Here is a 72,089-nt window from a genome sequence, read left to right as displayed (position 1 = left end):
ATAGTCATGTGCCTCGAAGCAACCCAGGCGTTCTATATCAGACGATGCTACGTCAAAATGACGGTCTGCACGTAACTGTTAATATCTGTTGAATGAATGTATGTTAAAAAGTTCAAGATGTCGTACGACATCAAGGTAGGAATGATACATGAATGAAACATTAAGGATCCACAATCATTTGAAAATCTTTTGGAGTTTAACTTTTACAGTAGTAATAGTTTGTAGTGTCTACTGACACTACAAATCACCACATCTCATCAGCGTCCAATTTCTATTATACACTCAGTATGACCACCTAAAGTTCTCTAACATACCAATGACTTTACTATATACATGCAATATTAATGCCCATATACCAATGTTACGGGCCTCTTTTATGTTAGGGAAACTCATATAAAACTTACATTTACACGTACGTCAGCTTTTCGAAGCTTGAAAATATTACCTGAAAAGCCATGAATTACCTAAACATTGCCTTAATAGAAATAAACAACTACAGATCAGCCGGGGCAAAAACCCCTAGGACCCCTTCACCCCAGAGGTCACTCATGCATTCAACCAACAATCAGATGAACCAACAACATTTTTACTGTCATAATAGTATTAAAGTTTTCTTGAATATTTTCAACCTATTCTAATTTGAGATGATATTGTCTTTTAAAGATGTGAAATGGTTGCCTAGATAGTCTAAAATTGCCTTAAACTCCAAATCTCCCCTACCAATGATACTACCATTAGATGTGCTGACCTTTACTACATGTATATAATGATGTCATTTAAGAACATATTTCAACCTTGTGTGAGTTATAAAGAATAGTTTCTGATACTTGATGGTGCTGTCTTGTAAAGCATGGATTCAAGTTATTGCATCAAATGGTCTGAATAGTCTAAATATTGGCTATCAAGATGCTATCAAACTATATTCAAAAAATATTTAACCCTATGTAGTTGCTTTTTACATGTTGGTGCTGTCTTGTAAACCTTTGAAATTATTTTCTGAAAATGTCCGAATAGTCTCACAATTGATTTTTCAGAGTTAAACACCTCCTTGGCTTCTATGGGGAGACCCTCTAGGACCCCTCGTAAGAGATGTATATATTCCCTTCTCAAGCTTCCCCCTACCTTTCACTGTCAAGATGCTATTAAACTCCTTTTGGAATATATTTACCCTGTGTAGTCAATAATTATATTTATGATAGTGCTAACCCGAGATCTTCAAGCAGTCCACATTGAGTCACAATCAAAACATACCTGTCATGTGAATATTGAATATGTGGGGGTTGGGGGTTGGGGGTTATCAAGTTTTAGAATTAAGTGATAACATCCGTTATGTAACTTTAAATTTTTATTCCTAACCAGGCCTATTAAAAAGGAAAAAGAGGAAACAAAAATGAAAGACAAATTATTTTATTGAGTGGAAACAAGTAATAACCATAAATATTTGACATAGTAAGTAGAAAACTGTTCTAAATATTTGACTTAAATGATTATGTTAAATAACCAAAATAGGAACATCAGGAATATTAGGTCTAAAAATGAGACTTTTTCGTCAAAGATCTTTAATTCCAAAGCTACTATGCAGATGGGGCTGGTAGTTACTATGTAGATGAAAAATATCAAGCATGTGTCATCAGCAATATTCAAATTGAGTTTAAAAATGTGAATGTCAAAAACTTATATCTCAAGAGACTAATTGGTCCTGGCAACCACGGCCACGCCCTTGGCAATAATAGAATGCCAGTATATTTTCCCAAAATAATAACATCTGGTTCGCAAGTGAGTAAATATTCAAAACTGTATGCAAATATCCCTGGCAACAGGACTAGGCCAATAGCAACAGTCAAATGATGGCGTATATTGCAAGGATAACAACAGGAATTTAATAAGCAAGTGAATAAACATTACACAAATGTAAGCATATATGCCTAGCACGAAGACCACGCCCATAGCAACAGTCAAATGATGGCGTGTATAGTAACAATATAGCTGGATAGGCAATAGATAAATATCGACAAAACTGTACATTTTTTCTACAACGCACACATGAAAAAATACTAATTAGGAGCGAACTAATCATACACAATCTTCCGAGCCGCTGCACGTTAGCCCTAACACAGCTATCACATTGGTGTTCATTTTGGGTAATGTCAAAGATAAAACGGGGACTTTGTAATTGAAAGCTTCGTATGGAAATTATGTTTCTGTAATTTCCTTATTACTAGATTCTGTATGAAGAATCCATCCCTTGGAAAAAAACACATAAGCAGACAGTATTATCTCCTGAGCAATTGACAATGTATTAGTTTCAACAACGTGAGTCCTTACCTGCACTCTCTGCAACCGCAACGACGACACATAATGCAAGCAGAACATACAGAGTCTTCATGATTGATTCTAGAATTATATGAAACGACACTGAGTTAGATAATAAAACTTATAGTGCTAATTTTTAGAATCTCGACGCTTACCAATGTATACCAAGTTAATATATTCTCAAATACAGTCCACTAAACATAATTATTTTCAAAGCTACAGAGACAGATTTCCCCTGGAATATTCATAATATCACAGTCCAATATCAGGATATAAAATCAGTAATACACTATAAAACAACAATTAACCAGGCACTCTATCAGCTCTGTTAGCGTGTGACATCGTCATCAAAGTCATCTAGCATAATGAGCGTCATGTTATAATGAGCCGACTCCTACCTACTTACAGACTATAACCAAACTAAACGTTTAATTGAAACCGTCATTGGCTATATATGACCTCTAGAATTATTGTATTTATGCCAATACCCCGGGTATACTATTAAAAAGAGAAGCGCTTCTGATTTCATAAGTTCCATGCCATGTCTTTTTGCAAAAGCATGAAACGGTAGTAACAAATATATTAACTCTTAAGTCCAGTTTTCTTTTCTATTTGTAAAACGGTTGCCTTTGTTAAATTAATTATGCAAACGAATCATTAAGATTATGAGCTACGTCAACATGCTTTAAAGGACATATGCACTTCTTTACCATCAATGCATGTTAGTACTAAATTATCCGAAATTTAAAGCTTGTATTGTAAAATAATTGCCTAATTATCAAAACTTGCTATTTTTGAATATTAAACATCACAACTAAAACTACATCAAACATGTAAATATTGTCTTAAATTTGAGGTTTGTATTCTTAAGATAGCCTAACTATATCAAAACATACTAATCTCGAAAATATTTTTGTTGAGCCAGATGACGATTTCTCTCAACTCAAGTGGTTTCCGTTACATACAAATGTACAACTTTCTGTCAAATCTAATCGAGATAATGTTCATGATATATATTGCATGAATTGCAAACTCTGAAATAATTATACTAATCATATACGTCAAACAAGTATTTTGTCAATATAAAAACTTCACAAAAAATGAAAGACAAACTCATTGACAACATATACAGGATCAGGTGTCTGGCGATAGCACATAAACCAGAGATAACATACCTGAAATAACGAGTATACTTTTCTCTTCTTCAATAGTTGACGATGATCTTCTTGACGGACTTTGTTATGAATAAGATGAAATGAATTACTCCCGTTATATACACTCTATTTGCGTGACGACAGCTCCACCTTCGTGCTAGTAAAATTTGAATGCGTAGCTATGTAAGTAATACATTTATGGAAAAATATCTCATATTGGTAAAAATTACATGCCATTGTAAACCATTAATCATTATAGTACCGGTATGTTAGCAAGTTAGTATGTGTAAGATGAACAATGTGTGTTTATTACACACGTACACTACTATGCTGGCTTGTCAGTTAACGAAGGTTGACAACCTGGTTAGTTATTCCAATACATTGCTCGCAAATCTGAAACCACTTGGATCGGCGTCATACCGACCAAATATATGTGACTCCGTACTCAAGTAGGAGCCTCAACGTTCTAACTTTTTTGTGTTATCAAAGTCGTTGGGGTTTGTTTGACAGGTCAACAAAGTGCCGTCAGTATGGTATCATTCAATGATTCAATACGCATTTGTAATATTTGTGTTCCGTTTACCAGGGAGCGTATGCTGTCATAAATTGACTCTAACACGCGGAAATTTATTACTAACATTATATCGGAGATCTTTATGGTTGATTTTACATGTTGAGTTGATAATTACGTATTTGAGTCTGCATTTCAAATGTCAGCTTAATAAACATTTGTTGTAAACACGCAAACACAAAGATGTACCAGCGTTATAATCTTTAGGTGATGATGAAATCAAAGCGAATATGTAATATGGTATGCCTGTGTGTACCATTGACGACATAAATATTCGATTAACATCAAGGGAGAACCGGGTATGTTTATTCATATAGTGAAATTTGGGTTCCCCATCACAAAATAAGTGAAGTATTGATGGTGACATAGTAATACGGCAAATGGTCAAGGCATTTAGCGACACTAATGACATTATCACATAGAAAGCCTAACAACAAGACTGCTTGAGTAGTAAATTAATACGAACTTGGTGTTTTTAGATAGAATTGAAATAATAAGTTATGACATGATAACCCCTTACATACCTGAGACTCAAAATATGATGGAATATAAGATAAGTGATTGTGTTTCAATGGATGTTCTTATTTATGTAGTACGATTGTGAACTGGGGCTAGACATCTGAATTAAGCGTGTTGATATAGAAAGATATAGATTAACTCTGGTTGTACCTTTCTTGACCTAACTACATATTTAAGACAATTTATGTGAATGGGTAGACACTCTGTACAGCGCCAACAGCGGTCGTACAGACAATACAGTCAAAGTAGGTTGTGTACAATGGAGTATTGAAACTTTTATAACTTTCAATGCTTTTCACAGTCAACCAAACACTTTCATAGTGTCCACATTTGGACCTTTCAGAAAAAGGTATGGCAACCTTTGCCCCAGATCTAGACCTTCCTGTTAATGGACTAATATGGGTATTGTGACATTGAGATAGAACAATAAAATATCTTATTTGCGTTCAATGGTGAAATCTAGTTAACACTGTATTAGTGGAAATGTCTTATTGGTTGTGAAATAGCCGTACCGTCCGATTAAACCACTCGATGCGAAACTGGTCAACTGGAGGCGCATCGTATACGGGGATTGGACTTCAGGATGTAACAAATATTCAAAGACAGTTAACGAAGACTGTGAGAAAATCATATACAGTCTCAGTTTTACTAATTGTTTGTCAAGGAGTGATTGTTGCATACACTAATTTAAATGCAATCATGACTATTCTTTGAAATCATTATCGAAATCATTCAGTGTCTAAATTATATCAACATTGAAATGATTTACACAATTGATTTGTTTAAAGATCCAACATTTCCTGTTTGTAAATCATATACTGCATAATAGTTATAATAGTCATATATCTCATGCTGGTGAAGATGACGTGCCACCCATTAATCATACGTAGTGCCATTATGTTCGGCAAAACAGTTATACTGTATCACGAAATGGGAAAACATCCATTGTAGTGGTTACTTCATAGAAAAAGGAAAGACATTTATCATACTTAATATTAATCATGCTATTATAATAAAATATAATTACTCAGGTCAGCTCTAAGAAGTACTAATGTAACCAATTCAAAACGTTTCTTTCCCACCATATTCCTGTACAGGTGCGCCCATTTCCAGCTATTTTTAAAAGAAGGGTAACACGGGGAGGAGGAGGAGGGGTGAGGTTTTACAGATAGACGAGGGTTACACTTCTTTTGATGAACAGCTTTATATTGGGCTGGTGATAAATGATTTATACTGAGTTTCGGCCACGTAGGTCAGTGATGTGACATTCAATGATTCAATACAATTTGTGTTTGCAACATTTGCGTGTCATTTACACTAGTGAATATCTATCATAAATTGAAACTAACACGCGGATAGTTATTGCTCATTTTGAATGGGAGATACTTATTATTGATCTCTACATGTTTAGTCGATTATACTTTATTTACATCAGTGTTTTAAATGTCAGTATAATAAACTCTCGGATACACGCGAATACGAACATATATCAACATGTTAAAGTTTGTTAGGTGATGATGATTAACATGAAGGGACTACTTGAAGTGTTTGTTTAAATAGTGAAAACTGCTTCCTCAGTATTAAAGATATATACGTGTGAAACGTTGTTGATCGGCTTACTGTCACGGTGCAGTTTATCGATATTTAATGTTCAAACGGGAAGTACTCACTCGCGAACGAAACATACGTATCTGGTTCAACGAACGCCAAACAAACCACTTAGTTGATTTTATTGCATGAACAATTTCCGTTCCCCTCAGATGGGCTAAAAACCCAACTTAACTATATTTCAAAGTATACACAAATCTCTATTCTTAAGGACATCATCTGAGATCTAATATCCAATCACCTTCTCTAGATTAGTAATACAAGTTCATATCTCAAAGACCATACAATAGTTGTGTAATATTACAATTAAGTTCTAAAATTAACACATCATGTCATATTAAAACTTGTTGACAGTTCAATCGTACCTGGTACAAACAATTCCGAAATACCCAATGTTGAGATGTCGACGACCTATGTTGTTAGGCGTAACGGAATGTCACTGTATGTACACAGTTTAAATGCTTTTAGACTTCAATTTAGAGTTTATGATGACAATTTACCAAAATATCCTGAATGGATATAATTTAGATATGTGACTCGTGACACGTATATACAGTTTGTGTATACAATACATTTAAGGCAGAAACTTTAACAATCTAATAGTTGGATATGTTTTCTTTCACACCTCTGCCATAAATGTCCGAACTGGTGGAAGTACAGAAAGTTGTTGAAAGTGACATGTTAATAGTCATCATTAAAGAGTCGGTCACCTTCTTTCTATATCCCAGTTTGCGTTTGATAACTAACGATGTAGTTATGTGAATGTCATTGCACTGATTTGTCCAATACGTCGATGCTTATTTTGCATTGTTTCCAAACCACCGGTTCAGATATACGCCGGTATGTTTTAAATATCATTGTCAACACGCAAACAAGAACATCTGGTAACGTTTTCATAATTAGAGGGTGACGAAACCAAAACGGATACGCCTGTATGAATACCGAAGGACAGACACACTCCGGTATTACGCACAAAATGTCACTCGGATCCCCTACCCTCAACCCATTACATACGCAAACGTTTCATGCATAACCACTATCACTACCGTCACCACCGTTACTACCATACTACCATTGTAACATATTCACATGTGAAATGATCTGTGTTGTTTGTACGACCTCTGTCGACCGGGTCCAGATCATCTACACATGCGCATAAATGATGTCTGAATGTATAGTTCAGCATTAACGTATCTCTATATACATCACCACGGAGTAGTTTAATGCCTAAAATACTAGTTGTCCATGAACATCGTCATCGGCTGAAACACAATCACTTGTCCTATAATCCATTATAATTTGAATCTATGGTATGTAAGGGGTTATCCAAGTTAGTATTTTAATTACTAGACTAAATCAAGCGTTCTTGTTTTTAGACTCTCTCATAGTGTCACTTGTTTCGCTAAATGTCTTCACCATTTGCTGTGCGACTATTTCGCAATGAATGACTCTCTCATTATGTACTTGGTAGCCAACAGTGACAGTTCTCTTACAGTAGGTAGGTAGGTATGAACACCTAAAGTTATCAAACATATTAAATTTAAAGTGACTTTATTTGTTATGTCTGCTATAAACATTGTAATGCTGTTACCATCGTTATAGACACTACAACTTGTGTATGACGTACGAAACAAAGTGAGATTTCAGGACCCTCAATTCTTTCTTATTACCAATTAGCTTCGAAACGCACTTTGATTTATACCTACTGTGTGAATGTATAAATTTTCAGCAGCCTCAATCTGTTGTCAAACCTTATTCATGACAATCAAAGATCGTATTGGTGGTATAAACACAAAATCGCCAACAGAGGACTTAAATGACTTGGATAGAATACAAATAAGTTGTTCTCAAACCCCTTTGGCAGCAGAAGACACATTACGAAATCTTTCTGCATCCACCACGAACATATATACTGCCGCAAATGTGCTTAAATCCACGTTAGTAGAACCAACACATTTTGAATGCACAAGCATTAATGTTTTCCGACCTACATTGTGTGGTGAACAGACGTTGTGGTAACAGACGATAACAAAAGTTCATTATATTTTAGAAATAGCTATGATATTGAGGTCACAAAATAACACTTTTTAGTTGTATTGATTGTAGAATAACCGTATAATAAAATGATGTCCAATCTCCTTGTACAGTGCGCCATCATCGGTTCCTCCAACACAAACCAAAATCTGTCAACTAGCGTCAGAAGTTGAGGGCGCATCACATATTGGGATTGGACTTCAGGATCTAACAAATTGTCTATGTGATTTAGCGAAGCCTGTGTGACGGTGAAACTGTTGGCCCGACACAACAAAAACAAAGAAAGAACGATGAGAAATTAACGAAAGATGGAGGACATTAAAATGGAGGATGTTGCGATAAACAAATCATCATTTAATTACATAACGTTTAATATTTCAAAGTTTGTCTATTATGATTGCTTATGAAATATACAAAGGCAGAATTTGCTGGACTGTATATAAACATATCCCCCTTAATAATATAATGTTATTCGGCAATACACACTACACCATCCGATAAGGCCTAAAAATAGTTTGGTTCCGGTTACCTGACCCCACCTAGTTTTTTAACCAACCCTAAACCTTTTTATGCGTATTCGAGAAAAAAGACCAATACAATCGCGAAAGTTGTGAAGTTTCGGAAGAAATAGTGAATGCGGAAACTGACATCAACTTAAAACAAGATTGAAATTGATATGAATACCTTCCGTAACGGTAACCTTGAGTTTTTTTGTTCCTACACAAACTAATTGCTGAAATGCAACAATCTTATCTGTAGTAAGCTATTAGTACATGATATACCCCTGAATTGGCAAAAAAGTGTGTCAAACTATAAGAAATCTAAAAGGACTTTGTGATATCAATCTAAGTATGTAGTGGAACAGGCCTAGGTGTAATGGTTTTTTGAAATGAAATTATTCAAATTCACAGATACACACAGACATACGTACATTTACCCATCTATACAGAACAAATGTTAGGATTGCTTATTTATATCATTCGAACATAATGATATTTTTTTATTTAGCTCTATATCTGTGATTTTTGAAGTCCCAGTGAAAGTTAGTTTTTCTTTTAAAAATAGATGGGAATGGGCACGCCTGTACAGGAATATGGTAGGATCCGTAATGAAACGTTTTGGTTATTTAGTACTTATTTGAGCACTGAGTAGTAGAGCCCAATATTGCAACACAGTAACAACATTTACTTAATTTATCTCATTTGCAATGTCCTGATAATGTTAATATAAATAAATGCACGCACACGCGTTCTGGCAGCAAACTCGCCCTCAGTATCGAAAGATTTATAAATACAAAAAGAGAGAGAAGGTCTTCAATTTTGATCGAAGAAGAGATGGTATGGATTTATCTTGGCGAATTCTCCAGAATGAATTTTCGGTAGAAAGGTGGTGATTTGACCAGGAAGTTGAAGCTGGGCTGGTTTGACTGAACCGCATCACTGAAATACCCCCACTTTGCTTTTGTTCCGTGTTTTTTCCAACCAATACAGTCTGCAGAGAAAACACAAAATAAGTCAAACTACATTAACTGCTACAGTAACTTCAGTAAAGACAACTGCAGAGATAATCATGAACAATTAGAAATTAAAAAAAAATATTCGCGTCGTCGCACCACTTTATTTAGGCAACATATCCTGACCACAAACAAAGCCTGTATTTATTATGACGTACAGATCTAATTACTGAAAACATGCTGATAACTTGTTAAGATTAAAAGCAATATTTTCAGGATAGATGCGCTTTGGTATAATAGCAAATGTATGTACCAAATTATATTGAATTTGAAGCTGTATGCATTCTGTCGTGATTTACATTTATTGGTTCATATTTTGTGTTATACGTTGTTGTTGTTGTTAACATTGTTGCCATTTCTGATGAACTCATTATATAGTCATACGTCATACATAATCAACTAATCAGCACGCAGCCTGACGATAAGGCAGACGATCAAATCAAAATTTCTTGTGTGATGTAAGTTTCAGTTACAAGTTGGAGTGTGCGTGCATTCCTGTGTGATATGCAAGTTTCAGTTACAAGTTGGAGTGCGCGTGCATATAAAGAACAGAGTTCCCAGTGTACTAGTACTACTTGATTGTATTGTCATTTCTATTACTGCTATTTTCCGAACCCCTTTTCTATTGTGAGTCATCCACACATTCTTGGTATATAGCCAAATTACCAAAAACCATTAATTACGTAAATTGCTCATTAATATTCATGGTATGTTCGCCAAGACCTAGTCAGTTCTTGCCATTACCCTGCGTAACACGTGTACCAAATTCCGTTTGAATTGAGCCAGCCGTTTAAAACAAAAGAAAATGATGATACAGATACACACACACACACACACACACACACACACACACACACACATACATACACACAGACACACACGCACAGACTCGCCGACTTTTCTCCCCTAATATATATCCTTTCTTACAGCAGGAAAAAAAACAATATAAAGCTGTTCTTCCAATCTTTAATGGTTGTACATCTGATTAGAAGAAACGAATAACACAGAGCACATATAAAAAACATAGGAAAACATAACAACCTGAATTAGACACTCACAAATGAGTAACAATTATTTGAAAAAAAACAAAATAAAAAATCTACCTATCCCATCTATTTTGAAATTGACCGGAACCGAAACCACACAATTGTTCTTGTTAGGCCTAAGCTGGAAGATTTCGACTGCTTACCATTTGACATGATCATAATGAACAGCGCCATCTATCACAGAGTGGACAACATTGCAGTCGAAAGCTGTCTAACTGTGATTTGTGCTGTGTAGCTCCAAATACAAAGAACCTTTGACTAATATACAGTTATAATACTTTAATACCAAATTCTGAGGTTGGTTTATTTTTACAAATGCATTTCTGTAATTTCAGTAAAAGAGAAAGCGTATCTTCGAAATTCTAATGTTTAACACACTGCCAGGTCTACCATGTGTATGTCTTTATATTTGTGGTGTGTATGCTCCAAACGTTTACATAGATAGCTAAATTCAAAGGAGCCAGCTTGTGAGTGATGATGTTTATCGTTGTTATATTTATCTTCACATAAAAAACTTTCTCCCTGGATTTCATACCTCATCAAATCGAAAGTGCTTGCTTTAATGTAGGAGAAAGCGAACAGTGCAGTGTTGTGTTGTTCCAGCTCGACCGGGAGTAAGAGCGCCACCAATGTTTGACTGTGAGTAACCGACTGGTGACAAAAGTCACGTAGACGTGCTTGTTACAGGTCATTCACATTGTAATCACTATGCGTGCAGCATACTGATTACAACAACACATTATGTAATAGGTTTTCTCTTGACAGCTAGTACCCGACACTTCCGCGTTGATTGCCAACAGTTTTACAATTTAAATACAGAAAATGAAGTCTCGTGGTTTTTATATGGTAACTGGAGTGTATTGCAGGTGTGTGCACGTTGTTAATAATATATAGTTATAACCCATTTTTGATAATATAATTCATAACTAAGGGAATGATTCACCATGTTAAAGTGTTCTTTTTCAGAATGTTATAATGTTTTGTTTACCATGTTCAAGTGGTTTGTTCACATTGTTAAATGCATAGTGTTATGTTTTCATGTATAAGTGTTCTGTTCACCATGTTCTAGTGTTCTGTTCATCATGTTAAATTGTTATGTTCACCGTGTTAAAGTGTTGTGTTCACCATGTTAACGTTCTTTGTTCATGTTAAAGTGTTTGATCACCATGTACAAGTGTTCTGTCATGAAATGATTGCTCGTGGGTAAGGGTTGATGCCAAAATCTGTACAAATGTTAAATACCATAGACCGATATTTCAATATTTATTATTTCGGCAATTCACCCCCCCCCCCACACACACACACCGACACTTTCTTAAATATAGTAACATTCGGCTTTTTAAATTTATAGAAATTAGAGAAATAGCTCTAACCATGGCTCTGGTGGGTTAAGTAATGGAGAAAGCAATGCGTTGACATATTGTCACCAAATGTTGGGTAAAAAATCTCTTTGCATATTTACGAAAGAGATTAATGAAGACACGTAATTGTCTTTGAGTTTACGATAAATGATGTCTATTGACCTGTAGAATTGTAACCTTGTTTTAACGTGGTTTAGAATTCCAGTGACCTTCAAACACTTTCAAGTTAATTATGGTAAACAGCAGGATGACGTCATCTTTCAACTTTTATCCAATCGTATTGAAGACAATATGACTTCATTGAGCAATACCTGTAGGTTCCGAGTAATCTCGATACAGAATGATATAGAGTGAGTTGAGTATTGCAGTTGTGTGTACATATGTTAATATCACCAAGAAACAACTCGTATACGTTCATATATATTTCACAGTTAGTCATTGGAAATCTTGGTTCAGAACCGTGTACATAACCTTTCGTATACCTCACCTCTAGACATGTTGATACTATTATGAGAATTTGGAAAACTTTAAGTACACACGTATAAGAATAATCATGGGCACCACTTGATGTAATGCTCTTAAAGTAGTTATCGTGAGGAACGCTTTCAAGAATTTTGTAATAGTGAGACTACTTTCGAAACTGTCTGATGGCATTAATTTTAACCCATGTCAGCTGGCAACTACTTAGATGGATCTCCAGTCAGACTTCTGTTCTGTATCTCAACAGTCAATGGTTAATTCCATTTGTAGTGACAACTCAACAACTATTCCACAAAGGAATATCCAGATTATGATTGTAGGGTGTATAACTTCAGCCACAAGTGTGTTCAAGTTAACACAGCTTCATGATTTATGACCTGGTATGTAGGCACACTTAACAAGGGTCAATGTGTTGTTATTGATGTAGACCATGGTAATCGTAAGTGGTTCGACGATAGTCGAAGTAACATGATTAATATGATGACATCCCAGGTTACATACAAGCAGTTATACGTGGGTATACAGGCACAAAGAGTCGTTTTCGTATATTTGAGAACACAGGAATTAAGAACAATCATTTTTTTCGCATTAATGTACAATACGTCATATCCATTCACAAGATATATTATGCATTGACGAGATTGATATTTATTTAATAGACATAATAAGTACAGTATGATATTTATTTGATAGGCATAATAAAGCAAACTGTCATTTTAAAGTTGGCGCCTAACAGTATCTTCTAAAACCACGTGTTATATTCAATTGGTGACCTGCAAGAGAGTGAACATAGAATCCGAGCAACTTTACTATACCTTTAACACCTGCGAATCTAGTTATCTTTCCTAACTACATTCTACATACTTTGATGATAGCTATTCTGATAGACAAGGGAACGATAGAATAAAATGCGATAATTGCAAAACCATTTGTTTTTTATTTAAATAATTTCGATATGTTATATACCAAATAGTTATATTCAGCACCATGATTCTTCAAACAAATATTGTACTAATAACAATATGTTGACATAAACAAGGTTGAAATGCAAGTAATATTGTGATGTAATGATGCTATGATATGTGAGATCTGATATGATATGCGATTTGATGTAATGGCATATCATATCATGTGATGGGATGCAATGCGATGTTATATGATGTCATAGGATGTCAGTTGTTTTGTGATGTTAGGTAATGTGATATGACATATGTGGCGTAATATGATGTGTCGTATCTTGTAACATGTGATGTTATGGTATGAATGTTGTGATGTGATGAGATGTGATGTGATGTGATATATGATAATATTAAATGATATCATAATCATATCATATCATATCATATCATATCATATCATATCATATCATATCATATCATATCATATCATATCATATCATATATCACATCAGAATTATCATATGATGTAATATTATATGACATGATATTTTGTGACACAACATGCCATAACATATTGACATGAAATGACATGGCATAATATATTATGGTATGACATATCGTCACGTGACATGAAGTGGTCCAGAAGTGAAGTGAGATGAAGTGATGTAAAGTGATGTGATGTGATGTAGTGTGGTACAAATACTGACCTCTTGAGTGTTTATTTGCAATCACAAGCTGCTGCGCTAATATCAGCACCGGTAAGCAAATTCCTGGTCATCTTCTCGGTTTGATGTCTGTCAGGTATCAAGGAAATAACAACGCTTAAACTGGCATCTTCCAAAGTTCCTGGAAGGGTAAAGAATAATTACACTGCCTGTAAGATCAATGTCACTCCTTTTACCTCCCGTAAGGGAATGGGAGGTATTAAACGGAGGATGTCTGTCTGTATGTATGTCCGTTTGTGTGTGTGTCATCATTTTCTTAAAAATGGCTGGTTCAATTATAATGGAATTTGGTACAAATAATGTTTGGGGTAATGGCTCGACCTGGTTAGTTTTTGTGTGAGATCAGTTCATGTTAATTAGGGACATATTGCACATCAATGAAATCAACTTATTAAGCAACATATTAAGACTGCATACTTCAACTTCAATATAATTTAATATATTCGTTAAACATAGCATACATTTGTCCTATAAAATGTGTTGATTTACCTTACAGTGTTAATGAATAATTTGCATGATTAATTATTTTTTGGTAATTAGGCTTTATCTCACGACTGCATACTTCGATTTCAATACAATTCAGTAGATACATTAACCATAACAAATTGTGCATGTCCTATAATGTTAGTTGATGTACCACACAGAGCTAATGAATGATTTGCATAATTAAAGAGTTTGGATAATTAGGCTATATCTTAAGACTGCATACTTCAATTTCAATGCAATTTAGTACATACGTTAAACATAACAGTGCATATCTCCTACAAAATGTTGATTTCGCTTAAAGATTTAGTGAATAATTTGCATAATTAACTATTTTCGGTAATTAGGCTATATCTTAAGACTGTATACTTCAATTTCAATATGGTTTACTTCATACATTAAACATAGCAAAGTTTATACACCCTATAAAGTTTGTTGATGTATCTTACAGTGTTGATAACTAATTTGCTTGATTAATGATTTTCGGTAATTAGGATATATCATAAGAATGCATACTTGAATTTCAATAACATTTAGTGCATACGTTAGCAAAGCTGATATGTTCTATAAAATGTTGATATAGCTTACAGTTTTAATGAAACATTTGCATAATTAATGATTTTAGGTAACTAAGCTGTATCTTAAAAATGCAAGCTTCAAATTTCGTATAATATGGTACCTATATTAATCATAATAATACGCACCTGTCCCCTGAAGTTTGTTGCTACAACTTTCACCTTTAATGAGTATTTTGAATAATGAACGATATTCAGTAATTAAGAAGTATCATGCACTATTCAAATTCCATGTAATTTGGCATATGCATTAACCTAAGAAAGCACACTTGTCCAAATAACACCGTGTTGCCATATTTTCTTTTAGCTTAATGAGTTATTTGCATAATTAGTGATTCCCTTACGGTAGGCATTCAGTTTAAATCTGGTTATAACCCTGTTCAGTTCAAGTTCGCCAAATGATTAAGACAAAACATGTATATCGAGTAGTGTGCTCGTCTCACAATTTCTGATAGAAATAGAGGAATACCGCGTCTGCGACCTATACTGACTGCCAATTGTCTTTGGTAGTATAGCAACTTACTATAGTTACATAAGATTAGTGAAAGACCTGATGCAGGTACAGAAAACGTACTAAACTATATTCAATGCCTGATTAGCCTACAATGGCATAGTACAGTATCTAATTAGTAAATAACACTAAGGCGCTCTATCAGCTCTGTTAGCGTGTTATATCGTCATCAAAATCATCTAGCATAATGAGCGTCATGTTATAATGAGCCGATGCCTACCTATATACAGACTATAGCCAAACCTTACGTTTTTAAAAAAAAATTTAACTGAAACCATCATTGGCTATATATGACCTCTAGCAATATTGTATTTATGCCAATACCCCGGGTATGCTATTAAAATGAATAGCGCTTCTGCTTTTATAAGTTCTATGCCATGTCCTCTTGCAAAAGCATGAAACGGTAGTAACAAATATATTAACTCTTCAGTCCAGTTTTCTTTTCTATTTGTAAAATGGTTGCATTTGTTAAATTAATTGTGCAAATGGATCATTTAAGATTATGAGCTACGTCAACATGCTTTAAACGACATATCCACTTCTTTACCATCAATGCATGTCAGTGCTAAATTTTCCGAAATTTAAAGCTTGTATTCTAAACATAATTGCCTAATTATCAAAATTTTGCTATTTTTACTGATTAAGCATTACAACTTAAACTACATCAAACATGGATTCTTCGTTATGTTAAGGTATGTAAATATTGTTTTAAATTTGAGGTTTGCTTACTTAACTACATCAAAATATATTAATCTCCGTGAGATTTTTGTTGAGCCAGATGACGTTTTCTATCAATTCAAGTGATTTCCGTTGTACATACAAATGCAAACTTTCTGTCAAATCTAATCGAGATACTCTTCATGATATATATTGCATGAATTGTAAACTATGAAACAATTATACTAATCATATACGTCAAAACAAGTATTTTGTCAATATAAAAACTTCACAAAAAACTGAAAGAGAAACTCATTGACAACATACACAAGATCATGTGTCTGGCGATAGCACATAAACATGAGATCACATACCTCAATTATCGAGTATACTTTTCTCTTCTTCAATAGTTGACGACGAACTTCTTGACGGACTTTGTTATGAATAAGATGGAATGAATCACTCCCATTATATACACTCTATTTGCGTGACAACAGCTCCACCTTCGTGCTAGCAAAAATTGAATGCATTGTTATGTAAGCAATACATGTATGGAACATATCTCATATTGGTAAAAATTGCATGTCATTGAAAACCATTAACCATTATAGTACCAGTATGTTAGCAAGTTTGCATGTGTAATGTGAACAATAAGTGTCTATTACACACGTACACTACTGTGTGCGTTATTCGAATGTATTGCTCGCACGGCTGAAACCACTTGAATCCCTGACTGGGAAAGGCGTCATACCGACGAAATACATCTGACTCCGTACTCAAGGAAGAGCCTCCACGTACTAATTCTGTTTCCGTTATCAAAGTCGTTGGGGTTTGTTAGACAGGTCAACAAAGTGCCGTCAGTATGGTATCATTCAATGATTCAATACGCATTTGTAATATTTGTGTTCCGTTTACCAGGGAGCGTATGCTATCATGAAATGACTCTATCACGTGGACATTTATGACTAACATTAAATGGGAGATCTTTATGGTTGATTGTACATGTTGAGTTAATAATTATGTAATTGAGTCTGCATTTCAAATGTCAGCTTAATAAACATTTGTTGTAAACACGCAAACACAAAGATGTACCAGCGTTATAATCTTTAAGGTGATGATGAAATCAAAGTGAACATGTCATATAGTTTGCCTGTGTGTACCATTGACGACATAAATATTCGATTAACATCAAGGGAGAACCGGACATGTTTATTCATATAGTGAAATCTGAGTTCCCCATCACAAAATAAGTGAAGTATTGATGGCGACATAATGGTACGGCAAATGGTCAAGGCATTTAGCGACACTAATGACATTGTCACATAGAAAGCCTATACACAAGACTGCTTGAGTAGTGGCCATACTAACTTGGGTTTTTTAGATGGAATTGAAATAATAAGTTATAACATGATAACCCCTTACATTCCTTATACTCAAAATAAAATGGAATATAAGACAAGTGATTGTGTTTCAACAGATGTTCTTATTCACGTATTACGATCGTGAACTGGGGCTAGACATCTGAATTAAGCGTTAAAATATGTGTTGATATAGAAAGATATAGATTAACTCTGGTTGTACCTTTCTTGACCTAAACTACACATTAAGACAATTTGTGTGAATGGGTAGACACTCTGGACAGCGCCAACAGCGGTCGTACAGACAATGCAGTCAAAGTAGGTTGTGTACAATGGAGTATTGAAACTTTCAACTTTCAATGCTTTTCTTTTCAAAGCGAACCAAACACTTTCATAGTCTTCACATTTGGACCTTTCAGAAAAGGTATCCGTATGGCAACCTTTGCCCCAGATCTTGACCTTCCACTTATGGACTAATATATGTATCGTGACATGTCGACATTGAGCTAGAACAATAAAATACTAGTATCTTATTTGCGTTCAATGGTGAAATCTAGTTAACACTGTATTAGTTGAAATGACTTATTGGTTTTGAAATAGCCGTACCATCCGATTAAACCACACAATGTGAAACCGAGCTACTGAAGGCGTATCGTATACAGGGATTCGACTTCAGTATGTAACAAAGACAGTTAGCGAAGACTGTGAGAAAATCATATACAGTCTCAGTTTTACTAATTGCTTGTCAAGGAGTGATTGTTGCATACACTAATTTAAATGCAATCATGACTATTCTTTGAAATCATTATTGAATTCATTCAGTGTGTCTAAATTATACCACCATTAAAATGATTTGGACAATTAATTTGTTTAAATATCCAACATTTCCTGTTTGTAAATCATATACTGCATAATAGTTATAACAGTCATATATCTCATGGTGGTGAAGATTGCGTGCCACCCATTAATCATACGTAGTGCCATTATTTTCGAAAGTTATTTAGTGAATAGATTTTTATACTGTATCAAGAAATGGGAAAACATCCATTGCGGTGGTTACCTCAAAGAAAAATGAAAGACACTTATCATAATTAATATTAATCATGCTATTATAAAAGATATTTACTCGTACTCAGGGCAGCTCTAATAAGGACTAAAGTAACCAAAACGTTTCTTTGCGGATCCCATCACATTCCTGTACAGGTGTGGCCATTTCCAGCTATTTTTTGAAAAAAGGGTCACAGATAGACGAGGGTTACACTTCTTTTGATAAACATCTTATGTTGGGCTGGTGATGAATGATTTATACTGTGTTTCGACCACGTGAGGTCAGTGTTTTGCCTTTCAATGATTCAATACAATTTGTGTTTGCAACATTTGCGTGTCATTTACATGAGTGAATATTTATCATACATTGAAACTAACACGCGGACAGTTATTGCTCATTTTGAATGGGAGATACTTATTATTGATCTATACATGTTTAGTCGATAATACTTTATTTACATTAATGTTTTAAATGTCAGCATAATAAACTCGAATACACACGAATACGAATATATACAAACACGTTGAGTTTGTTAGGTGATGATGATTAACATGAAGGGACTACTTGAAGTGTTTGTTTAAATAGTGAAAACTGCTTACCCAGTATTAAAGATATATATGTGTATACAGTTTGTGTATACAATACATTCAAGGCAGAAACTTTAACAATCTGATAGTTGGATACGTTTTCCTTCACACCTCTGCTATAAATGTCCGAACTGGTGGAGGTACAGAAAGTTATTGAAAGTGACATGTTAAGAGTGATCATTACAAAGTCGGTGATCTTCTTTCTATATCCCAGTTTGCATTTGATAACTAAAGGTGTAGTTTTGTTAATGTCATTGCTCTGATTTGTCCCATATGTCGATGCTTGTTTTGCCTTGTCTCCAAACCTACCGGTTCAGATATACGCCGGTTTGTTTTAAATATCATTGTCAACACGCAAACAAGAACATCTGGAAACATTTTCATAATTAGATGGTGACAAAACTAATACGAATATGCCTGTATGTATATACCGAGGGACGGACACACTCCGGTATTATGCACAAAATGTCACTTTCCTACCCTCACCCCATCATGTATGCGCAAACGTTTTATACATAACCACCATCACTACTGACACCACTGTTACTACCAATTCACCTCCCCAACGTATAACTTTTATTTGACAAGGCAACACAATCGTAGTAACATATTCATATGTAAAATGATCTTTGTTGTTTGTTCGACCTCTGTCGGACGGGTCCAGATCATCTACAAATGCGCATAAATTATGCCTCAATGTGTAGTTCAGCATTAACGTATCTCAATATATATCACCACTGAGTAGTTTAATGCTTACAATACTAATTGTACAAGAACAACGTTATCTGCTGAAACACAATCACTTGTCCTATAATCCATTACATGTTGAATCTAAGGTATGTGAGGGGTTATCCAAGTTAATATTAATTACTAGACTAAAACAAGCGTTCTTGTTTTTAGACTCTCTCATAATGTCACTTGTTTCGCTAAAAGTCTTCAGCATTTGCTGTGCGACTATTTCGCAATGAATGACTCTCTTATTCTGTACTTGGTAGCCAACAGTGACAGTTCCCTAACAATAATGTTCACAAATAGTTTAGAAAATAAGTTAACCTATAAATATTATAATGCTGTTACCATCGTTAGGGTGACCTTTTTGTGTGTGTTTCTTATCTCCAGTGGAATAGTCAGGCGGGGCGGGCGGGCGAAATAAAAAAAAGGGGGGGGCAAGAATAAAATATGTATTTTTTCAGTTCTATTCTCTGTCCTTTCTGTCCTGTTAGTCTCTATACAACTTCTTTTCTCTTCTCTTTATTGAATCCTTGTTACAAGTCTCTTTCCTTCATTGTAGCAAGGTTAACAAGTCCATAGAACAACTTTGTAAGAAGATGATTGAATACTTATCATCCTGATGGGTGTATATCTGTAGCCATGAACTATATATTGTGTGATTTTATCAGGAGTACAAAATACATTCGTCCTATTAATCAAAGTGGCATCGCTAACAATTTTTTCAGGTTATCCAATTTGAACTTTAGTATGTAACTATTTGAAACAGTTACGTGATTGTCATCAGTGTGCTAGATGAATTTTCATTTATATATATCATTACTTCTATGAAATGTTTATCTTCAGTGTGAACTTGTCAAAATAATCCACCAGATAACAAGTAAACATTTCTAGATCTCAGAACTCCTTTGGGATTTACTGTTTAAAAGTAATTAAAAGTAATAATGTAAACATCGGAACGTCTTCTAAGGTCATGGATGTCATGGGTCATGAAACGCATTACCATTACGGAGTGATGATACAACTGATTTCAAGCTAAAAACTGGTCGAGAAATTAGGAATGCATTATGACTTTTACCAATTTTAAGCCTAATTTTGAAAATTATGGAAAAATTCTGAGCTATTATTACATTGCAGTAAAATGTACCGTGCGGCGGTATTAATTTCGAGCCCTGTCCCTCATCAAACCTCAACGACTTCAGCCATGATGAAAGCCACATGCTGCTCTGATGTAACAATGGGGGTGGGAGGGGGGGGGGTAGACGGCAGTGTTCTGCCAAGGTTTCCAACAAGTATGGACAAAGGCCCCGTGGTTGCAAAAAGTGGTGTCATTCGACAGGGAGTGGGGTCAATTATTATTGTTTATGAAATATTCATATAGATTATCTCAGACCACTATAGAGATACTGTGGTCTTAGATATTCCATTACATATAGACCATTACCTAACTACATAAAAAAATTCCATTCATAATAACAGTTCCCAGTAAGCTATGTTTTGACCATTGTGTGCTACACATTACACCTTAGAAATAGAAGGCAATTAAGATTATGTAATTTTCAGTCATTTTTACAGAGTATATTATATATTGTTTAGAAAGATTCGACAACCAGGTAGTCACAATTTTTAATCTAAATATCAATGAATAGCAGTGCTCAAATTTATAATTCCCTTTTTTCAGACAAGAACAAAGACCAACTTCAAAATAAGTCACAGTGAACATATGATTAAGTAAAAACTTTGAGAAATCCTAAACTTTTAACCACCTGTTTCATTTTTAAAACTGTTATTACACTGCTGTGATTATCATTTCCTCTTCAAAGTCATGACATTTTGAAGAAAAAAATCCCTGACTTTAAAACGTACCAAATGTGAACGAAAAACTTACAAAAAATACAGTCAAACAAACTTTATAATAATTTATTTTTTATTAATTAACCATCACTGGCTGTGTATCATGATTTGGTCCTGCTATATCAAATGACAGCATAGTTTACATACTGTAAACTTGATAGGAAAGCTGACATTAGGTGTCCTTGAACTTGAATCTTTAACTAAAACTATCAACAACGTCAAAGTTGGGATGCTTTGTAAATACCACAGTGATTTTTTTCTGATTTGCACAACAAGCACGTTCTTCATGTCTGACCAGGCGCACATGCACCGGCCGTCTATAGTGGCCATGCCAGTGATTACGCATTGATTCAGTGCCCAACATTCACATGTGTCACTGTCAAGATCATGCAACACGATCCCCTAACACAGCTTGTTCGGCATCAAAATACACATGTACTCATTTTGTTTCCATTAATCTAACCGACCAACAAATGAAAATCACAACCTGTTCCATAAATTTGGTTTACTAAGGCTTCTGAGCTGTGGCAGATATATATGTTCCGGTAGCAAGTTCAGTGTTTCGCACACGTCAGTGAGTAGGTTAGAGGTCACGACAGTGACGGTAGACAAAACATGTGACGAGAGACGTCCATCGACATCTCATCTACTCCCTCTAATGTTTCAATTTGTAGATTAAGTTTATCAAAGTTGATCTTTTTGTGGCATTTTTTTTTTATGTTAACAATAGAACTGCGCGTTGTCACTGTATGTTATATGATGTCAACAAAACGTTCCCTTACGCAGTCAGTATACTTCTTGTGGGATTAACGCACGCGTGTTCTGGGAGGAAACTCAGCTGGTATTGAAATATTTCTAAATACAAAAAGAGAGAAGATTTTCAATTTTGATCAAAGAAGATTGAGAGATGGTTTGGATTTATCTTGGCGAATTCTTCAGAATGAATTTTCGGTAGAAAGGTGATGATTTGACCCGGACATTGAAGCTGGGCTTGTTTGACTGAAAAAGAAGGGAATTGTTCCTGGTCAGTGCACATCACTGAAATAACTAAAAGCAATATTTTCAGGACAGATGCGCTTTGGTATAATAGCAAATGTATGTACCAAATTATATAGAATTTGAAGCTGCGTGCATTCTTGGAATATAGCCAAATAACCAAAAACCATGTTCGCTAAGACCTAATCAGTTCTTGCCATTACCCTGCGAAACATGTGTACCAAATTTCGTTTGAATTGAGCAAGCCGTTTTTAAAAAAGAAAATGATGATACAGACACACACACACACACACACACACACACACACACACACACACACACACACACAAACACACATACACACAGACACACGCACAGACACGCAGACTTTTCTCCCCTAATATATATCCTTTCTTACGGAAGGCTGTTCTTCCAATATTTTATGATTGTACATCTGATTAGAAGAAACGAATAACACAGAGAACATATAAAAACATAGGAAAACATAACAACCTGAATTAGACACTCACAAATGAATAACAATTATTTGAAAAAAATAAAATAAAAAATCTACCCCACCTATTTTAAAATTGACCGGAACTGGAACCACACAATTGTTCTTGTTGGGCCTAAGCTGGACGATTTCGACTGCTTACCATTTGACATGATCATAATGAACAGCGCCATCTATCACAGAGTGAACAACATTGCAGTCGAAAGCTGTCTAACTGTGATTTGTGCTGTCTAACTGTGATTTGTGCTGTTGTGCTGTTGTGCTGTCTAACAGTGATTTGTGCTCCGAGTACAAAGAACCTTTGACTAATATACAGTTATAATACTTTAATACCAAATTCTGAGTTTGGTTTATTTTTACAAATGCCTTTTTGTAATTTCAGTAAAAGAGAAAGTGTATCTTCGAAATTCTAATGTTTGACACACTGCCAAGTATACCATGCATGTGTATGTTTTGATATTTGTGGTGTGCATGCTCCAAACGTTTATAGATGGCTAAATTCAAAGGAGCCAGCTTGTGAGTGATGATTGTGTGGTTATCTTTTGATAATATAATTCATAACTAAGGGAATGATTCACCATGTTCAAGTGTTCTTGTTCAGAATGTTATAATGTTTTGCTTACCATGTTCAAGTGGTTTGTTCACATTGTTAAAGGCATAGTGTTATGTTTACCATGTATATGTGTTATGTTCACCATGTTAACGGTCTTTGTTCATGTTAAAGTGTTTGATCACCATGTAAAAGTGTTCTGGCATGACATGATTGCTCGTGGGTTGATGCCAAACTCTGTACAAATGTTAAATACCATAGACCGATATTTCTATATTTATTATTTCGGCAATTCACCCCTCCCCCCCCCCCACATACACACCCACACTTTCTTAAATATAGTAACATTCGGCTTTTTAAATTTCTAGAAATTAGAGCAATAGCTCTAACCATGGCTCTGGTGGGTTAGTTAATGGAGAAAGCTATGCATTGACATATTGTGACCAATTGTTGGGTAAGAAATCTCTTTGCATATTTACGAAAGAGGATAATGAAGACACGTAATTGTCTTTGAGTTTACGATAAATGATGTCTATTGACCTGTAGAATTGTAACCTTGTTTTAACGTGGTTTAGAATTCCAGTGACCTTCAAACAATTTCAAGTTAGTAATGTTATACAGCTGGATGACGTCATCTTCCTTTAAAGTCATCAGCTGACAACAACTTAGATGGATCCACAGTCAAACTTCTGTATATCATCAGTCAATGATGAATTCCATGTTTAGTGACAACCCAACAACTATTCCACATAGGACTCTCCGGATTATGATTTTAGGGTGTATAACTTGAGCCACGAGTGTGTTCAAGTCAACACAGCTGTATGGTTTATGACCTGGTATGAGGGCACTATTACCAAGGGTCAGGGAGTTGTTATTGATGTAGAACATGATAATCCTAAGTGCTTTGAGAGGCCAGTAGAAGTAACATGATTATTATGATGACATCCCAGGTTACATATAAGGAGCTATACGTGGGTATACAGGCTAGGCACAAATAGTCGTTTTCGTATATTTGTTAACACAGGAATTAAGAACAATCACTTGTTCCCATTAATTTACAATAAGTCATATCCATTCACAAGATATATTATGCATTGACGAGATTGATATTTATTAGATAGACATAATAAGTTCAATATGATATTTATTAGATAGACATAATAAGTACAGTATGATATTTATTAGATAAACATAATAAGTACAGTATGATATTTATTAGATAGACATAATAAGTACAGTATGATATTTATTAGATAGACATAATAAAACAACGTTTTAACGTTGGCATCTAACAGTATCTTCTAAAACCACGTGTTATATTCAATTGGTGACCTGCAAGAGAGTGAACATAGAGTCCGAGCAACTTTACTATACTTTTAACACCTACGAATCTAGATATCCTTCCTAACTTCACTGTACATACTTTGATGACAGCTATTATGAAGCACAAGAGAATGATACAAATGAGATAATTGCAAAACCATTTGTTTGTTATTTATTCAACATCGTGATTCTTCAAACAAATATTGTACTAACAACAAAATGTTGACATAAACAAGGTTAAAATACAAGCAGTATTGTGTGATGATGATATGATATATGGTGTGGTGTGATATGATATGATATGCGATTTGATGTGATGCCATATCATTTCACGTGATGTGATGCAATGCGATGTTATATGATGGCATGTGATGTGAGTTGTTTTGTGATGTTAGGCAATAAGATGTGACATGATATGTAGCGTAATATGATATGTCGTGTCTTGTAAAGTGGTATTGTGTGGTATGGTATGAGGTGAAGTGATGTGATGTGAACTGATGTGACGTGATATGATATTAAAGGATATGGTATGATATGATATGATATGATATGATATGATATGATATGATATGATATGATATGATATGATGTGATATGATGTGATATGATGATATGATATGATATAATATATATTATATCATATCATATCATATGTGAAGTGTTGTAATGTGATGTGATATAGTGAGATACAAATACTGACCTTTCGAGTGTTTATTTTCAACATCCTTGAAGATTGGGACAGCCTGCAGGACACGCGCATGGTATGCAGTTGGTCAATATACAACAATCACAATCTGCTACGCCAACATCCAAGCCATGAATCAAATTGTCGATCCAGTTGTCATTTATTTTTTTGTCAGGTACCAAGGAAATAACAACGCCTAAGGTCGCATCTTCCAAAGTTACTGGAAGGGTAAAGAATAAATATATTGCATATAAGATCACTGTCACTTCTTTTATATAAACCTCTTTATTTCAAGTTCGCCAAATGTAGTAATTAACAAAAATTAATCAAATTGGTCATTTTATTTGCAAGCATGATTGATCACATATTCCTGGAATATATGTGTCACAACATTTACAGGTTACCAACTGAGTTTTAGCATAGACAATAGGGGTGGGGGTTGTGGGAGGGGTAGGGTTGAACTGTTTGGTTGGGTTGGGACTATATACAATACCTAATATTAATATGGAAGTCACAGCTAACATTTTTCGAGATATACTCGTCAAGTTAGATGAAATACTTAGAAACTATTGTAAATGATATATTATGATATCTAAATAATGACTTTACAATGCTGTTCTCGCAAGGTTGTGTTTGATTGGATAGAGTATGAATGACATTCTGATGACGCCGCCCATAAGTAACTTTGCACTCTACTCAGCCTAGCAATCTTCACTCCTTCATGGAAGTATTACCCACCCTTGATATTCTGCTTCATTAACTTTTACTACTACAGTGTAGTAATACTACACATTGCAGATCTACACAAACATGTCAAGTCTTAAAGCACTGAAGAAAGTCGACATCATGATTACCGGCCGCGGCCTAGGGAGGGCCCGGGCATACTATAATATTATTTAGTAATAGAGAGGTTTAGATGCGCGTTCTGTATCGGACGATGCTACGTCAAAATGACGGTCTGCACGTAACTGTAAATATCTGTTAAATGAATGTATGTTAAAAAGTTCAAGATGTCGTACGACATCAAGGTAGGAATGATACATTAATGAAACATTAAGGATCCACAATCATTTGAAAATCTTTTGGAGTTTAACTTTTACAGTAGTAATAGTTTGTAGTGTCTACTGACACTACAAATCACCACATCTCATCAGCGTCCAGTTTCTATTATACACTCAGTATGACCACCTAATGTTCTCTAACATACCAATTACTTTACTATACATGCAATATTAATGCCCCTAAACCAATGTTACGGGCCCCTTTTATGTTAGGGAAACTCATATAAACCTTACATTTACGTTAGCTTTTCGAAGCTTGGAAATATTACCTGAAAGGCCATGGATAACCTAAACATTGTCTTAATAGAAACAAACAACTACAGATCAGCCGGGGCAAAAACCCCCAGGACTCCTTCACCCCAGAGGTCACTCATGCATTCAACCAACAATCAGATGAACCAACAACCTTTTTACTGTCATAATAGTATTAAAGTTTTCTTGAATATTTTCAACCTATTCTAATTTGAGATGATATTGTCTTTTAAAGATGTGAAATGGTTGCCTAGATAGTCTAAAATTGCCTTAAACTCCAAATCTCCCCTACCAATGATACTACCATTAGATGTGCTGACCTTTACTACATGTATATAATGATGCCATTTAAGAACATATTTCAACCTTGTGTGAGTTATAAAGAATAGTTTCTGATACTTGATGGTGCTGTCTTGTAAAGCATGGATTCAAGTTATTGCATCAAATGGTCTGAATAGTCTAAATATTGGCTATCAAGATGCTATCAAACTATATTCAAAAAATATTTAACCCTATGTAGTTGCTTTTTACATGTTGGTGCTGTCTTGTAAACCTTTGAAATTATTTTCTGAAAATGTCCGAATAGTCTCACAATTGATTTTTCAGAGTTAAACACCTCCTTGGCTTCTATATATGGGGAGACCCTCTAGGACCCCTCGGAAGAGATGTATATATTCCCTTCTCAAGCTTCCCCCTACCTTTCACTGTCAAGATGCTATTAAACTCCTTTTGGAATATATTTACCCTGTGTAGTCAATAATTATAATTATGATAGTGCTAACCCGAGATCTTCAAGCAGTCCACATTGAGTCACAATCAAAACATACCTGTCATGTGAATATTGAATATGTGGGGGTTGGGGGTTGGGGGTTATCAAGTTTTAGAATTAAGTGATAACATCCGTTATGTAACTTTAACTTTTTATTCCTAACCAGGCCTATTAAAAAGGCAAAAGAGGAAACAAAAATGAAAGACAAATTATTTTATTGAGTGGAAACAAGTAATAACCATAAATATTTGACATAGTAAGTAGAAAACTGTTCTAAATATTTGACTTAAATGATTATGTTAAATAACCAAAATAGGAACATCAGGAATATTAGGTCTAAAAATGCGACTTTTTCGTCAAAGATCTTTAATTCCAAAGCTACTATGCAGATGGGGCTGGTAGTTACTATGTAGATGAAAAATATCAAGCATGTGTCATCAGCAATATTCAAATTGAGTTTAAAAATGTGAATGTCAAAAACTTATATCTCAAGAGACTAATTGGTCCTGGCAACCACGGCCACGCCCTTGGCAATAATAGAATGCCAGTATATTTTCCCAAAATAATAACATCTGGTTCGCAAGTGAGTAAATATTCAAAACTGTATGCAAATATCCCTGGCAACAGGACCAGGCCAATAGCAACAGTCAAATGATGGCGTATATTGCAAGGATAACAACAGGAATTTAATAAGCAAGTGAATAAACATTACACAAATGTAAGCATATATGCCTAGCACGAAGACCACGCCCATAGCAACAGTCAAATGATGGCGTGTATAGTAACAATATAGCTGGATAGGCAATAGATAAATATCGACAAAACTGTACATTTTTTCTACAACGCACACATGAAAAAATACTAATTAGGAGCGAACTAATCATACACAATCTTCCGAGCCGCTGCACGTTAGCCCTAACACAGCTATCACATTGGTGTTCATTTTGGGTAATGTCAAAGATAAAACGGGGACTTTGTAATTGAAAGCTTCGTATGGAAATTATGTTTCTGTAATTTCCTTATTACTAGATTCTGTATGAAGAATCCATCCCTTGGAAAAAAACACATAAGCAGACAGTATTATCTCCTGAGCAATTGACAATGTATTAGTTTCAACAACGTGAGTCCTTACCTGCACTCTCTGCAACCGCAACGACGACACATAATGCAAGCAGAACATACAGAGTCTTCATGATTGATTCTAGAATTATATGAAACGACACTGAGTTAGATAATAAAACTTATAGTGCTAATTTTTAGAATCTCGACGCTTACCAATGTATACCAAGTTAATATATTCTCAAATACAGTCCACTAAACATAATTATTTTCAAAGCTACAGAGACAGATTTCCCCTGGAATATTCATAATATCACAGTCCAATATCAGGATATAAAATCAGTAATACACTATAAAACAACAATTAACCAGGCACTCTATCAGCTCTGTTAGCGTGTGACATCGTCATCAAAGTCATCTAGCATAATGAGCGTCATGTTATAATGAGCCGACTCCTACCTACTTACAGACTATAACCAAACTAAACGTTTAATTGAAACCGTCATTGGCTATATATGACCTCTAGAATTATTGTATTTATGCCAATACCCCGGGTATACTATTAAAAAGAGAAGCGCTTCTGATTTCATAAGTTCCATGCCATGTCTTTTTGCAAAAGCATGAAACGGTAGTTACAAACATATTAACACTTAAGTCCAGTTTTCTTTTCTATTTGTAAAACGGTTGCCTTTGTTAAATTAATTATGCAAACGAATCATTAAGATTATGAGCTACGTCAACATGCTTTAAAGGACATATGCACTTCTTTACCATCAATGTATGTTAGTACTAAATTATCCGAAATTTAAAGCTTGTATTGTAAACATAATTGTCTAATTATCAAAACTTGCTATTTTTGCTATAAACATCACAACTAAAACTACATCATACATGTAAATATTGTGTTAAATTTGAGGTTTGTATTCTCAAGATAGCCTAACTACATCAAAATATACTAATCTCGAAGAGATTTTTGTTGAGCCAGATGACGATTTCTCTCAACTCAAGTGGTTACCGTTGCACATACAAATGTACAACTTTCTGTCAAATCTAATCGAGATACTGTTCATGATATATATTGCATGAATTGTAAACTATGAAACAATTATACTAATCATATACGCCAAACAAGTATTTTGTCAATATAAAAACTTCACAAAAAATGAAAGACAAACTCATTGACAGCATATACAAGATCGGGTGTCTGGCGATAGCACATAAACCAGAGATCACATACCTCAAATAACGATTACACTTTTCTCTTCTTCAAAAGTTGGCGATGATCTTCTTGACGTACGGTGTTATGAATAAGATGAAATGAATCACCCCCGTTATATACACTCTATTTGCGTGACAACAGCTCCACCTTCGTGCTAGTAAAATTGGAATGCGTTGCTATGTAAGTAATACATTTATGGAACATTTCTCATATTGGTTAAAAAATGCATGCCACTGTAAACCATTAATCATTATAGTACCGGTATGTTAGCAAGTTAGTATGTGTAAGGTGAACAATGTGTGTTTATTACACACGTACACTACTATGCGGGCTTGTCAGTTAACGAAGGTTGACAACCTGGTAATACATTGCTCGCATATCTGAAACAACTTGGATCTCTGACTTGGAACGGCGTCATACCGACCAAATATATGTGACTCCGTACTCAAGTAAGAGCCTCCACGTACTAACTTTTGTTGTGTTATACGCATTTGTAATAGTTGTGTTCCGTTTACCAGGGAGCGTATGATATCATAAATTGACTCTAACACGCAGAAATTTATTACTAACATTAAATGGGAGATCTTTATGGTTGATTTTACATGTTGAGTTGATAATTATGTATTTGAGTCTGCATTTCAAATGTCAGGTTAATAAACATTTGTTGTAAACACGCAAACACAAAGATGTACCAGCGTTAGAATCTTTAGGTGATGATGAAATCAAAGCGAATATGTAATATAGTATGCCTGTGTGTACCATTGACGACATAAATATTCGATTAACATCAAGGGAGAACCGGACATGTTTATTCATATAGTGAAATCTGAGTTCCCCATCACAAAATAAGTGAAGTATTGATGATGACATAGTGGTACGGCAAATGGTCAAGACATTTAGCGACACTAATGACATTGTCACATGGAGAGCCTAACAACAGGACCGCTTGAGTAGTAAATTAATACTGGTCATACTAACTTGATGTTTTTAGATGGAATTGAAATAATAAGTTATGACATGATAACCCCTTACATACCTTAGAGTCAAAATATAATGGAATATAAGATATTAAGTGATTGATTTTCAACAGATGTTCTTATTTACGTAGTACGATTGTGAACTGGGGCTAGACATCTGAATTAAGCGTGTTGATATAGAAATATATAAATTAACTCTGGTTGTACCTTTCTTGACCTAAACTACACATTTAAGACAATTTATGTGAATGGGTAGACACTCTGTACAGCGCCAAAAGCGGTCGTACAGACAATGCAGTCAAAGCGGTTGTGGAGAATGGAGTATTGAAACGTTTCAACTTCAAAGCTTATCTTTTCATAGTCAACATAACAGTTTTATAATGTTCACATTTGGACCTTTCAGAAAAAAAGGTATGACAACCTTTGCCCCATATGAATATGTTACTACGATTGTGTTCCCTTGTCAAATAAAAAGTATATGTTGGTGAGGTGAATTGGTAGTAACGGTGGTGACGGTAGTGATGGTGGTTATGCATGAAATGTTTGCACATGTAATGGGTTGAGGGTAGGGGAGTGACATTTTGTGCGTAATACCGGAGTGTGTCTGTCCCTCGGTATACATACAGGTGTATCCGTTTTGGTTTTGTCACCATCTAATTATGAAAACGTTACCAGATGTTCTTGTCTGCATGTTGATAATGATATTTAAAACAAACCGACGTATATCAGAACCGGTAGTTTTTTAGACAAGGCAAAATAAGCATCGACATATGGGACAAATCAGAGCAATGACATTAACAAAACTACACCGTTAGTTATCAAACTCTTTAATAATGACTATTAATATGTCACTTTCAACAACTTTCTGTACTTCCATCAGTTCAGACATTTATGGTAGAGGTGTGAAGGAAAACATATCCAACTGATAGATTGTTAAAGTTTCTGACTTAAATGTATAGTATACACAAACTGTATACACATATGTATTTCTAATACTGAGTAAGCAGTTTTCACTATTTAAACAAACACTTCAAGTAGTCCCTTCATATTAATCATCATCACCTAACAAACTTTAACATGTTGATATATGTTCGTATTCGTGTGTAGTCGACAGTTTATTATGCTGACATTTAAAACATTGATGTAAATAAAGTATTATCGACTAAACATGTATAGATCAATAATACGTATCTCACATTCAAAATAAGCAATAACTGTCCGCGTGTTAGTTTCAATTTATGATTGATATTCACTCATGTAAATGACACGCAAATGTTGCAAACACAAATTGTATTGAATCATTGAAAGTCACATCACTGACGTGGCCGAAACTCAATCATTCATCACCAGCCCAATATAAAGATGTTTATCAAAATAAGTGTAACCTCGTCTATCTGCAATACCCCCCCCCTCCTCCTCCAGTGTGACCCTTCTTTTAAAAATAGCTGGGAATTGGCACACCTGTACAGTAATATGGTAGGATCCGGAAAGAAACATTTTGGTTACTTTAGTACTTACTTGAGCTGCCCTGAGTATATATCTTTTATAATAGCATGATTCATATCAATTATGATAAACGTCTTTCTTGTGAAACTTGCAACCTCGATAGATGTGCATACATTAATTACGCTTCAGATACTCCAATTTCCAAAACAAATGTCATTATGTTTACTCATTTACACCATTATAAAGTTTACTCTTTTGTTTGAAGTGACCACCGCAATAGATGTTTTCCCATTTCTTGATACAGTATAAATGTTTTGACTAAATTATTTTCTAACATAATGGCACTACGTATGATTAGTTGGTGGCACGCAATCTTCACCAGCATGAGATATATGACTATTATAACTATTATGCAGTATATGATTTACAAACAGGAAATGTTGGATGTTTAAACAAATTAATTGTCCAAATCATTTCAATGGTGGTAAAATTTAGATACACTGAATGATTTCAATAATGATTTCAAAGAATAGTCATGATTGCATTTAAATTAGTGTATGCAACAATTACTCCTTGACAAACAATTTTTATTTCAATTCCATCTAAAAACACCAAGTTAGTATGACCAGTATTAATTTACTACTCAAGCGGTCCTGTTGTTAGGCTTTCTATGTGATAATGGCATTGGTGTCGCTAAATGCCTTGACCATTTGCCGTACCACTATGTCATCATCAATACTTCACTTATTATTTGATGGGGAACTCAGATTTCACTATATGAATAAACATGTCCGGTTCTCCCTTGATGTTAATCGAATATTTATGTCACAATACCTACTTATTAGTCCATTAACTGGAAGGTCTAGATTATTTGACAAGGGAACACAATCGTAGTAACATATTCATATGTGAAATTATCCGTGTTGTTTGTACGACCTCTGTCGACCGGGTCCAGATCATCTACACATGCGCATAAATTATGTCTGAATGTATAGTTCAGCATTAACGTATCTTAATATATATCACCACTGAGTAGTTTAATGCTTACTATGCTAGTTGTACATGAACAACATCATCTGCTGAAACACAATCACTTGTCCTATAATCCATTATATGTTGAATCTATGGTATGTGAGGGGTTATCCAAGTTAATATTAATTACTAGACTCAATCCAGCATTCTTGCTTTTAGACTCTCTCATATTGTCACTTGTTTCGCTAAATGTCTTCACCATTTGCTGTACGACTATTTCGCAATGAATGACTCTCTTATTCTGTACTTGGTAGCCAACAGTGACAGTTCCCTAACAATAATGCTCACAAATAGTTTAGACAATAAGTTAACCTATAAATATTATAATTCTGTTACCATCGTTAGGGTGACCTTTTTTGTGTGTGTTTCTCATCTCCAGTGGAATAGTCAGGCGGGGCGGGCGGGCGAAATAAAAAATGGGGGGGGGACAAGAACAAAATATGATTTTTTTCAGTTCTATTCTCTGTCCTTTCTGTCCTGTTAGTCTCTATACAACTTCTTTTCTCTTCTCTTTTTTTCTCTTCTCTCTTCACCATTTGCTGTGTGACTATTTCGCAATGAATGACTCTCTATCTTATTCTGTACTTGGTAGCCAACAGTGACAGTTCTCTAACAGTAATGTTCACAAATATTTTAGAAAATAAGTTAACCCATAAGTCATAATTGTTTTATTCTTCAGTATGACAAGATCAATACCCATAATATGTAATTTATGTTAAACACTACATGCTAATAAAATGATGTCCAATCTCCTTGTACAATGCGCCCTCATCGGTTCCTCAATCCGAAAATCTGTCAACTCGCGTCAGAAATTGAGGGCGCATCACATATTGGGATTGGACTTCAGGATCTGACAAGTTGTCTAAGTGATTTAGCGAAGCCTGTGTAATTGTGAAACTGTTGGCCCGACACAACAAAAACAAAGAAAGAACGATGAAAACTTAACGAAAGACAGGGGACATTAAAATGGAGGATGTTGCAATAAAAAAGTAATTATTTAATAACATAACATGATTAATATTTTGTCTATTTTGATTGCTTATGAAATATACAAAGGCAGAATTTGCTGCACTATATATAAACATATCCCCCTTAATAATATAATGTTATTCGGCAATACACACTACACCATCCAATAAGGCCTAAAAATAGTTTGGTTCCGGTTACCTGACCCCACCTAGTTTTTCAAACCAACCCTAAACCTTTTTATGCGTATTCGGGAAAAAAGACCAATACAATCGCGAAAGTTGTGAAGTTTCGGAAGAAACAGTGAATGCGGAAACTGACATCAACTTAAAACAAGATTTAAACTGGTATTAATACCTTCCGTAAGGGTAATCTTGAGTTTTTTGTTCCTACACATAATAATTGCTGAAATGCAACAATCTTATCTATAGTAAGCTATTAGTACATGATATACCCCTGAATTGGCAAAAAAGTGTGTCAAACTATAAGAAATCTAAAAGGACTTTGTGATATCAATCTAAGTATGTAGTGGAACAGGCCTAGGTGTAATGGTTTTTTGAAATGAAATTATTCAAATTTACAGATACACACAGACATACGTACATTTACCCATGCATACAGAACAAATGTTAGGATTGCTTATTTGTATCATTTGAACATAATGATATTTTTTATTTAGCTCTATATCTGTGATTTCAAATTTACAGATACACACAGACATACGTACATTTATCCATGCATACAGAACAAATATTAGGATTGCTTATTGGTATCATTTGAACATAATGATAATTTTTATTTAGCTCTATATCTGTGATTTTTGAAAAATAGCTGGAAATGGGCACACCTGTACAGGAATATGGTAGGATCCGTAAAGAAACGTTTTGGTTACTTTGGTGCTTATTTGAGCACTAAGTACTAGAGCTAGTCCAACATTGCAACACAGTAACAACTTTTACTTAACTTATCTCATTTGCAATGTCCTGATAATATGTTAATATAAATAGATGTACGCACGCGCGTTCTGGCAGGAAACTCGCCCTCAGTATCGAAAGATTTTATAAATACAAAAAAAGAGAGAAGGTTTTCAATTTTGATCGAAGAAGAGATTGTATGGATTTATCATGGCGAATTCTCCAGAATGAATTTTCGGTAGAAAGCTGGTGATTTGACCCGGACATTGAAGCTGGTCTGGTTTGACTGAAAAAGAAGCAATTGTTTCTGGTCAGTGCGCATCACTGAAATACCCCCACTTTGATTTTGTTCCATGTTTTTCCAACCAATACAGTCTGCAGATCCAAGAGAAAACACAAAATAAGTCAACCTACATTAACTGGTACAGTAACTTCAGTAAAGACAACTGTAGAGCTAATCATGAACAATTAGAAATTAAAAACAAATATTCGCGTCGTCGAACTACTTTAGGCAACATATCCTGACCACAAACAATGCCTTTATTTGTTGTGACGTACAGATCTAATTACCGAAAACATGCCGATAACTTGTTAAGATCAAAAGCAATATTTTCAGGACAGATGCACTTTGTCATAATAGCAAATGTATATACCAAATTATATTGAATTTGAAGCTGCATGCATTCTGGGAATATAGCCAAATTACCAAAAAAATATTAATTACGTAAATTGATCATTAATATTCATGGAATGTTCGCCAAGACCTAGTCAGTTCTTGCCATTACCCTGCGAAACACGTGTACCAAATTTCGTTTGAATTGAGCCCGCCGTTTTTTGAAAAAGAAAATGATGACACACACACACACACACACACACACACACACACACACACACACACACACACACACACACACACACACTTTCCTCCCCTAATATATATCATTGCTTACGGAAGGCAAAAAACAATATTGAAGTGTTCTTCCAATCTGTAATGGTTGTACATCTGATGAGAAGAAACCAATAACAGAGCGATAATATGGAAAATATAGGAAAACATAACTACCTGAACTAGACACTCACATATGAAAACATATATTTTTTAAAATAATAAAATAAAAAGATCTACCTACCCCACCTATTTTAAAATTGACCGTAATCGGGACAATTTTTCCTCTTAGGCCTAACCTGAAAGTTTTCGACTGCTTACCATTTGACATGATCATCATAAAGAACAAAGAACCTTTGACTAATATACAGTTATAATACTTTAATACCAAATTCCGAATTTGGTTTATTTTTAAAAATGCCTTTTCTGTAATTTCAGTAAAAGAGAATGTGTACTAACTTCGAAATTCTAATGTTTGACAAACTGCAAAGTCTACCATGCATGTGTATGTTTTTATATTTGTGGTGTGCATGCTGCAAACGTTTACAAAGATGGCTAAATTCTAAGCAGACAGCTTGTGAGTGATGTTTGTTTGTTTGTCGTTGTTATATTTATCTTCACATAAAAACTTTTTCACTGGAATTGATACCTCATCTAATCGAAAGTGTTTGCCTTAATGTAGGAGAAAGCGAACAGTGCAGTGTTGTTCCAGCTCCACCTTGAGTAAGAGCGCCACCAATGTTTGAGTGTGAGTAACCGACTGGTGACAAAAGTCACATGAACGTGATTTTTACAGGTCATTCAGAAAGGGTTTTTCTTTTGACAGCTAGTTCCCAACACTTCCGCGATGATTGGTGACAGTTTTACAATATAAATACATAAAATGAAATTCGATGTTGCATGAAAACATTTCACGTCAAGTCTTGTAGTCTTTATAGGGTAATAACTGGATTGTCATGATTGCAGAGAGTTGTGTGCACGTTTGCTAATAATGTAGTGATAATTCAATTTTTATAATATAATTGATAACTAAGGTAATGATTCACAATGTTAAATTGTCACCATGTTAAAGAGTTTCGTTCACCTTGTTAAATAGACTCTCTTACAGCCCTCGGAGCTTCGCTTTACTAAAATTAAAGCTAAACGAATTATTTTGTATTTACCAATGCCAGCTAATTAACCGTACTCGAATATCCTTGTACTGTGCGCCCTCATCGACCATGATAGAGATAACCATTCGTTGAAGTGTGACTGCGACGCTCCGTGTTATCCCGAAGCCTCGGACTTCGCGAAAATACGGAGCGTCGCAGTCACACGTCAACGAACATATATCTCTATGTGGTCGATGAGGGCGCACAGTACAAGGTTGTTCGAGTACGATAGAGTACGTTATGTAGATGGTATCGGTACATACAAAATAATTCATTTAGCATCGATTTTAGTAAAGCGAAGCTCCGAGGACTGTGAGAGAGTCTACTTGTTAAAGTGTTCTTGTTCACAATGGTAAAATGTTTTGTTTACCATGTTCAAGTGGTTTGTTCACATTGTTAAAGACCTAGTGTTATGTTCACAATGTTAAAGTGTTATGTTCACCATGTTAAAGTGTTGTGTTCACCGTGTTAAAGTGCTCTTGTTCACAATCCTAAAGTGTTTGTTCATGACGTAAAAGGGTTTGCTCATCATGTAAAAGTGTTCTGGTATGAAATGATTGCTCGTGGGTAGGTGTTGATGCCAAAATCTGTACAAATGTTAATTGCCATAGACCGATATTTCGATATTTATTATTTCGGCAATTCACCCCCACCCCCACATACACACCCACACTTTCTTAAATATAGTAACATTCGGCTTTTTAAATTTCTAGTAGTTAGAGAAATAGCTCTAACCATGGCTCTGGTTGGTTAAGTAATGGAGAAAGCAATGCCTTGACATATTGTGACCAAATGTTGTGTAAGTAATGGCTCTGGTTGGTTAAGTAATGGAGAAAGCAATGCCTTGACATCTTGTGACCAAATGTTGTGTAAGTAATATCATTTTTACGAAAGAGATTAATGAACAGTCACGTAATTGTTTTTGAATTTACGATATATTATACCTATTCACCTGTGGAATTGTAACCTTGTTTTAACGTGGTTTAGAATTCCAGTGACGTTCAAACATTTTCAAGTTAATTATGTTAAACAGCAGGATGACGTCATCTTTCGACTTTTATCCAATAGTATTCAAGATAATATGACTTCATAATCTAAGAATAGTGTCATTATGTTGTAAATGCGCCATTGATAATAATACGGGCCAGAAACAATGAGCTGAGAAATGTTTGGGTCTTAATTTGGGAAGTACCCTGGCACACCATATACCTCGATAAGATTGAGCAATACATGTGGTGCCCAAGGTATCTCAGTACATGTACAGAATGATATAGAGTGACTTGAGTGTAATGCAGTTGTGTGTAAATATTTTGATATCACCAAGAAGCAACACGTATACGCTCCTCTTTATTTCTCAGTTAATCGTCGGAAATCTTGGTTCAGTACCGCGTACATAACCTGTCATATACGTCACCTCTAGACATGTTGATACTATTATGAATTTGATGTGGATAACGTTAAGTGCACACGTAGGAATAATGGGCACCACTTGATGCAGTGCTCTTAAAGTAGTTATCGTGAGGAACGCTTTCAAGTATTTTGTAATAGTGAGATTACTTTCGAAACGATCTGATGGCATTAATTTTAACCCATGTCAGCTGGCAACAACTTAGATAGATCTGCAGTCAGACTTCTGTATATCATTAGTCAATGGTGAATTCCATTTGTAGTGACAACCCAACAACTATTCCACAAAGGAATATCCAGATTATGATTTTAGGGTGTATAACTTGAGCCACGAGTGTGTTCAAGTCAACACAGCTGTATGATTTATGACCTGGTATGAGGGTACACTTAACAAGTGTCAATGTGTTATCATTGATGTAAACCACGCTAATCCTAAGTGCTTTGAGGATAGTCGAAGTAACATGGTTATTATAATGATATCCCAGAATACGTACACGCAGTTATACATGGGTATACAGGCAAAAACAATCGTTTTCATATATATGTTAACACATTAATTAAGAACAATAACTTTTTCACATTAATTTGCAATAAGTCATATCCATTAACAAGATATATTTTATGCATTGACGAGATTGATATTTATTGGATAGACATAATAAGTACACTCTGATATATTATTTGATAGACATGACAAGTACAGTCTGATATTTATTAAATAGACATAAAACAAACTGCGATTTTAAAGTTGGCGCCTAACAGTATCTTCTAAAACCACGTGTTATATTCAATTGGTGACCTGCAAGAGAGTGAACATAGAATCCGAGCAACTTTACTATACTTTTAACACCTGCGAATCTAGATATCTTTCCTAATTACACTATATATATTTTGATGAGAGCTATTCAGAAACACAAGATAACGATACAAATGCGATAATTCCAAAACCATTTGTTTGTTATTTAAATCATTTGGATATGTCATATACCAAATAGTTATATTCAGCACCGTGATTCTTCAAACATATATTGCATTAACAACATGTAGTGACATAAATAAGGTTGAAATACAAGCATTATTGTGATGTGATGATGATATGATATATGGTGAGGTGTTATATGATATGCAATTTGATGTGATATATATATATAGCATGTGATGTGATGCAATGAGATGTTATGTGATGTGATGTGATGTGATGTGATGTGATGTGAAATGAGTTGTTATGGTGTGGTATGGTATGGTATGGTATGGTATGATGTGAAGTGATGTGATGTGATGTGATGTAAAGTGATGTGATATGATATGATATGATTTGATATATGATATGAAATGAAATGATATGATATATGATATGTGATAGTTCATATCATATCATATCATATCATATCATATCATATCATATCATATCATATCATATCATATCATATCATATCATGTTATGTAATGTGATGTGATATAGTGTGATACAAACACTGACCTTTCAAGTGTTTATTTCAACAGTTAAGGGGACAGCCCTCAGGACACGCGCATACTTCGCAATGGTGCGGTAAAGAACAATCACAAACCATGCTAACATCATCCCCACTAACCAAATTGTTGATCCATAACTCCGTCATTTTTTTTTCAGGTACCAAGGAAATAACAACGCCCAAGGTCGCATCTTTCAAAGTTCCTGGAATGGTAAAGAATAATAAGAATGCATGTACGGTCAAAGCCACTCTTTTTTTATATAACCCTCTTTATTTCAAGTTCACCAAATGATTAAGACATAACATGTATAATCGATGTCGTGTAATGCACTCGTCTCAAAGTTTCCGGTAGAAATAGAGGCATTCCTCGGATGTGATCTATACTGACTGCCAATTGTGTTTTGGTTGTATATCATTACTATAGTTACATAAGGTTAGCGAAACATCTAATGCATTTACAGAAAACGTACTAAACTATATTGAATAGTATATCAATTATGGTTTAGATCAACGCCTGGTTAGCCAATGACGTTATAGTAGAGTACGTAATTAGTAATTAACACAAATTATGCAAATTTATCAATTTGTATGCAAGCAGTATCGATCATGTATTCGTGTCACTACATCTTCAGGTTATCAACTGAGTGTGATCATAGACAATATGGATTAGGTTGGGGAGTTGGAGAGTTTGGTTTGATTGGGATATATACAGTACCTGGTAAATATGTATTCATTTGCATAATATTAATATGGAAGTCACATCTATCATTTTAAAGGACATAGCTCAAGATATACTAGTGAAGTGAGATGAAATACTTAGAAAGTACATTACAAATGACATATTATGATAATGACTTAACAAAGCTCTTCTCGCAAGGCTGTTTTTGATTGGATGGAGTATGACTGACATTCTGATGACTTCGCTCATAAGCAACTTTGCCCTGTGCTCAGCCAAGCATTCGTTCATTCCCTCATGGATGTACTACCCACCCTTAATATTCTACTTCGTTTACTTCTACTACTACAGTGTAGTAGTACTACACATTGTAGATCTACACAAATATTTCAAGTCTTGAAGCACTGAAAAAGTCGACATCATGATGACCGACCTCGGCCAGGGGGGAGCCGGGACATACTCCGGTAATACCAATATGCCATTAAGACTACGCCCATAGCAACAGTCAAATGATGGCGTATATGGTAACAATATAGCTGGATAGACAATCGGATAAACGTAGATAAAACTGTACAATTGTGCTACAACGCATTTATTAAGAAAAAAAATAATTAGAAGGGAACTAATCATACACAACCTTCCATGCCGCTACAGGTTAGCCCTAAAAAGCTAACATATTGGTGTTCATATCGGACAATGTCAAAGATAAAATGGGGACTTTGTAATTGAAAGCTTCGTATGAAAATCATCCTGTTCCTGTATGAAAATTACCATTTGCTATATATGATCTATAACATTATTTTACTTATGCCAAAATATATTCTGAGAGTGATAGTGAGCATCATTGATGGATACTAGGCACTATATAATTCTCTTTATTAGTATTCTTTATTATTGCTGTAATTTCATTTGGTAACATCTCTTAAGCAAAGAATTCGTGAATATAAGTTTCCTTAGAAATAAAATCCATATTACTAGATTCTGTATGAAGAATCCATCCCTTGAAAAGACATTAAGCAGACAGTATTATCCCCCGAGCAATGTATTAGTTTCAACAACGTGATTTATCGAGTCCTTACCTGCACTCTCTACAAACGCAACGACGACACACAATGCAAGCAGAACACACAGAGTCTTCATGATTAATTCTAAAATTATATGAAACGCCACTGAGTTAGATATAAAACAACTTCAAGGGCTAATTGTCAATCACGGACCAGTATCTCGACATGTGTATCAAGTAACTATATTCCCATATAGAGTTCACAAAACGCAACTATTTTCAAAGCTACAGGGACAGATTTCCCCTGGTATATTCATAATACCATAGTCAAATATCATGACATAAAAACTATGATACACTCCAAAACAATACTTTCACAGGTTCTCTATCAGCTCTGTTAGCGTGTTACATGGTCAAAGTCATCTAGCATAATGAGCGTCATGTTATAATAAGCCGACTCCTATTTATATACAGACTACCCAGACTAGCCCTATAATTGAAACCATCATTCGCTATATATGATATATAAAATTATTGTACTTATGCCAATGCACTGGATATATCATTAAAAAGAATAGCGCTTCTGCTTTTATAATTTCCATATACCATATCGTTTATCCAACGAAAATAAAGTATGAAACGGTATTTACAAACATTTTAAGTCTTAAGTCCCGTTTTCTTTTCTATGGTGGCTTTTGGTAGAGGTGGGTAGTCTCGGGAAGAATTAGTATTGACAAATGGATGTATTACAAATTTTACTCTTTAATTTGTAGTGTGTGGAATATTGTACATGAATATTAAGTCTTATACAAGCTATTAAATACCAGTTGTAACTGAATGCCTCGATCCCGTAAGGTAATTAAATCATAGATTTTTGTTCCTACACACAAATTCTGTGCTATAGTTATCATACATGATGTACACCAAATTGGAAAATTAATTTTATTAAACGATATGAAATATGACCTTACATACTTAAGATATTGCATAATTTTTAAAGAATCATTAATTACACAAATGAATCATTAACATTATGAGCTACGGGAACAAGTTTTAAAGGACATATGTACTTCTTTACCATGGTAATCGTGTTTTCAGTTTTTATAGTGTGTCTAAAACGAACACAAACTTTGGTACTCGACAAGTCAATGTTATCGATATCTACATTTCCGGGGTTTTCACCTCGGTCGTTTTAACACAAAATTGTGTTTCTATATATGCCTTTGTCACTTTTCTATTAATTAGTGTCATGAACTTCGTGGTTCTGCAGCGATCCCCTGAATACCCCGCTTTATATTGTGTATAAATTGTCATTACTTTTTGTTGATTTTGGATGTTTTCAAGATGGCAACCCATTGTGCGTACGTATGTGCGTACGTATACGTGCATAAAACATGCGAAGTGGCTTGGCTGTTGACGGCTGTCCTACACTTGCTGGCCGGGTGTGCTTATTGACACTCTCGTGTCGTGCAATGATCGTTACCCGTAACACTAATTTTCAACATTTTCTCTTGTATCCTTAGAATTTTGCTCTTTTCACTCTTATCAAGTCATTTTTCTGTTTATTTTCAGATTCGTCACTATCGCTAGTCGATTTGCTGTGCCAAATCTGGACTTTCTTCTGTTCTTCATATTACATTTTGTTTCGTATTAAACCATCTCTGTGTTGCCTTCTATAAATTTGTCTTGCGTGAGAAAAAGACCTGAATGTAATTTAACGTAAACCCCTTTCCTACCCCTGATGATAGCTAAAGAAATAATTTATCTTACATCTTACAAACTAATTGTTAAACAAATTAATGTACAACAACGTCATGTATTAAAAATTTGTACGATAGACAATTGAGACCCCCAAGGCCTATTTTATGTCTAAGCTTTAATATGTTCTGAAAACACTCGTATTAATACGGATCCATATAGTGAATAGTTTCCCCTTGACATGGCTTTCATGCCAGTCACTCAAAATATCAAAGGGTATATGTCAGTATCTACAAATCTCGCCATTCCAGCCTAAAATTACATATATTACATCTACCTTGCTAGTTATAGAATATTTCGCAATGCTTACATGATCAAAAATACCTCATCATGCGTTACCACAAATTACATAGCCTGAGCACATTTTGCTACACATGTTTGTCGTGTTGCCAGACAAGTGAGCAAAACCATGTCGGATTAAAATATGCGAAACTGAGAGACTCGCACAATTTATGGCAATAGAAAACTTTATGATAAAATGGCCGAAGTCTTGTTGTTGTTGTTGTTGTTGTTGTTGTTGTTGTTGTTGTTGTTGTTTATTTATTTATCTATTTATTTATTTATTTAATTATTTATTATGTTTTGAGCAAAGGTTTGTATTTTGGCAGGTAAACATCTAACGTTTTAGTTAGGTAGACTAAAGTCTAAAGAGTAAAGTCGAGGCGCTGAGGACACTGCACTCAAAAATACGACCTGCTTACACGAGTTGCCTTTATTCTGGTGTCACTATTACACACGATTGCAGGGTGATATCGAATTTGGCAAGTTACATTTATCTTGAAATATCTCAACATGTGCGAAAACAGACCCTTTCGTGTAGGGTCAATGGTGAAAATGGGTGTGAACGGTGATTTTAATTACTGTAGTAGTTGAGCAAGTTGTGAGAAGCTCGCCGATCGCCTGTCACGTCACATCACTCGTCAATGGAGGTCACCTTCGACTTTGGGTCTGATCACCTGCTTTTTACCGAAAATCTTGAACAGACCTTGTCTATTTCTAACAATAGCCATTTGAAAGTACACAAGAATACATCTATTTTGCAAAATTTGTAAATTTTCGGCGAAAAACCGGGCCGAAATTTCCGACCTCAGTGGGGTCAAGTATTCTTCACGAAATCGCCGAAAAATCACAGTATTCCTATCAATAATTCCGAAATCGATTCTTCTAGCACGGAGGGAGAAATATCAGTCGAGATTTTCCCTTTTAAAGTATCTAAAATGAATTGTTGTGAAAGTTACGGCGAGTTGAAAATGCCCCAAAATACAGCTGGTGAGCACTGAGCCAGCCACCACACTGTAAACGTACCACACATCGAAGTGTACACAATGGCGGCTCACTGTGAAATGAGCTTTCACAGTTGTTTTTACCCATCATGCTCTGCACCCCTTCCGGCCCCCTCTGTTCTTTACCATCAATGCATATACTAAATTATCCGAAATTTAAAGACTGTGTTCTAAAGATATTGCCTAATTATAAATAATAGCTATTTGCTGATTATACACCCAAACTGACAACTACACCAAACTACTTCAAACACGTAGTGTGCCTTGTTATGGTTAACGTATACCAAATTGTGTGAAATTTGAAGTTTGTATTATGACGTTGAAATATGGTAATATCTGTGAGATTTTTTTTGAGCCAGATCACATTTTCTCTCAACTCAACTCAACTGGTTTTAGTTGTACATGGTAATGTACACTTTCTGTCGAATCTAATCGAGATACTATTCATGATATATATTGCACGAATTGTAAAGCATGAAACAATTATACTAATCACCTGCGTCAAAGTATTTCATCAATACAAAAACTTCACAAACACTGAAAGACAAACTCTTTGGCAATATATACAATGTGTCTGACGATCGTCTATCATATATACACCAGATACTACGTACCTGAATTATTGAGTACACTCCTCGATTCTTGAATAGTTGACGATGCTCTTCTTGACGGAAGGTGTTATGAATAAGATGGCATGAATCACTCCCATTATATGCACTCTATTTGCGTGACAACAGCTTCGCCGTCGTGCTAACATTGAATAATAACGCTTTATTGTATTAAAATAATATCCTGTATGACAATGGTGGACGTCTCATTTGTCATATAGATAAAATTGCGTGTCATTTAAAACCACTATTGACGATAATACAATTTATGATAGCCAAAGTATTTAGGTAAAACGTTTAGTGTATATATGACGAACATCAAAGTTTCGAACGCATCCGTTGCAGTGGTTTTATGACCATCTAGGAAATGGAGTATAGTAACTAAATGTCTTTAGTTTCAACTTATAATAATGTAAATGAGAAAGAATCCACATGACAGTGGTTTTATGACTCTTAACAAAAACAGATTTTAATAACGCCAGTATGTCAGAACAATCTGTAGATACAACCTAAAACTTATATTCATAATGGTGTAAGTGGGAAAGCAAACACGAAAATCTACCAGCGCTTTAATCTTTAGGTGATGATGAAATCAAAGTGAATATATAATACAGTATGCATGTGTTTACCATTGGCGACATAAATATTCGATTAACATCAAGGGACAACCGGACACGTGTATTTATATAGTGAAATCTGGGTTGTCAACCACAAAATAAGTGTGGAGTGTTGACGGTGATATAGTTATACGGTACTGCATGACATGGTCAAGGCATTTAGCGAAACTAATGACATTGTGAAAGAGTGTAAATTAAATTATTACCGGCAATAATAACTTGTTTTTTCGGGTTTTTTAAAAATAGAATTGAAATAATAAGTTATGACATGATAACCCCTTACATACTTAGACTCATAATATGCATATGTTATTTGCCCAATACAGTTCCATATCTTGCTGCGAGAGGTTATTTTTCAGGTAATAACGGAGAGCCGGCAGCGAGCCGTTATACCGAAAAAATTACCTCGAGCAGGAAGATGTGGAACAATATTTGGCAAAAAACATACTTATACGTCACCTGCGACTATGAATTCATTTTCGGATGTCTAAAAATGCTGTTTCATTTTAAAATAAAATCACTTCCGCGTTATACTGTTGAGCGTATTATCATGCACCACTCCGATAACTGCAATGCGGTTGTTTACACGTCAGCCTTAACTATATCATCCAATCAGAGTGCGCGTTTGCTCAGTAGTATGACGTAATGTTTACTATTTGCATATCACTCAGCGATATATTCAAACTTATAACCATCAGCTGAAAAATGAGTGCGTCTTTGTTTTGCGTACTGTATATTACATTCAAATGGAGGATTTTGCACTGAAAAAAAATTAATTACGTAACATGATTTATATTTTAACAGTTTGTCTACTTTGACTTCTTATGAAATATACAAAGGCAGAATTTGCTGCCCTGTATATGAACATATCCCCCTTAGGAATATAATGCTATTCAGCAATACACACTACATAATCGGATAAGGCCTAAAACAATTGTTTGGTTCCGGCTACCCGACCCGACCTAGTTTTTCAGGCCGACCCTAAAACTTTTTATCCGTATTCGAGAAAAAAAAAATCTATGAAATGGCGAACGTTGTGAAATCTCGCAAGAAATAATGAAGGCGGAAAGTGACATCAATTTAAAAAGACAATATGAAAATAAAACCGTTCTTTCAATCTGTAATGGCGGTTTGATGAGAAGAAACCAATAACACAGAGAACATTGGAAAACAACGGAAAACATAACTACCCGAACTAGACACTCACATAACACATGAATTGTTTTTCTTTAAACCAAGAACATAAAAAGATCTACCTACCTATTTAACAATTGACGGTAATTGGAACCATAAAATTTCTTTTTGTTAGGCATAGGCTGAAAGATTTCGACTGCTTATCATTGGACGTGATAATAATGAACAGCGTCATCTATCACAGAGTGAACAACATTGCAGTCGAAAGCTCTCTAACTGCAATTTGTGTTGTGTAGCTCCAAGTCCACCAGTGTAAATCTTTAGCAGAGGATGTGTAAATGTGGTGAGTATGAGACGAAGTGACACATTTGACTTAATTTACTCCCAGTGATCTCTCCCCTGGTGGATGTAGGTAGTACAAAGTGTCACTTCGTCTCGTACTACCCCTTGACAGAGATGGTAGTTAGGTGGGTCACAGGTAGGGTAAAGGTTGGGTAAATGTGGGTAAATTTGACTTTTCGTACAGTGTTCAGTAAAAGTGTTACTTAGAAATTCTATTGTTTGACAAACTGCCAAGTCTACCATGTGTATATTTTTATATTTGTGGTGTGCATGCTGCAAACGTATTATATAACAAACCAATTGGTACACTATGGTCGTACATATGCTACAGCATGCACTTAGTAAGAATATATGATAAAGAATTGGTTGGACGTCAGCGGAACACTCCAAAATCCAACAATGTTGTATGAAAAATACCACTAACACATTGGATCCAAAACGTGGTGAGCCACAACAATGGGATTTCCTATTTCCTCAAACAAAGCTATAAGGCTAGATTAAAGAACATTGTTTTATAAAAAACGTTACTGCTTTATTTAATGTAGGAAAAAGCGAACAGTGCAGTGTTGTTTCAGCTCCACCGTGAGTAAGAGCGCCACCAATGTTTGAGTGTGAGTAACCGACTGGTGACAAAAGTCACGTGAACGTGCTTGTTACAGGTCATTCAGAATGGGTTTTTCTTTTTCACAGCTAGTTCCCGACACTTCCGCGATGATTGCTGACAGTTTTACAATATAAATACGTAAAATGAAATTCGATGTTGCATGAAAGTCTTGTAGTTTTTTATAGGGTAATTGGGATGTCATGATTGCAGTGAGTTATGTGTACATTTGCTAATAATGTAGTTATAATTCACATTTGATAATATAATTCATAACTTTGGTAATGATTCACCTTGTTAAAGTGTCACCATGTTAAAGAGTTTTGTTCACCTTGTTAGAGTGTTAAAATGTTTTGTTTACCATGTTCAAGTGTGTTTTTTTCACTTTATTAAAGACTTAGTGTTACATTCATCATGTTAAAGTGTTATGTTCACCATGTTAAAGTGTTATGTTCACCATGTTACAGTGTTTGTTCACCATTTTAAAGTGTTGTGTTCACCGTGTTAACGGTCTTTTTTCATGTTGAAGTGTTTGTTCACCACGTTACAGTGTTTGATCACAATGCAACGATTGCTCGTCGGTAGGTGTTGATGCCAAAATTTGTACAATTGTTAAATGCCATAGGCAAATATTTCTATATTTATAATTTCGGCAATTCAACCCCCCCCCCCCACCACACACACACACACACACACGTTCTCATATATACTAACATTCAGCTTTTTTAATTTCTATCAATTAGAGAAATATCTCTAACCATGGGTATGGTGGGTTAGGTAAGGAGAAAGCAATGCGTTTACATATTGTGACCAACTGTTGTGTAAGTACATGTAATATCTTAGCTTTTTTACAAAAGAGATTAATGAACACATGTAAATGTCTTTGAGTTTGCGATAAATGATAGCTATTCTTTTGTGGAATTGAAACCTTGTTGTAACGTGGTTTAGAATTCCAGTGACGCTCAAACACTTTCAAGTTAATTATGTTAAACAGCAGCATGACGTCATCTTTCAACATTTATCCAATCGTATTGAAGACAATATGACTTCATAATCTAAGAATAGTGTCAACATGTTGTAAAAGCGGCATAAATAATAATAAAGCCGAGAAAAGAAATGAGCTGAGAAATGCTTGGGTCTTGATGTGGGAAGTAGCCTGGCAAACCATATACCTCGATGTGATTGAGTAATACCTGTGGTATCCAAGTAATCTCAGTACATGTACAGAATGATATAGAGTGACTTGAGTGTATTGCAGTTGTGTGTACATATGTTAATATCACCAAGAAGCAACTCGCATACGTTCCTCTTTATTTCTCAGCTAATCATTGTGAATCTTGGTTCAGTACCTTGTACTTATACCTCACCTCTAGACATGTTGATACCATTATGAGAATTTGATATGGAATTCGAAAACTTACACACGTAAAAGTACACAAGTATAAGAAGAATCACGAGCACCACTTGATGTAATGCTCTTAAAGTAGTTATCGTGAGGAACGCTTTAATGAATTTTGTAATAGTGTGACTACTTTCGAAACTTCGATGGATCTGCAGTCAGCCTTCTGTATATCATCAGTCAATGGTTAATTCCATTTGTAGTGACAACCCAACAACTATTCCACAAAGGAATATCCAGATTATGATTTTAGAGTGTATAACTTGAGCCACGAGTGTGTTCAAGTCAACACAGCTTTATGATTTATGACCCGGTATGAGGGTACATTAACAAGTGCCAATGTGTTATCATTGATGTAAACAACGGTAATCCTAAGTGCTTCGAGGATAGTCGAAGTAACATGGTTATTATAATGACATCCCAGAATACGTACACGCAGTTATACATGGGCATACAGGCAAAGACAATCGTTTTCATAATTTTGTTAACACAGTAATTAAGAACAATCACTTTTTCCCATTAATATACAATAAGTCATATCCATTAACAAGATATATTTTATGCATTGACGAGATTGATATTTATTAGATAGACATAATAAGTACACTCTGATATATTATTTGATATTCATGACAAGTACAGTCTGATATTTATTAAATAGACATAAAACAAAATGCGATTTTAAAGTTGGCGCCTAACAGTATCTTCTAAAACCACGTGTTATATTCAATTGGTGACCTGCAAGAGAGTGAACATAGAGTCCGAGCAACTTTACTATACCTTTAACACCTGCGAATCTAGATATCTTTCCTAACTACACTCTACATACTTTGATGAGAGCTATTCTGAAACACAAGTGAACGATACAAATGCGATAATTTCATAAACCATTTGTTTGTCATTTAAATCATTTGGATATGTCATATACCAAATAGTTATATTCAGCACCGTGATTCTTCAAACATATATTGTACTAACAACATGTAGTGACATAAATAAGGTTGAAATACAAGCATTATTGTGATGTGGTGATGATATGATACATGGTGAGGTGTGAAATGATTAAGCAATAAACCACCCCCAAGGGATGGTATACCAAGGGGTTTTGACCAGTGAAATATATGCACGAGCGATAGCGAGTTCATATATTGAGTTCACTGGTCAAAACCGAGTGGTATACTTTCCCTCGGGAGTGGTTTATCGCTATTATATTATACCAGTATATTGAAAATATGGGAAACAAGATAAGAACTAACGTTTTCTAGTTTCATATGCGCCCCCTGTGTTAATTTGCATAACAATAACGCTGCTTTCAAGCCAGCATGACAACGTCAACTGGATTTATTTTATCTGCTAGCCGTTTCTAGGGATAATCTGTACATGGATCGGCTTATTAAAAGTGAACAGTAATGAATAAACAACCTGTTTGACTCAAGGTATAAACTTGAAGTGGAATACAGCATACTTCGTGCCCGGTCGACATCGCGACTCGGTGGAATGACATGGCGGCATGTTGATATTTACAATGTATTTATATTACTGGAAGTTACGTCAGTAGATTCTCGGGTTTGAGGTTTTCCCTCGCGGATTGATGACTGATACTCTAGAACAGGATTCTAGACAAATTTTTATTTAGATTAATAGTAAGTTGGCCAGTATAAACTCTGACACTTGCTTCATTTTTATGACAGACATGCAGGACAGCATGTTTCCACTCCAGCCGAGGCTAGACGGAACTACTATAGTACCTAGTACTAGAACCGATCGTGTGCATGCCTTGACCTTAGTAGGCGATGATTTGAACAATATACTGGTATAATATAATATACAATTTGATGTGATATATTATATCATGTGATGTTATGCAATGCGATGTTATATGATGCGATGTGATGTGATGTGATGTGATGTGAGATGAGTTGTTTGGGATGTGATGCAATGAAATGTGACATGGTATTTGGTGTAATATGATGTGTCATGTCTTCTAACTTGGTATGGTGTGGTATGGTATGGTATGATGTGAAGTGATGATATGTGTTGTAAAGTGATGTGATATGATATGATATGATATTAAATTAAATGATATGATATCATATGATATGATATATGATATATGATATGATGTGATATATATGATATGAAATGATATGATATGATGTGATATTTCATATATCATATCATATCATATCATATCATATCATATACCATAGCATATCATATGATATCATATCATATCATATCATATCATATCATATCATATCATATCATGTGATGTAATGTGATGTGATATAGTGTGATACAAACACTGACCTTTCGAGTGTTTATTTCAACAGTTAAGGGGACAGCCTGCAGGACACGCGCATACTCCGCAATGGTGAGATAAACAACAATCACAAACCACACTAACATCATCCCCACTAATCAAATTGTTGATCCACAAGTCAGTCATTTTTTTTTCAGGTACCAAGGAAATAACAACGCCCAAGGTCGCATCTTTCAAATCTGGAATGGTAAAGAATATTTGAAGTTCACCAAATGATTAAGACATAACATGTATAATCGATGTCGTGTAATGCACTCGTCTCAATGTTTCTGGTAGAAATAGAGGCATTTCACGGATGTCATCTATACCGACGACCAATTGTGTTTTGGTTGTATATCAACTTTAATACTCTAGTTACATTTATGGTTAGCGAAACATCTAACGCATTTACAGAAAACGTACTAAACTATATTGAATAGTATATCAATTAAAGTTTAGGTCAACGTCTGATTAGCCAATGACGGTATAGTAGAGTACGTAATTAGTAATTAACACAAATTATGCAAATTTATCAATTTGTATGCAAGCAGTATCGATCATATATTCATAGAATATATGTTTCACGACTTCTTCAGGTTATCAACTGAGTGTGATCATAAACAATATGGATTAGGTTGGGGGGTTGGAGGGTATGGTTTGATTGGGATATATACAGTACCTGGTAAATATGTATTTCTTTGCATAATATTAATATGGAAGTCACAGCTATCATTTTAAAGGACATAGCTCAAGATATACTAGTGAAGTGAGATGAAATACTTAGAAAGTACATTACAAATGACATATTATGATAATGACTTAACAAAGCTCTTCTCGCAAGGTTGTTTTTGATTGGATGGAGTATGACTGACATGCTGATGACTTCGCCCATAAGCAACTTTGCCCTGTGCTCAGCCAAGCATTCGTTCATTCCCTCATGGATGTACTACCCACCCTTAATATTCTACTTCGTTTACTTCTACTACTACAGTGTTTTAGTACTACACATTGCAGATCTACACAAATATTTCAAGTCTTGAAGCACCGATCGCGGCCAGGGGAGGCGCCGGGACATACACCGGTAATACCAATTAGTAATTAAGAGATTTAGATGCGCGTATTTACATGTTTTCTATACGCGTAGCGTCATAGTCACGTGATTCGAGACAACGTTCTGTATCAAGAGATGCTCTGTCAAAATAAGTCTACATGTAACTGTAAATACGTGTTAAGTTTTTGTCTTTTTTCTTCTATTAATTAAATGTCGTACTTTTTTTTCAAAAGTTAGGAAGCATAACTGTAAACTAATTGTCCTGGAACAATGGCAAAAATACAGACAAATACCGACATGTTTAGAAAACAAAGTCATGTGTTTGGCCTTCTGGACAGAAGATGCCAACGCTTGCGTGCACATTCACAAAGTTTTTTGCGTGAACGCTTAACTAACACAAATGTATGCACGTTTTTGGATCTCATATCACTTTTACTAAATGACAGCCATATTTGTAGTTAAACTCAATATCTACAGCCTTATAACTCAAAAACTGTAATACGTAGAGACTCTATTCAACTGTCTACCCCATATTCATATTATCAAATGTGAGATATCTTTGGAGAACATGACCTTTGACCTTGACCTTAAGGGCTTATTATCAAAGTCAAGCAATTCCTACCTATGAGACACATTGTATGTTTTAAATATTACCAATATCTTTTAAATCATGTTTGCAAGTAATTTTGAAGAAAGATTAGTTTCGGTGCTCATGTAATTTTACCCATACTTGTAGTAATAAATCACTATATTTAATACTGGATAGTTAAACAACTTCAATCATAGACTCTATTCATAGACCATCACAATTAAGCCATTATTTACATATTGCAGACACTTTATAGAAATTACGTGTGGCTAATGTCTTTGAGATCATGTCTATAGATAATTCAGAAACAGATAAACATACATACGCATTACGTTTGGGGCTCATACCACTTTCACTGAATGGCAGCCATATTTGACATACCAATTAACTCATAAACGTTAAATACATGGAGACTACATTAAAGTGTGTACCCCCATATTACCAGGCTTAAACTTTCTTTATAGACACTGACTTTGACCTCAGGCTCAGTTACTGAAATTCAGCAATTCCCTTCATTATCAAAGACTCTTTGCAACATTTATTCTTGCCACCAATTTCTTTAAATCATGTCTCCATTCAGTCATAATTGAGGGGGGATTATGTCTTCTATGAAGACTTGTTATATACTTGAACAGTACATGTATATAAAATGCTAAAAATATCTTGCCGTATTTGTTAGATACAATAATTTCTTAGATACAATAATGTCGCACTGAATTGTTTTGGTTAAAATTGCAGTGCAAGGTTGTCAGCCACTATGATTATTGAAAATGTGAAACATCCATTACGTAACTTCAACTTTTTATTCCTAACCAGGTTATTAAAAATGCAAAACAGGAAACAGAAATAAAAGAAAAAGTATTTTATTGCGTCGAAACAAGTAATAACCATGAATATTTGACGTAGTACATGGAAAACTGCTCTGGATATTTGATTTAAATTTTTAATAGCCGAAGTAGAAGCATCATGAAGATTAGGTCTAAAAGATCTTTAATCAAACACTACTGTGCAGATGGGGATGAAATTTAATGGGAATGCATTTGGAGAGGTGTAGATGAAGTATTAAACATATGTCATCATCGATATTAAAATTAGGTTTAAAATGTGAATGTCAAAAACTTGTATCTCAAAAAACTACTAAGTCTACGGGGCTGCAATTTGGTAATATGTTTCTTGAAGTGTTATTCTGCAGATGTTGACATAACTGGTCCTAACAACCATGGCCACGCCCTTGGCAACAATAAAGTGTCAGTTTAGTTTTCAAAAATAATAACATTTGGTTCGAAAGTGAGTGAACATTCAAGAATGTATGCAAATAACCCTATCAACACGACCAGGCCCATAGCAACAAACAAATGGTGCCGTAAAGTGCAAGGAAAACAAGAGGAATTAATAAACAAGTGCATAAACATTACAAAAATATAAGTATATATGCCTAGCACGAAGACCACGCCCATAGCAACAGTCAATAATGGCGTGTATGGTAACAATATAGCTGGATAGGCAATAGATAAATATCGACAAAATGCTACAAAGCATTTATTATTTAAAAAAAACTAATTAGAAGCGAACCAATCATATGCAACCTTTCCAGCTGCTGCAGGTTAACCCTAACAAAGCTATCACATCGGTGTTCATATCGGACAATGTCTAAGATAAAACGGGGGCTTTGTAATTAAGAGATTCGTATGAAAATTATCCATGTTCTTGTAATTTCATTTGGTAACATCTCTTAAGCAAAGAATTCGTGAACATAAGTTTCCTTAGAAATAAAACCCGTATAACTAGATTCTGTATGAAAATCCTTCCCCTGAAATGTCATGAGGAGACAGTATTATCCCCCGAGCAATTGAAAATGTATTTGTTTCAACAACAACAACAACAACAACAACAACAACAACAACAACAACAACAACAACTTGATTTATCGAATCCTTACCTATACTGTCTACAACCGCAACGACGACACACAATGAAAGCAGAACACACAGAGTCTTCATGATTGATTCTAGAATTATATGAAACGATACTGAGTTAGATAATAAAACTTCAAGGGCTAATTGTCAACCACGGACCAGTGTCTGGACACTGTGTATCAAGTTAATATATTCTCATATACAGTAAAAAAAACGAAACTATTTTCAAAGCTACAGAGACAGATTCCCCTGGTATATTCATAATACCATAGTCCAATATTAGGATATAAAATCTATGGTATACTTTAAAACAATACTTTCACAGGTTCTCTATCAGCTCTGTTAGCGTGTTACATGGTCAAAGTCATCTACCATAATGGGCGTCATGTTATAACAAGCCGATTCCTATTTATATACAGACTACCCAGACTAGCCCTTTAATTGAAACCATCATTCACTATTATGACCTATAACATTATTGTATTTATGCCAATACGCCGAATATATATTTTTTTAAATAGCGTTTCTGCTTTTATAAATTCCATACCATATCGTTTTGCCCAAAGAAAATAAAGTTTGAAACGATATTCACAAACATTTTAAGTCTTCAGTCCCGTTTTCTTTTCTATTTGTAAAACAGTGGCCTTTGGTAGAGGCGTATAGGCTAAGAAAGATTTAGTCTTGAAAAATGGCGCATTACATATTTTACACTTTGCAGTGTGTGGAATATTGTACATGAATGTTACGTTTATACACACTATTAAATACCAGTTGTAACTGAATGCCTCCCGTAAGGTAATTAAACCATAGATTTGTGTTCCGATAGACAAATCTGTGCTGCTATAGCTATCATATACATGATGTAAAATTACGTTGTAAGTTTATGAAACGATAAGAAATATCATCTTGCATACTCAAGATGTTGCTTAATTATCGAAGGATCATCACTTAGGCCAAAAAATAGAACTGTTCTGGTCAGCGCACACATCACTTAAATACCATCGCGTCGGTCTCTTTTCTTGTGTTTGTCCAGCCCATGCAGTCCGCAGATCCGTGGGGAAACACAACCATAACCCTCCCCACTGCAGTAAAGACAACTGCAGAGCCAATCATGAACATGCAAATGACGTCTGCCCCACATACACAATTGCTCTAAAGTACTAAATAAAACGAATACTAACTGCCATAAATAGTAGACTGATCATGAATGACAGGCTTGGTGAGAATTAAGGAAAAATATTCTGCGAAGTCGCATCACTTTAGACACTGACTGTCCTGACCAGACACTTTTTAACCATCATTGCATGTACTAAATTATCTGAAATTTAAAGCTTGTATTCTAAAGATTGCTATTTTTTGCTGATTACACATCACAAATACACCAGCCTACATAAAACACGTATGCCTTGCTGTGGTTAATGTACGTATGTACTAAATTGTGTGAAATTCGAAGTTTGTATTCTTAATATAAAGGATATTTACAATATAGTAATCTCTGTAAGATATCTGTTGAACCAGACGGCGTTTTCTTTCAACTCAAATGGTTTCCGATCTACATGAAAATGTAAACTTTCTGTCAAATCTAATCTGGATACTGTTCATGATATACATTGCACGAATTGTAAACTATGAAACAATTATACTAATTACATGCGTCAAAGTATTTTATCAATACAAAACATTTACAAACACTGATCGTGAAAGAGAAACTCTTTGACAATATATACAACGTGTCTGGCGATAGTCTATCACATACACCAGAGACTACGTACCTGAATTATAGAATATACTCTTCTCTTCTTTTATAGTTGACGATGATCTTCTTGACGGAAGGTGTTATGGATAAGATGGAATGAATCACTCTATTATATACACTCTATTTGCGTGATAACAGCTCCACCTTCGTGCTAATATTCTAATAACGCTTTCATGTGTAAATAACGCCATGTATGGCAATGGTGGACATCTCATATTTCACATTCGTAAACTTGCGTGTCATTTAAAACTATTAATCATTATAGTACCATTATGTTAGCAAGCTAATGAGGTACAATATTCGTGTATCCCTTGAGTGGGTTAATAAAAATAGAGTATAGTACCTCCATTATGTTGGACAAGTCTGTATTTACAATGATGTAAATGAGAAAGAAACCACGACAGTGGTTTTATGATTATTAACAAGAGTATAATAACACCAGTGTGTCAACAACAGTCTATATATATTCATAACAATATAAGTGAGAAAGCATGTATGTCACTCATTTTCAGAAGTCCAACAAAGTAGCGAGTATTTGATACGTAAGTATATTCACATCTATAGAGGTAGCACGTCTCACAAGACGTAATATATGGTATTATTAAGGATAATGGAATATATATATATATATATATATATATATATATATATATATATATATATTTCAACCAATGTGTGAAATTGCCCAATTCATGAAATGGGTATGTAACTTTTGCCCAGTTCAGGAAATAGTCAATCGTGTTTCCTATGTTATGAAGTGGGTATGGTACGATATGCCTAGTAAATGAAATGAGCATCTTTTATAGGGCACACACAAAATAGAATAAGAATCAAACAACTTTATTATCATGTATTTACAAACTCATCACATCACAATTCTTATTTTATTAAAATTCAGTATTGCTTGTGTTTTCAATAGAGTTCGATAATCAACACCCCAGTTCAAAACTCCTGCCCCAAAAACTTAATTTGTCGCCTTTTAGATCATAATCTATACTCTCATTTGCATAAGGTTGACCATTCCATGAACTGGGCAAAGTTACATGCACATTTCATGAATTGGGCAACTTCACAGATGGGTGTAACATATATATATATATATATATATATATATATATATATATATATATATATATATATATATATATATATATATATATATATATATATATATATATATATATATATATATAGTGCTCTATACCGCAGTGGCAGAGCGTAATAGTTTTGGTAGTACTGGAACTCTTTCTTGGGTGTAACTCGGAGTTTCACGCATATTGCGATCATCAGGTGTCTGATGATCGCAATATGCGTGAAACTCCGAGTTACACCCAAGAAAGAGTTCCAGTACTACCAAAACTATTACGCTCTGCCACTGCGGTATAGAGCACTGTCTTAGCAGATTGATACTCACCGAGTTATATATATATATATATATATATATATATATATATATATATATATATATATATATATATATATATATATATATATATATATATATAACTCGGTGAGTATCAATCTGCTATAAGACAGTGCTCTATACCGCAGTGGCAGAGCGTAATAGTTTTGGTAGTACTGGAACTCTTTCTTGGGTGTAACTCGGAGTTTCACGCATATTGCGATCATCAGACACCTGTGTGTCTGATGATCGCAATATGCGTGAAACTCCGAGTTACACCCAAGAAAGAGTTCCAGTACTACCAAAACTATATATATATATATATATATATATATATATATATATATATATATATATATTCGAGGCAGTTCAAATCAGTACTGGAGTACATTGTAACTGACAGTTTTCTTTCTCCCATGTTCCAGTAAAACTGCAGGTCAACAAATTTCAAGTGAGCAGAGTAAGGTGTCTTTCGATGATTAAATGCAAGTTTAGTCTGTAAGATACAAACATTCGTGCCACGCTAGCAGCTATCACTCATAAAGTTGGTTAAGAAGCCTGATATAGGGCTGAACAACATGACGTATCTGACTGTCTAATACAAGTTGTATTCGCAATAGTTGTGTTCCGTTTACCAGGAACGTATAATATCATAAACTTCAGACCACTAAGACTTTTCTAGTGCCTGAGCATAAGTCGAGTCTAACACGCAGACATTTATTACTAACATTTAATGGGAGCTCTTTATGGTTGATTATACATGTTGAGCTGATAATTATGTATTTACGTCTGTATTTTCAATGTCAGCATAATAAACAGTCGTTGTAAACACGCAAACACGAAGATCTACCAGCGTTTTAATTTTTTGTAATATAGTATGCTTGTGTGTACCATTGGCGACACAAATATTCCATTGTCATCAAGATACAAGAGGACAAGTTTGTTTATATAGTGAAATGTGGGTTCTGAAGCTCAAAATAAGTGAATTATTTATTGTGACATAGTCAAACAGCAAATGGTCAAGACATTTAGCGAAACAGATGGCATTGTGACGAGAGAATTCAAACTGACAACAAGAACAGTTGATTATTAATTAATACGGACAGTACTAACTTGTTTATTTAAATATTAAGTTATGACACAATAACCCCTTACATACATTAGATTTACGATATAATGGCATATTTATTTATTTATTTATTTATTGTTTGGATCAGGCTCAAGGCCCATAAAAGAAATATACAAGGAATTTACAAGAAAATACATATAAAAAAAACTAATACAAAAAAAAGCAAATACGTGATATAAATCAATAAAGAATGTCTCTCCAGTACCTGCACATGAGAGACTAGAGTCATGGTGCATACATGAGTAAACACACTGTACATAAACATTACTACTATCTTAAACTCTCTTGACAAAATTATAAACACTTTTCCGGACAATTTCACCAAATGACAAAACTGAGTAACAAACAAACATAGAACTAATACTACACCGCCTGGACAAACTAAAAAAAATTCTAAAACAATTATTATACGCGGCAACTCGAAATTTGTTGTATGTTCTCAACTGAAAATTAAACCACAGATGACAACAGTATAAATTAGAAGACAACTTGTTGAGTTTCAGCCGATGTTCTTATACCCAAGCCGTTGGGGTCTGTTTGACAAGTCAACAAAGTGAGATCAGTAAGATATCATTCAGTGTAATTCAATACATTTATTATACAATTTATTACTAACATTTACTGGGAGCTCTTTATGGTTGATTGTACATGTTGAGCTGATAATTATGTATTTACGTCTGTATTTTCAATGTCAGCATAATAAACAGTCGTTGTAAACACGCAAACACGAAGATCTACCAGCGTTTTAATTATTTGTAATATAGTATGCTTGTGTGTACCATTGGCGACACAAATATTCCATTGTCATCAAGTTACAAGAGGACAAGTTTATTTATATAGTGAACTGTGGGTTCTGAAGCTCAAAATAAGTGAATTATTTATTGTGACATAGTCAAACAGCAAATGGTCAAGACATTTAGCGAAACAGATGGCATTGTGACGAGAGAATTCAAACTGACAACAAGAACAGTTGATTATTAATTAATACGGACAGTACTAACTTGTTTATTTAAATATTAAGTTATGACACAATAACCCCTTACATACATTAGATTTACGATATAATGGCATATTTATTTATTTATTTATTTATTTATTGTTTGGATCAGGCTCAAGGCCCACATAAAAGAAATATACAAGGAATTTACAAGAAAATACATATAAAAAAAACTAATACAAAAAAAAAGCAAATACGTGATATAAATCAATAAAGAATGTCTCTCCAGTACCTGCACATGAGAGACTAGAGTCATGGTGCATACATGAGTAAACACACTGTGCATAAACATTACTACTATCTTAAACTCTCTTGACAAAATTATAAACACTTTTCCGGACAATTTCACCAAATGACAAAACTGAGTAACAAACAAACATATAACTAATACTACACCGCCTGGACAAACTAAAAAAAATTCTAAAACAATTATTATACGCGGCAACTCGAACTTTGTTGTATGTTCTCAACTGAAAATTAAACCACAGATGACAACAGTATAAATTAGAAGACAACTTGTTGAGTTTCAGCCGATGTTCTTATACCCAAGCCGTTGGGGTCTGTTTGACAAGTCAACAAAGTGAGGTCAGTAAGATATCATTCAGTGTAATTCAATACAAGTTGCATTGTTGTAATATTTGTGTTCCGTTTACCATGTAGGGTATAATAAATCGAGTCGAACACGCGGACATTTATTACTAACATTAAAAGGGAGCTCTTTATGGTTGATTGAGTTGGCAATTATATATGTATTTGCGTCTGTATTTTAAAGGTCTGCATTATATTAAACAGTCGTTGTAAACACGCAAGCACGAAGATCTACCAGCGTTTTAATTTTTAGATGATTATGAAATCAAAGCGAGTATGTAATATAGTATGCCCGTGTGTACCACGTTTTAATTCTTCTCTTTTCCCTATCAACAGTCAACCAAACATGTTCATAATGTTAGCATTGTACAACCGACATTTGTAATAATTGCCGAAATTTTTTTCTGAAATATATTACAAATATCGGCCATTTTTATTACATTTGTCGTTCATAGAAATTATTACAAATTTCGGCAATTATTACAAATGTCGGTTTTATTACATGAAAAACGTGATTTTTATTACAAATATCGGCGTTATTACAAATTTCGGCAATTATTACAAATGTCGGTTGTACATAGCACTCGAACCGTTCAGAATGGTATGACAACCTTTGCCCCCTCCACCTTCCCGACACCAGTAACTACTCTCTGTGCTGTACAAACAATGACAAAACTTCCATATCTTGTATAAATAGGTATGATATTGAGATCAGAAAAATAATTTTTTTAGTTGTATTGATTGTGGATTAGCTGTATAAACTGACACCAAATCCCTTTGTACGGTGCACTCGCATTGGTTACTTCGACGAACCACGCGATGCAAAACTAGCCTCGGTTACGCATGCGCAGACTCTCGCTGCTGGGGGCTCTGCCCGTGAGACCGACCCAAACAACAGCCTGGGAAAACCACGTTCCAACTACCCTGCGACGGATCGAAGCCATACAGTACATTTCGTCCAATCATAGAAAATAGACTTACAAGGCTTGTTTGTTGTAATTAATATATACCAATCACTTGAGAATTGATAATCTGCAGCAAAGGTACCCACATTGTTAGGCCACAAAACTGCGCAATGTTGCCATTGTGATTTCGTGCTACATCCTTCAAAATGTCGTCGGCTTATCAAAAACAGCAACCGTTTTAAAACAAAGCACGAGAGTGTGAGATGGGAAAAAGGGGGAACAGTTTAATGAAATAACCATGGGCAACTTCCAACCAAACTAGATAATATGTTCAACTGGATCATTCTTATATGCCGACTCCCGACTACAGTGAGTGTGACATAAAATTTGTCACACTAGTCATGGAGCTCGAGAAACGTCCTCGAGTTATTACTAACTTTCCCTTGACCAGGGTGCGATGCGAGAAAAGGAGGCAGTTGCTTTACTGTGGTATGACGCCCTCACATGGTGAGTTTGAGAGAGTACAGAATGGGACCCCGGACGTTAGAGTTGGTAAAAAAAAATGTGGTGACCAACAATTTTGTTCTGTTTTCAAGAAGTACATGATAAAGTCTACATCTGGCCAAATGGTTATAAAAGTGACATCACACGTTAACACAGGAATAAGGACCATTCGCTTTTTACAATTAGTTTACAATCCTAATATTTATACTTAAGTAAGTCATATCCATTTATAAGATATATTATGCATTGACGAGATTGATGTTTATTTGATAGACATAATAAGTACAGTCTGATATTTATTAGATAAACATAATAAGTACAGTCTGATATTTATTAGATAAACATAATAAGTAAAGTATGATATTTATATGATAGACATAATAAGTACAGTCTGATATTGATATGATAGACATAATAAGTACAGTCTGATATTGATATGATAAACATAATAAGTACAGTCTGATATTTATATGATAGACATAATAAGTACAGTCTGATATTTATTAGATAAACATAATAAGTACAGTATGATATTTATTAGATAAACATAATAAGTACAGTATGATATTTATATGATAGACATAATAAGTACAGTCTGATATTGATATGATAAACATAATAAGTACAGTCTGATATTTATATGATAGACATAATAAGTACAGTCTGATATTTATTAGATAAACATAATAAGTACAGTATGATATTTATTAGATAAACATAATAAGTACAGTCTGATATTGATATGATAGACATAATAAGTACAGTCTGATATTGATATGATAAACATAATAAGTACAGTCTGATATTTATATGATAGACATAATAAGTACAGTCTGATATTTATTAGATAAACATAATAAGTACAGTCTGATATTTATTAGATAAACATAATAAGTACAGTATGATATTTATTTAATATACACAATAAGTACAGTCTGATATTTATTTAATAGATATAATAAATACAGTGTGATATTTATATGATAGACATGATAAGTACAAGCTGCCATTTTAACGACGGCTCCAATAAAATCTTCTAAAGCCATGTGTCAAGTTAAATCGGTAACCTAAAATAGAGTGAATGACATAGAGACCTAAGTACTTTCCTATAATTGTAACACCTACGAATATATCTTGATATCTCTCCCCAATGCACTCTACCTGCTTTGATGAGAGGGATTGTAATACACAAAGGAACGACACAAACTGTAATAGTGGCAGAGCTTTTGTTTGTTCACTTTAACAGTTTGGTCTTCTTACAAATAAATAGTATTACGATTATTTGCATATCAACATGGGTTGGCATATATAACAACAGAATACAAACACTGTTAAGATGTGATAGTGCTATGATATGTGATGTTATGTGATGAGATAATTTACGTGATCTGGTGTCTGATATAATATAATACAATATTACGTGACATAATATTATAATATAATATAATATAATGTAATATAATATAATATAATATAATATAATATAATATAATATAATATAATATGATATAATATGATATAATATAATATAATATAATATAATATAATATAATATAATATGATATGATATGATATGATATGATATGATATGATATGATATGATATGATATGATATGATATGATATGATATTATATTATATAATATAATGTTATATGATATAATATAATGCTATATGATATAATGTGGAATGATGCGATGTGATATGATGGTGTGTCATTGGATGTTATGTGCTATGTTATTTCATGAGAAATGTTATATATCATATGATGATGTGGAACATGTGCCGTGATGTGCGATGTGATGATATGTGATGTGATGTTATGTGCTGTAATGTGATGAAATATGGTGTGATGTCGACATGACGTGACGTTAGATAGCATGCTGTGATGTGATGTGATGTGGTGTGATGTGATGTGGTGTGGTGTGATGTGGTGTGATGTGATGTGGTGTGATGTGGTGTGATGTGATGTGATGTGATGTGATGTGGTGTGGTGTGGTGTGATGTGATGTGATGTGATGCAAATATTTCCAACACTGACCTTTTCATTGTTTACTTTAGCACCATGGCAAGTTGGGACAACCAGCAGGACAAGCATCCCGTTGACAATGTGATGCTACACAACAATTTCTTTTTTGTTTGTTTGGTATCGACTGAGTAACAACACTCAACCGCACATCTTTCAAAGTTCCTGAAAGGATTATATATATATATATATATATATATATATATATATATATATATATATATATATATATATATATATATATATATATATATTATTAGCAGCCGCTTGGGTGATGATATCCCACTTGATATTGTATGGCTGGTTCCTTTCCTTCAAATTCAAAACTTGTTTGGATAGTACTACAGTACAATGAACGTCATGGAATGTACATATTTGAAGTTTTGAAAAATGGAATATATTAAATAAAGCCATGCAACCTGTATATTTCAAAGTTTCTGAAAGAATAACAGTTGTTACATACATCCCTGTGATTTATACGAACTGCAAATATATGTCTTGCGAAAGGAATTAATCAGATACCAAATGTACCTTAAATGATTATAGTACCTTGTATTTTAATGGTAATAGGTATTACGACTTTCTCTATACTTAAAGAACTATGCAGTATAAGTAAAGATTATTGTTATTATTATTTTAAACAGATAAAAACATCCAGTTCATATTTTGCGCAATTGAAATTCAACGATGCAAATGACATTCGTCGAACATAGAACTTTATGATATATATTTTATACTGATCAAGCTAGAGAGTCTTCCATTTGTCGATACAGAGGACATATGTACACCATCAATGGGTCCGATTAAACCACCTCCAACATATACGGTTGTAAAGAAACTGACCATTGAGTTTGAGGGAGTCCAAAACAAAAGCCTTCCTATATAACTTTAACAAATTCGGATATATGGCAAAAGTATGTCCTGAAACAGTAGTAGTGGGCAGCTATTTATTCACTTATTGCTTGAATATGGTCCTTTATACCACGCATAAGCCAAGAATATGGAATATATAATATGCTCAGGGCGTTCTGCGTCACGACAATGTGCGTCTACACGTCACCGATGCTGCTGTATTTGAAAAGTGAGTCAAAACGCTCTAAATTCCCATAGCGTTCCACGATTGACTTTAGATTACTGGCGATGGTGTAATTACATTATTCCCCAGTATTTGTCGTCATTCAGCGGGAAAAATACTCGTGACCCATGGGTTGTCAGAACTCGTCTAGCGACTCGTAGTGACAAGGGCTCCTCAGGTCATTCGTATTTTCCTTGGCTGAATGAAGAAAAATATTGGTGAATAATGTCAAATTCTACTAGTGAATAAAGAGGTCGTCATCAGATGACTTTGGGAATCCTTAAATTCCAAATTCTGGCAGTGTTAATAGTTTTGACATCATTATATCAGATTGCAGAGTGTGTCAATTATAGTAAGTGTTTGTAGCTGTTACTAACAGCAACATTTCATTCTTGTGAACCAAAATGTTCATAAGAGTACGAGAGAAGTAATAACTGATCATTGTTATCAATTAATGCTTTGCGCCAATAGCCGAAAAACGTAGCTTCATGTAAATATTGGAAGTACAAGTAAGTTGTTGATATAGTAAATACAATAGAAAGTTAAAATAGAACTCTTTAGCTATGGCCTACTGTAATGTTTGTATCGGTATTTTGAAGTGTGCGTATACTTGTAGTCAGAAATTGCCGATGCAATGTATGACGTTTGACACCAAGACACAGAATGTTTCGTTGATGGCGTGGTTTATTTCTTCCACTGTGTAAATTCCGTGACAATTCAATCGACCCACAAAACCTCTTATTAATGTCAAAATCAGAACTTTGGTCGTCTAAAACAGCTATATGGAGATACAGTTATTCTGTAGATATTCATAAGGTAGTTTCATTTATAACAACATAAATACGACCTTCCGAGGAAACATTTTGAGCAAAGGGACAGTTTTATTAGTTTTGTTCCTACATCATATTTAACAAAAACCCGGACGAAGACGGCAAACAAAGAATTTGATTGACAGTGCCTAATAATTGAAAACTTTTTGACTTTTGTGTTGCACACTGTTTTTAAACCTTGAAGTAAGTTTTGGAGGGATAAAAAGACTTAATGGAACCTTTGTGAACTAATCCGCATTACCACACACACTATCATTTGAAAAAACATAAGCCGATTGTTCTATCTCTTATAGAACTGACATCATGGTGGCTTCCAAAACTCAGACACTTTCCAGTTATGGTACAAAGTTCTAGTAAGACCACCGCCTTGAATATGCTAACACCATTCGGCCACCGTACCTTCAGAAGGATATAGTAGCCGTAGAGGGACTTCAGATCCGAGCAAACAAATTGATATCAGGTTTCAAAGAAGTTTCATAGACTGCAGAAACTGCAATTACCAAACACTGAGAGACCGTAGGCTACGAAGGGATATGATACAAATTTACAAGATTGTCTCCTGAAAACATGATACCCACGTCACAGACTTCATCATATTTAACACAAATGACACGACTGACCATCAATACAAGCTATTAACTTAAGGAAAATACCCAAAGAAACACTTTTTCATCTTTTCATCAACAGATCAGTCAACACCTGGAACAAACTTCAACAAGAATTGTTACTGCAGGAATCATTCATTCATAAAAAAAAGACTTGATACTAAGTGGGAGGGAAAGGATAGCACAAACAACCCAGAGATCGATGTTTCATATTAGAATTATTGCGTGCGCGCAACCTCTAATACATTCAGATATGATGTCGGAGACCCAGGAGGCTGAGTGTGTCTATCAGAATGGCTATATAACACAACATGGCGTCTTACCTTCACGTTCTGCAAACGCCAAAACGAAACACAATGCAAGTACAACAAACAGAATCTTCATGATTGATGCTAGAGATAAATGAAATGACATTGAGTTAGATAATGAACTAAAATTCTACTAAGTTTGGCTATCATCAATGACACTGTTGTATTTAAGTCAATGTGCTAGATATGTTATTGAATATAGTGCTTCTGTTGTTTGTGCAGCAAAACCCAAAGCGAAATTCATCAGGAATTTTAAAGAAACAATAAAATGTGGGAGGCGACGTGTGTCCAGTAATTACATTAGGAATGAGAAGGATCGATTGTCGGTGGCCGAGTGGTTAAACCACTTGTCTCTTACCACTGCGGTCGGGGTTCGAACCCATTCAGGGTTTTATTAAATTTTCCACGATGTACATGTAAGTAAGGAGAGTGTCGTTCAGTTTGACTCCGGTCCTCGTGCATTAACATGAGCGATGGTCCTCACCGGACTTTTCTCGAGACATGTGTTTATATACTTAAAGAACTATCCAGTATGAATAAAAAAAACTAAGCTATTATAAATAAGCATTATACAATAATAGCCAGGCTATTTAACGTGGCTGAAACCCCAAGGATTAGTATATATTGGCTAATATGAAGTATAAACTTAAAAGTGCATAAGGGTTTCTTCGCAAAGTCAAAATGCGGAGAGAGAAAACTTCACATAATGTGTTACTTGTAAATCGACTTGGATTTCGTTAAGTTGACTTCAACTGGATACAACTCGAGTGAACCATTTTCGCCAACATGGGGGCCTATATATATTTTTCGACTGTTACTACGGCGTGCCTTTCATGATGCCGTACAAGAGGCTACGGTTTACGACGATTGAATGAAATGAAAGTCGAGTTTCTAAAATAAGCCAGACATGGAAAGGTAATGAACACTAATTCCTCTACTCATTCATTTCTATTTACGTTATACTTACTCGTTCTCTGTTTCTCGATCGAAATTTGATCGGAAAAGAAATCACGATCAAAGAATCTTTTTGGTTCATCATCGGATACAGACTAAACAAGTTGGTATTGTCCTTAATACTGAACAAAATTCACAAAACTCATATAATTATCATACACAGATAAATCTTTATCTTATATACTCAGAGGCTTGCTTAGTAACCATGGAAATTAAATACAGTATGACAGTGTGATAAACTAACGATAAAATGTTTAGGTGGTGATTTTGTTCAATATGACGGCCACACTGACAAGCGAGTTTAATAGGAGGAACGTTTGACAAGAAGGCAAACATTGTTGATTTGTTCTGTAGGACTGATATATCTCATGGTTTGGGAATAGTTCGCTGGTGGATTTTGGGGGTTTGCAGAGGATAAGCGTTCATTCATTTTCCAAACATGATGTCTATAATGTACTATGCCAATACGGCAGTCGGATCTATCTGACAAAGCAGGTGTACCGAATACAATAGAAAACAGTTGGTTCTCAACGTTATCGCGCATACTGCTATATTTTATTTACCTGGCTCGACAAATCGTAGTTTTGTCTACACGTACATTCAAGTTCAAGTACACGCTATTCCTAATATAATAAATAATAGAAGGAAGCTTACAGGTTTTATTCTGATCATCTGGCTAAACAGACTTGATTAAGATTCGTTACTATATGTTGTCATCAATTGTACAACTGTTTTTATAAAAGATTATAATTAAAAGTATATACGTTTTGCAATGTGTGCGGGTTGGTTCATATCTGCTAAGGGACGACCGCACATTTCGACAATCTTACACAAGCTCACTAAGCGGCGCGCGCAAACGAAGGGTGGGGGGGGTCTGGCGTCAGTGCGATTGCTGAACTTCATTTTCGCACTCCTAACCACATTTCGGAGGGAAAATGTCACTTCTTCAATAACAGCTTTTGTATTACTACTGAGATGTTGATAAGTTGATAAAAATTTACCTTTAAAGTGAGATATGGTGCTGGGGTTCTGGTAGTATTATATATGTGTTTGCAATCATGTTTTTACATTACATCGATCGTAGTGGTGTGACCGCTACAGTTTTCATCATAGTTTGCATCATATATAAACGTTCGGTGTCGACTTGTTTGTGAACATTTGTTTAGGGAGAGTGGGAGAGGGTTTTGACCTAAATGAACGATGTTCGTCTATTGAGCTTGTGCGACATTGTGCGATCGTCCCTAAGATAACGGTAGCTCTCGCGATCTCCAGAAGAAAATGTGTTGACTTTGTATCAGCCTGGACGATGAAGATAGGCAATGTTCGCTGACGATGATTAAATGTAGCAATCTTCGTAATTTGTTTGATTAGTCAGACGAAGTTTTGTGGCAACTCAAATGATTTCCACTGTACATGAAAGTAGTGTAACCTCTCAGTCGAGTCTAACCAGGATACTGTTCACGATATTGTATAAATGGTGCATATAAGCATGTACACTAACCATCAACTGCAAACTATTTTGTAAATACAGAAGTTTACAAAAACTGACAGACAAACTCATTGACAATATATGCAAGACCACGTGTCAGGCGATAGTCTATCATATACACCAGAGACACACATACCTCAATTATCGAGTACACTCTTCTCTTCTTCAATAGTTGACGATGATCTTCTTGACGAAAGATGTTACGAATTTGACGAAACCAATCTCTCTTTTTTAAATACGTTCTTTGTGCGTGACAACGGCTAAACTTTCGTGCTAGCAAAACTTTTACTCTTACTTATACAAATAATCTCCCTTTTCATAGTGAGCGTCCTCATCTATCTCTTGGTAAAAACTGTGTACCGCGGCCGGTCACAATCATTAATCATAATAATATACAGTTTATTACAATGTTAATGAGAAAGTATCCATGGAAGTTAATTTCAGATTAGACCAAACGAAAATATCATTGGGGAAAGAAAATAGACATACATTAATGCCAGAAAGACAAAGATATTGCATTTTTTTCGGCGGTAGTATAATGTTTGAGACATTGAAACTTATATTTATCATGGTGCATGGAAGAAAGTATAATCTTACGCCTTTAAATTTGCTTGTCAGAAGTTCAATATAAACCAACGAACATTAGAGCGTAAACAGGGTGGAAGGTACGGTATATATATATATATATATATATATATATATATATATATATATATATATATATATATATATATATATATGTGTGTATATATATATATATATATATATATATATATATATGTATGTATGTATGTATGTATACATAAATACATACATACATACATGCATACATGCATATATATATATATATATATATATATATATATATATATATATATATATATATATATATATATATATATATATATATATATATATATATACACACTATTACGAACGCTGTGTAGTTATTCAGGGTAGCTCAAATAAGTACTAACATATCCGAAACACTTCTTTCCTGCCACTTTCCTGTACCGTTGTTAATTTTCATGATTAGGGAAAATGAGGGGTTATACACCGTTCGTGTTTCGATGTTATTGTCTGTTGGGCATTTGATAAATGCTTGACACTGGATTCACCTATGTGAGGTTAGTCTGGTCCTATCCGGTCACCTAATACTAGTTGCGTTTGTAACATTTGCGTGTCGTTTTTACCAGGGGGCGTTTACAACCATAACTAATAACTAAAGCACTACATTAACTGAGAAATATATTTTACAGCTGATGTTATATGTTGATTGATGTATTCAAAACATGAGTATTAATCGTCAGCATAGTAAAATATCATTGTGAACACGCAAACACGAACAGTTACCATCGTTTTCATTTTTAGACGATGATGAAATTAAAACGAATATGTTGTAGTGTGTCTGCCTAAGTACCATTTGAGACAAATCATTCGATTAACATCAAGGGACACCAGGACATGTTTCTTGGAATTAATCTGTTTATTCGAAATTAAAATAGCCATATGGATGAGGGTTGGACATTTCTTTTGGATTTTTAATGTATAAAGCAATTT

At 34.6% G+C, this 72,089-nt stretch overlaps 6 long non-coding RNA genes across 6 annotated transcripts in view; all 6 read right to left on the bottom strand.

Moving 5' to 3' along the window:
- Window positions 1–3,539, bottom strand: part of LOC144433442 (uncharacterized) — a 5,566-nt gene extending 2,027 nt beyond the window's left edge. The window contains exons 1-2 of the long non-coding RNA XR_013480767.1: window positions 3,489–3,539; window positions 2,326–2,394 (exon numbers count right to left, since the gene is read on the bottom strand). This is a non-coding gene — a long non-coding RNA (uncharacterized LOC144433442). The remainder of the gene's footprint in view (window positions 1–2,325; window positions 2,395–3,488) is intronic.
- A 9,693-nt stretch (window positions 3,540–13,232) lies between these two features.
- LOC144453956 (uncharacterized) lies at window positions 13,233–16,882 on the bottom strand. The gene is made up of 3 exons (XR_013482464.1): window positions 16,824–16,882; window positions 14,206–14,344; window positions 13,233–13,372 (listed from the first exon to the last, which is right to left on the bottom strand). It is a non-coding gene; the product is annotated as an uncharacterized LOC144453956 (long non-coding RNA).
- Window positions 16,883–25,222: 8,340 nt separating this feature from the next.
- Window positions 25,223–30,511, bottom strand: LOC144433419 (uncharacterized). Its single transcript, XR_013480765.1, has 4 exons — window positions 30,451–30,511; window positions 29,287–29,355; window positions 26,088–26,292; window positions 25,223–25,396 (listed from the first exon to the last, which is right to left on the bottom strand). It is a non-coding gene; the product is annotated as an uncharacterized LOC144433419 (long non-coding RNA).
- A 9,358-nt stretch (window positions 30,512–39,869) lies between these two features.
- On the bottom strand, window positions 39,870–46,108 carry LOC144453897 (uncharacterized). The gene is made up of 4 exons (XR_013482452.1): window positions 46,018–46,108; window positions 42,439–42,507; window positions 40,692–40,886; window positions 39,870–40,010 (listed from the first exon to the last, which is right to left on the bottom strand). It is a non-coding gene; the product is annotated as an uncharacterized LOC144453897 (long non-coding RNA).
- Window positions 46,109–50,669: 4,561 nt separating this feature from the next.
- LOC144432967 (uncharacterized) lies at window positions 50,670–57,847 on the bottom strand. The gene is made up of 4 exons (XR_013480756.1): window positions 57,735–57,847; window positions 55,986–56,054; window positions 52,415–52,606; window positions 50,670–50,842 (listed from the first exon to the last, which is right to left on the bottom strand). It is a non-coding gene; the product is annotated as an uncharacterized LOC144432967 (long non-coding RNA).
- Window positions 57,848–64,117: 6,270 nt separating this feature from the next.
- LOC144453946 (uncharacterized) lies at window positions 64,118–70,723 on the bottom strand. Its single transcript, XR_013482461.1, has 4 exons — window positions 70,666–70,723; window positions 68,102–68,170; window positions 65,284–65,433; window positions 64,118–64,310 (listed from the first exon to the last, which is right to left on the bottom strand). It is a non-coding gene; the product is annotated as an uncharacterized LOC144453946 (long non-coding RNA).
- Window positions 70,724–72,089: the final 1,366 nt, after the last annotated feature.

This window comes from Glandiceps talaboti, chromosome 3 (genome assembly GCF_964340395.1).
Source record: "Glandiceps talaboti chromosome 3, keGlaTala1.1, whole genome shotgun sequence".
In the NCBI taxonomy this organism is placed as follows: domain Eukaryota; kingdom Metazoa; phylum Hemichordata; class Enteropneusta; family Spengelidae; genus Glandiceps; species Glandiceps talaboti.
The sequence above is the reverse complement of the archived record's forward strand: the minus strand, read 5'-3'. Positions and strand labels throughout refer to the sequence as shown.